This window comes from Schistocerca serialis, chromosome 1, assembly GCF_023864345.2.
Source record: "Schistocerca serialis cubense isolate TAMUIC-IGC-003099 chromosome 1, iqSchSeri2.2, whole genome shotgun sequence".
NCBI lineage: Eukaryota > Metazoa > Arthropoda > Insecta > Orthoptera > Acrididae > Schistocerca > Schistocerca serialis.
This window is the reverse complement of record NC_064638.1, coordinates 561800081-561864536: the sequence shown is the minus strand read 5'-3', so window position 1 is coordinate 561864536 and position 64456 is coordinate 561800081. Positions and strand designations below refer to the sequence as shown.

Below are 64456 nucleotides of genomic sequence, written 5' to 3'. Positions count from 1 at the left end.
CATATGGATCCTTCCCACCAACATCAGCTTTTCTGCTTTGCGGAGGTGGCAACAATCCCAGCGAAATATTCTATGTTCCCGTAACCCTCCTGGCCTCAACCTTTGTTAGTCACTGTCCTCGCCCATCCAGCCCCTTCCCTGTTCCCATTCCAGCACTACACTGCCATCATTCCACCAATGCACCCAGTCTTTTTACTTCTCTCCTTCTCCACTACCCCCCTCCCCTGCCCTCTGTCTGACCTCCCGACAGCACATAGCTGCCCTACCCTCTCTCCACCTCGTCTCTGCGTGCTCCCAGCTGCATTTCACTGCTCCCCAACCCTACCCTACTATCTCTGCTCCTTCCTGCCCTAGTCTCCTCATCAACCCCACCCAGTTGCCACTTCCATCATGCACTGCTGCTGCTCACAGTGTGGCTTCAGCTGCCAGATGCTGCAGTTTCGTGTGTATTTTTCCTGTTTTTGACAGAGGCCTTGTTGGTCGGAAGCTTATTTGTGACAGATTTTTTGTTACGCCTATCTGTGACTCGGCATCTGTGCCATATGGTGAGTTTCAACTTTCCTTTTCATAATATTGTTACATTCCATTGTTTGAGTATCATTCAGGCTGAAATATGATGGCAGACAACTGCTTTCCAGTATTGGCTTGACAGAAGAGTTCTGAGGGGAGGAAGAAAAATTATTTATTTTGTTGAGAGAAAAAAAAAAGTGAGGTTCCACTGGAATTTACTTCCAGTAATGGAAGGGCTATCCATAGTTTACCTTTTGGCTTCAAGAAATGCTTTAATCTAGTCCCCATGTTGCTAAAAACAGAGAAATCTGTGACCCTGGCATCAGGCTTGCATTGTAATATCTCCATAGAAGCTGACATAGGAGATAAACAAAGGGCATCTGGTGTAAACCTTTATAACGAGACCAAAGCCGGGAGAGACACCATCAATGAGAAAGCACTTCGTACAGTGCTGTAAGAAATGTGGGCAGGTGGCCCATAGTTATATTTTTTGTTATTACTTACATGAGCAGAATGGCTGCACAACTAATTTATTTTGACAACAATGAAAATTTTATCAGCAGAGAAGGATTCCTGAAATAATTCTTTCGCGTTTTAGTTTTGCTTCATTTGGATCTTCAGCAGTGGTTAAAACTTCATAGACCAAAGAGTGAAGCAGAAGATAAAAACAAAATGAAGAAAGTGGAACTGTAGCCAAAAAGAAAAGGTGTAATATCAGCACAGTAAGCAATAGACTGGTAAAATGTACGAAAAGCCTATCTGATGTCCCATTTTTCCTGCTGGGGTGCAGCGTTACAGCACCATGACGTTTCAAGTGTGACACTACTCATTGAGTTCTGGTGAAGTGCCGAGATATTCTGAATGTCCCAATATATTATCAGTGGTGCATCCTCTGCAGCTGGTGGGCAGGGGGAGGGGTAGGGTGGCAGATGATCCAGATGCTGTGCTTGAATCTCTGCATGGACTTTCCACATGCATCTCGTGTGAGAATAATGCCGAGCTCGCTGTTAAAGCGAACTAAGGCGATAACCTTCACCCCTTTGGACATGACTTTTGTGGCTCTTCATTCCTATGGATTCTTTAACAATGGTGTCTCAATAGCTGGTTGCTTGGCATAGAAACCTGGTGTTCTTAAAATCAGGGGAGTGGTATTTCTTTATGCTGTGCTATGCCACTGCTGATTTCTGTATGTGTCCCAGTCCCACCGGATGTGTTCCTCACAGTGTTTCAAGGTACAGTGCTGATTTTGCCCGTTGTAATTATGGCTGCACTCAGAAGTTATGTCACATTTTGGTGGGTCTTTCGCAAACACAAGGAGTGTCTTCATTTTGGGAGAAGTTCGTAACATGATTTTGATGTTTCTTTTTCCATTCAGTCAGACAATTTTGGGTGAGAGTGATACAAAGTAAGGAGGCAAAGCAAGTCTCATGTCTCAGTACTCCTGTTCCCAGTTAACTGCACCTTTGCTTTTCTTGAACCACCTTTTAATCTATTCTTCACTGCACCATTTTTATGGAACAATTTCTTCAGGTGTTGTTGCTCAGCTAAGAGGCTTCCTTTGTCACAGATGACATGCGACCTATGTAACAGGATGGTCAGCACGAGAGTTAGCTCAGGTACCACACACCCGACCCTGCCATCTGCTACCAAGGCTGGAATATCATCGACGCAGCATGCTATGAAGTCCAGGGCGCTGCAGTGGTAACCTGGATTACATCATGTCAAAGTCTGGTGCTGCGCCACTTATGTGGCCAAAGTCCTAAGAGAGCTGGACTGAGCGGCCATAAATACAAACCACCCCAGCCATGCAGCACCTGTTGCAGACTGCAGCCCACATCAAGAAGCACTCCACATTAGTCACTCCGAATTCGGCCATCCTGTCTTGTTTACAACTAGGTGCTGCCTCCACTGTCCCTCAGTCTATTGGCCACGTCCAGTCTTGATGCTCTCTATAGCTGATTGGAGTCTACTCCTGGCCAACATGAGTCAACTCCTGGAGATGTAAGAGAGGTTCCCGATTCGCAGTCTGCACTCTGATGATCCCTGCTGTGAGCTGCTGCCTGATCAATGCATTTGCAGTTAATGGCCTGACAGGCCTACACCAGTGTTTGTGCCACTGTGTGATTGGCATCAACAAGACTGCTGCACTACCCAGGCACTGTGTTTCTTTTGCAGCCGCTTGACAAGCCTGGGATTTTTTATCAGCGGCTGTCTCTTGCTGCTGTTTGCTGAGCCATGTAAGCACCACCACCTAGGGTCAACATGCACCACTGAGGGTTGACTACTACAGCCAGAATTCTGAGCACATAGAAAAATGCCATTTGCAGCTGCACTGCATCACCCTTATCCACATCTGCAGATATTAAAGTTTTGTAAAGCAATTTAAAGTGCCACTGCTCTGACGAAAGGCTTTTGCCTTGGAGCAGAGGTGCTGCGGAACAATTTTTTACCACCATAATATTTCACAAGTCTGATTTTGAAGCTGAATATCCTCATTGGGAAGAGTCAAAATAGAAAAATCTATCTTGTGGGAGATCTTTAATGCAAAAATTACAAGAAAGACTGACAAATTTTAGATTAAATATTACCTTTTTCCATCTAACACTACTTCGACTATAAAAGAAGTAATACAGGAAAAATTTATATTGAATTCTGATAACTCTGAGAAGCTGTACTGGTACCAACTTAGTTTGGAAGATAAGTATTCAGGAAAATAATATCATCAATCAACTGTGGCTTTAAAGACGTGCATCAGTCCTGCTTCATCTGTCCCACAGTAGAGTAGTTCCTCTCAGATGGTGAGCTGGATGCTGGAATGCAGTGTATAAAGTATGCTAGTTGGAGAGATACAAGTACAAGCTTTCACATCTGTGACTTCCACAAACTGGAGTTATTGACATAATTCAAAATTTCATCTGTGGCAATGTTGACGTCTTTTGCAGATTCATCTTCCAACAAGTCTTCCGACTCATTGAAACATCCGTCAGGTTTCTGTTTCTTTGCAGGAACCTCAGCTGTGATACTTTTCAACTACGAACACTTTATTGCTACATGATTTGTACCATACCTTATAGCTCCAACTTTCCTGACACTCCCAAGAAATTTTAAGTTTTTTTTTCCTCTTTTTTATTTAGAAATGTGGATTCGCGCGTTCTTATTTCCCACTTACTGTTTACATGTGATTTTCGTATAGTTCAGTTTTTAAATCTATAGAAATGTTTGTCTTGGCTACAAGTGATAGAACTGAGAACCACTAGAAGCTAATCCACACAAACATTGTAATTTGCTGTTCCAATGCGTGTCCACATCTCCTTTCAACAATTTCTGTGTGCACTTCTGAAGACAGGAATTTTTGAAGAAAGCTTTGACATCTCAAAATGAATTTATTAATCACCAGTATATCACTGTTCTCTTTATTGACACTTCATTGAGTCATACACTCAAGCACAACATTGAGAATTTGTGCCAAATATAAAAGTCTCTTCTACTGATTGAGTGTTGCAACAATCTTTGGATCTCTGCCGAGAACAAACAACATTTTGCACAGTCCTGAATAACATTTTTAAATCCATCTCACTCTCAAAATATCTGTTGCACAACACTGGAACTTCAACCTTTTCTTTTTCACTATTTAAGTAATGTGCAACCCTCCCATGCAGTTTATTTTAAGACATGAAACACTCCATAAATCTATTTCTAATGTCTCTCCTACCCCTCTGAAGATATTCCTCATTCAGCTTCACATAAACAATCTGCAGTTTCCTTTCAATTTCTCAAATAGGTTGTCACATGAGGTAGCAGTTCCTTGGCACTCACTGAGCCGAACTTTGCCCCCAAGCCAATAAGCAAATGTGCCATCTTGAAATTTATTTCCAAATGTAACAACAAAAGGTACAATTTTTTGCTGGTAAGATCAACAAGTATTTCCTGATGGGACTACCATCAAATTTGGTGGGACGTGAGGAATTTGTATGTCTCATTTTGTTGTTAAAAATTTAACAACACTAATTTGTGCAGTCTCTCACACATTTTTTAACAAATTTAAAGTCACTGTGTGTCTGATGTAAGAACACAATTTTATACACAGACAAGCTACTGTATATTTGATTTTCTCCTTGCCATCAAACATAGAACCAAATTTTATTCAAATCTACAGTCACAGTTTGATTTCTCACAAAAATGTGAACTCACAATAGAGAAATTAGGTCCATGATGTTCATTTTATTAAAGCACTCTCACAACTGTTTATTTTGACACATTCGTTATGTGGCAACTGAATCACTGCAAAGTGTCAACTGGAGGCACCAGAAACTTTGCAACTCTCACCTCTCGGGAAGTCAATGACAATGGCCGTCAACCCAAATGCAGTTCACAGATTGCATGAAAGATAAGGTCACAGCAATGTATAGTCACAAAGTGCAGGTTCCTTGGGTGCAGCTAAACGGGTCATAGCCAGAAGGTAAGGACAGAAACAGACTTCCACTTTACCTGTGCCTTGCAGATATTCCAAGAATGTCTATCGACCAAGTTTTCAACTAACATTACAACATACATGCTGTGCTGATTCATGAAATCTCTGGCATTGACTACAGGTAAAACAATTCGACAAAAGGCATATAATGAGATTGATACTGTTCTTTAATTTTCAACTACAACACAGTTATTATTACAGATATCTGCAGAGTATCTGTGGATACCTGCAACTGCTCACGATAATATTCACAAGGTAACAATCACTATGGATACCTGCATCTGTGCAAACTTCTGACTGTGGCTGTATGAATTCTGCTGAATAAATCTTGTTGTTTCCACTGGCTTTATGATTCCACAATGGCTGAGGACCTGGTTCTTTGTACCTGCTGCCCTCCTGCAATGTTATTGTGACCTGCTATGAGGTCAGTACCACTCAGACCACCCTGCCATTTTAAGACTGAAGAACACTGCACCCAAAAAAGGTTAAACACAAAGGTCACAATATTTTCAGGGCATACTTAGAAATGAGCAGCAGTTGGAATTAGGAAGTAAAAATAATAAGAACTATATGAACTGTATTTACGAAGAATATATAAATCACCCTCATTTAGTTCGTCTGAGCTCAACAGATAACGACATTCATGTCCTTTTAGACAAAATATTTACTGTTGAAAGCCAATTTCTTCTACATTATTAGAATATCTTCTCGGTATTATTGAACAAAGTGTTAACAAATGTTTAAAGACATATGAAATGGAAATAATGAAATTATAATTACACTGAAAGTTTGTGCACTTTTGGCAAAAAACTGCTTGTAATATGGTTTTAAATTTAGGGGGAAGGGGGAAAAAAAAACCACACACACACACACACACACACACACACACACACACACACACACACACACACACACACACACAGAGAGAGAGAGAGAGAGAGAGAGAGAGAGAGAGAGAGTGTTGTTTATTATAGTTTGTTGCATCAAAGTGTAAATTCCATAAAATAGATTTGACATCTTTTCTGCTACATAACTACGAACTTCAGTATTTGTTTTTAGGTCATGATGACAATCTTCACATTTTGCTTGATAAGAATTTTTATTTCATGACAGAGGTGAAACTGACTATCAGTTGAATGTTAACAGTTCTTTTTTAGAAAAAGTGTGGAAAATGTCTGATCTGTAGACTCATGAGAACATCACATTGTACTAGCCTGAGTTCAAAACACAGTTTTGCACAATTTTTCCCTCAGTTGATGAGTAATGGGAGTGCAGGTTGATATATCACAGTGCCACATTGCACCATAGCTGACATGGCAGTAATCTTATCTTGCAGAAAGCAGTGCATCTTTTTGTGGTGGCATGTAAGTAACGTGAGTACAGTGATAATGAAAGGCACAGACTTAGGTGTCTTAATATGGATCTTGCAGAAGTGTTGGTCAAAATACACAGTTACAGATGACAGTGTTTCGTGGGTGGGTTCTTGCTTTAAGCAGAAAATCCCACACATTGAGTAATCATTCAATTTCTTTAAGAATACAACAAGCTCATTTACAGAAACAATATACTACTAAATGTGTGGAGAGTGGTTTGGATTACTTACCAGTCACCACACAATAACATCTGCTTCATGAAAAATTCATCAACATTTCTTTCACATTCTACCAGGAAGATTTATTTGTGGATTACACGTCAATTGGCTGATTGTATGCTGTGAACTTTTTTATCCAACTGTTTTTTAATTAAAAAACATCTGCTTCACAAACAAATCTGAGAACATGCTATCAGCTGTTGTAAATGGTATTTTATCATGTCAGTGTATTCTTCTAAATTTAAGATTGTCACTTTAAGCACATAACTTACTTTTATTATTTTAGAAACAACTGCTTTCAAAGTTGCAGGAGATCAAAAATTAATACAGCTAACACTCTTTCTGTATGAGACAGATTTAACATTCATTCATAATAGTTATCATATGTTAGGGGAGGAAGAAAAAGCATGAGCACTTAGTAAAAAGAAGCACTGATACATTTTATTTTATCAGATACTTTTACACCATTTCCCACATAACAGGTACAAATAATGTCAGAAGAGCCCTTCGCTGAACAATGGTAAACATGGATCATTGCGTGACTCATGTCTTAGTCCCTTCATTACACATAAACACTTTTGACTATACATTTTTTTATTTAGTATTCACAGTGACTACCAACCAAATTGAAATATTGGAACTAAAATTTAATGATTAGTTCTACAACTGCTGTCATTTCTTAATTTTATTTTAAACTGAGCAAAGTTTCATAGAAAGATATCCCTATGCTTTCATTTACTACAGATTCACAGATTGAGTGCACATTAGTTTGTGGGAGCAATACAGTTAATACCAGCAAAACAAGTCATATCTGAGGCCTGGCAAGTACAATCCTGTGTAAATTAAAGAGAAACTTTCACAGACCAAAAAGTAAATTATCATACAGTTGAAAAATCCTTCATTCACTGTCTAACAACAAACTCACAATATGCTTCAGGTATCACGGGTTCTCGCGTAATATGTTTTTGATGTGACCAGTAATAAAATAATGTTACTATAAACATGGAAAAATATTTCTCACTTTTTGAATGTTAGGAGATAGTGACAGGCAATCAAAACTAAAATATATGTATATAAGAGACACTGCAAGTCTTAATTGTGCATGGCAGTGCGATAGCTTTGACAGAAATGGTCATGTTTGTAACTTAAAAAGTTACCTGCATGAATAATAAAATTTTGACTCCCATCAGCTTCTATATGGCTTAAATTCTCAATAACAGGATATATTTCCATCATTAAAATTACAGCATTGTCCTACGAATGTTCCTTATACAAACATAACTTTATCCTTGCTTCTGGAAGAACGAAGAAATATTTTATCAATGCTATCAAAGACCTCTGAAGCAGATTTGGAGGCATCAATCCTGTGATGTATACCTGAAAAAGAAAGAAAAAGGTTCTATATTTCTAATCACTTCTCTTTACTAATAGCACAACAATGTTGTGGCAACATTTGTTGCATTGGCCTCAAACTATAATAACAACTGCAATGCAATAGATGTACAACATTATTCATATTATTCATAGCATATGGCTAGAATTACCTAACTTTATGAAGACAACTGGTACTTATTTTTTCAGGATTTAACTTTTTCACTAATTTCATAGATCATCCTACAGTAAACACATATTCAGCCGGAAATACGATGTATGCATTACTGACACACAAAAATAAACAATGTTCTGCAATAAAATTATGTATATTTAATAAAATTTGACATAACAAATTTACTGAACACAGAATATCCTTAAGATCAATAGTGACATAATTACATCTTCAAATAAGGCAGTTTTTAGTGTTAGCAAATCCTGCAGCTATGCAACCAAATCCAAGAAAATATATTCTACTGTTCTCAAGTAAATAAATTTTTTTGGGGCAATAAGTGATCCATATGTATCTGAGCAAACTAGACAAATCCAGTGCAAGTGTGGTCGCTCATAGGATGGTAACAAAAATACCTTGATGTTAACATTCTCTTCTATTCGTTTACATCAGATTTCTAAAATTCTGAAGCACAAACTACAACGCATTGATAGTAGTGTGTAATTGTTCAATGTGGCGACAGAAGAAAAAAAAATGACAAACTAGATTACACACTAGGATGACACAACAGATCATCCACTACTTGTGCAGGTTGGTAGACTGTAAAATACGAATCAGGTTTGTACCTTATACATTTACCAAAAGTATATAGCAGAAATGGCTAGTTGGAGAAGACAAGAGATACATTCAGTTATAGTAAATAAAGCAACTGTCAACCTATATTGGTTGAAATGAAGACCAGAGTGGTTTCCCAGGCATGATTTTCCTGGAAATGATATACTATTGTTTTCCTCTGACCTGTTGAGCTACATCACCCGATCTAGGACCAATACATTTGAAGTCTAAGATATTAACCATAAGTTCAATTCAACAATTGAAAGCCCAAGTGTTATGGCTGCACTAAGAGACAAATGAAAACTGTCACATTTCCCTATAATTTTTTTTCATATTAACCATTTTAAGAATTGGACAACTTTGATACCTGCTAAACCACCAGCACCGAACTACTAAAGTAGTAAGCAAGGATATGCTCATCTGTTGTTATACATTACTGAACTAAAAAGAAAGCCAAAGGAACCTGTTTGATGATCACATCATCTCCAGACATTTATGCAGTGACCACAATTTGTTAGACAATCACCAAATATCACACTTCTAAATTTCAAATCTTTTGCTGCTTACTTACAACAACAAAGAATCCATAGCCGCATGACACCCCAGCACTACCTGTACAGACAACATAAATCCCAGGCATAATAGTTCTATCAGCCAGTTGCAAACAGACCATTGTATGATGTTAACGTCTTGTTTAAGGCTATGATTTTTTTCCTAAGATTAAGGAATTTCCTTCTACAACTTATTGACTCCAAATCAACCAACGACTACGGCATTTCTTGGGTTATCAGTCTTCTGACTTGTTTGATGTGTCCCACCACAAATTCCTCTCCAGTGCCAATCTCTTCATCTCAGAGTAGCACCTGCACTCCACATCCTCAATTATTTGGTTGGTCGGTTGGGGATGTGCATTATGGGCCTACACAGCGAGGCTGTCAGTTTCTTGTTCAAGATGAAAGATATCTGTAGTTAGTGATGTGTGCCAGAAATTTGATAAAATTATGGAAGTATATATGAATTTTCAGCTAGTATCAAGGGTAACGAATTTAAGTCTTGCATCCACTGGAGTGCTACTCCTGAAACAAAAAATAGGGTGAGGCAGGAAAAAAGACTCATTGCATCTAAAAGCAATTAAAATAGAGTAAAGTGGGATGACCACGGAAACAGGCACTGGAGGGGAAGGCTGAGGGCCCTCCAGACCCAGCATGTAGCAGTAGATGCACAGCTTTAATCACTTTGCCTCTACCCCGAAAAAATGTTATATCTGAGAACAACTTAATCATCACTAATAATTGGTTTAAGGATAATCATAAATGAAAGTTGTACAAATGAAAGATACCTGTAGACAACAGAAGGTTTCACATTAAGTATATAAGACAAGAGTCTTGCACCAGATTTTAAACTAAGACATTTCAAGGGAAGACGACAACTGCAAGGCAGTCTAAGCATGTAAAATGAGGCGAAAGATAGGAAAATTAAAGAGACTTTTGGAGAAAAGAGAAGTAACTGTATGACTCACAGAAGCTCAGATGGCAAACCAGTACTAAACAAAGAGAAAACAGAACATTGGAAAGAATATAGAGGGCTTCTCTATAAAGGAAATTAAGACAACTGAAAGGGAAGATGAATCAGATGAAGATCAGATGGAAGGTATGATACTGCGAGAAGAATCAGGCAGTGCAGAAAGACCTAAGTCAAAAAAAGTCCATGGAGTAGACAACATTCCCACAACCACAGATATAAATTATAGGAGGACCAGCCATGACAAAGTACTCCACCGGGGGTGCAAAATGTTTGAGACAGGCGAAATACTCTCAAGACTTCCGGACTAATGTAACTGGTCGGTTGGTTGATAGACAAACAGTGAGGTCATTGGCCCCAATACCCAAGGTGGCAGAATCCAAGGGAGGACTACATAAACAGGGCAGTACGGAGAAGGGGCAAACAAAGAGGTAAAAGGAACATCGAGGCAGCAGCAAGAGTAAATAACAGGACAAGAAGAAAGGGCCACAGAGACACCCCGAAGTGCAGCATGTGGAGGCAGTCTTGACTCTGGTGGATGGGATAAAGAGCTTGGAGGTTGGGAAGAGAGCTGACTGAATATGATTATATAATATACTGTATCCACTTATGGCACCGGATGTATTGGACAGCCTGGAGAACAGCATAAAGCTCCACAGTAAAAACCGAACACTGGTCAGGAAGCCGAAATTTAATAGGGGTGTTGCCAACAATATAGGCACTCCCAACACCAAACGCTGTTTTTGAGCCATCAGTGTAAATAAATGTGGCATCCGTCATTTGTGCACATAGAGCAGCAAATGCCTGACAATAAACAAGAGAAGGGGTACCATCCTTGGGAAACTGACAAAGTTAACGGAACAGGCAGGTCCAGGGCCGGAGCCGGAGCCAAGGCGGTGCTGTACCCCAAGTTGTCAAAAAGTCTTAGGAAAGTGGAAGGAAAGAGAACATAACAGTTGACGGAAGTGGACTCCCGGTGGTAGCAGGGAGGAAGGGCGGCCTGCATACCCTAAATCCAAGGAGACATCGAAAAAATATCATGGGCCAGATTAGCAGGCATGGAAGACAGATGGCTAGCATAACGACTCAGAAGGACAGCTCGCCGATTGGACAGCGGTGGTTCTGCAGTCTCAGCATAAAGGCTTTCCACATGGCTGGTGTAAAAAGCTCCAGACACCAAACGTAATCCATGGTGGTGGACAGAGTCGAGACGCCGAAGAATAGACGGCCCAGCAGAGGAGTAAACTATGCTTCCATAGTCCAATTATGAGCGCAATAAGGAGTGATAGAGGCAGAGAAGGACCACTCGGTCCGCTCCCCAGGAGGTACCATTCAGGACATGGAGGGTGTTGGATCGCAGACAGCGAGCCGAAAGATAGGAAACATGCGAGGACCAGCACAGTTTTCTGTCAAACATAAGACCCAAGAATTTGGCGACGTCTGCAAACGGAAGGTTGACAGGGCCTAGATGTGAGGAGGGCGGAAGAAACTCCATACGACGCCAAAAATTAACACAAACGGTCTTACCGGGAGAAAAGCGGAAGCTGGTTTCGATGCTCCAAGAGTGGAGGCGATCGAGACATCCTTGAAGGCGTCGTTCAAGAAGGCTGGTCCATTGAGAGCTGTAGTAGATTGCGAAATCGTCCACAAAGAGGGAGCCCGAGACATCAGGAAGGAGACAATCCATAATTGGATTTATGGCAATGGCAAACAGTACAACACTTAGCATGAAGCCCTGGGGTACCCCGTTTTCTTGGGAGAAAGTAATGTTCACCCGCACTTTAAATGTGCGCTCTGCCATAAATTCACGAAGAAAAAGTGACAGCCGACCTCTAAAGTGTGCGGAGGATGCCTGTCCTCCAACAGGTATCGTATGCTCTCTCCAGATCAAAAAATATTGCTACCGTTTGGCGTTTCCTGAGAAAATTTTTCATGATATAAGTGGAGAGAGCAACAAGATGGTCAACTGCAGAACGATGCTTTCGGAAACCGCATTGGTCAGGTATTAAAAGACTTCGGGACTCCAGCCACCAGGCTAAATGGCAGTTCACCATACGCTCCAAAACCTTACATATACTACTCTTGAGAGAAATGGGGCGATAGCTAGAGTGGAGATGTTTGTCCTTTCCAGGTTTCGGAACAGGAATGACAGTAGCTTCCCGCCATCTTCTGGGAAAAGTACTGTCGGTCCAAAATCGATTATAAAGGCGAAGGAGGTAACGCAGACTGTGGTACGATAAATGCAGCAACATTTGGTTGTGGATACAATCCGGTCCTGGGGCAGAAGAGTGAGAAGAAGACAGTGCATGTTGGAGTTCCCGCATGGAGAAAACAGTATTATAGCTTTCGCGATTTTGAGAGGAGAAAGAAAGAGGTTGCACTTCCGCTGCACGTTTCTTCGGAAGAAACGCTGGCGGGTAATTTGAAGAGCTCGAAATCTCAGCAAAGTGTTGACCCAATGAGTTAGAAATTGCAACAGGGTCCACTAATGTATCATGTGCGACAGTGAGCCCAGAGGCCGGGGAGAAAATAGGCACGCCAGATAACCGTTGAATCCGACTCCAAACTTCCGAGGAGGGAGTGAAGGTGTTAAATGAGCTAGTAAAGAAGTCCCAGCTTGCCTTCTTGCTATCGCAAATGACGCAACGGCATCGTGCATGGAACTGCTTATAGTGGATACAGTTGGCCAAAGTAGGATGGTGCCGGAAAACGCTAACAGCACGTCGCCGCTCACGTATTGCATCACTGTATGCCTCGTTCCACCGAGGAACTGGGGGGTGCCGGGGCAAATCGGAGGTGCGACGTATTGAACGTTCCGCAGCTGTAAGAATAACTTCTGTAATGTGAGTGACCTCATCGGCGACGCTAGGAAAGTGACGGTCATCGAATGTCGCTAGAGACGAAAAAAGTGTCCAATCAGCTTGGGCAAAATTCCAGTGCCTTGGGCGCATATATGGCAGTTGTGGCTGCAATTTAAGGACACATGGAAACTGGTCACTCGAGTGTGTATCAGCAAGAGCAAACCATTTGAAGCGCCGAGCTAGTGGAACAGCACTGACCGAAAGGTCCAAATATGAGAAATTTGTCAGAGGCAGACAAAAATGTAGGGTCCCCAGTGTTGAGGCAAACAAGATCTGCTTGGTGAAAGACGTCTATCAATAGTGAGCTGCGTGGACAAGTACGCTGAGATCCCCAAAGCAGGTGGTGGTGGTGGGCATTGAAGTCCCCAACCAGCAAATCAGGGGGTTGAAGCTGACCAAGAAGATGAAGGAGATCAGCTCTTGCCATTGGTGTGGACGATGGAATGTATACAGTACAAAGAGAGAAGGTGTATCCAGAAAGGGAAAGACGGACAGCGACAGCTTGCAAGGAAGTGTTTAAGGGGATTGGGTGATAATGGAGAGTATCATGGAGAAGACTCATGAGTCCTCCATGTGTTGGAGTGCCTTCAACAGAGGGGAGATCAAATCGGACTGACTGAAAATGAGGGAAAACAAAGCGATCGTGGGGACGCAGCTTTGTTTCCTGAAGACAGACGATGACCAGCGAGTAGGATCGTAAGAGGATCGACAATTCATCCCGATTGGCTCGAATGCCGCGGATATTCCAATGGATAATTGACATATGGTGGACAGAAAAGGAAAGAAGGTGACCAAGGTTGCCCTCAACTCAACAACTGCTCCGAGCTGGCGACCAACACCGTGGAACGGCATTCAGCAGAAGGCAGAAGATCATGATCCATAGGTTGTTCAGCAGCAGCTCCTGCCACCAGCGATCAGCTGCCAGTAGTGCGCCTCGGCGACACACAAGTCGGCCAAGGGTGGTTACCACCAGGTGGTGCTGTATAGGAGACGCGCCGTGGCGGAGAAGGAGAGGAATTGGGTTTCTTATTAGCCTTCTTGGAAACAGGACATTGAGATGAAGGACGAATCGAAGGTTGTGAAGTTGGGGTACATAAAAAATCTTCATGAGTAGGCTCGTTTTTGGAAGTCCGGGTGTCTGATTTTGGGGTTCAGGATTTAGCAGAACCCGATGAAGGGTGAGCCATAGAGTGAGCAGGTGAGAGTGGAGAGGTTGAACAGGCGATCTTTGCGCTGGCCGATCTGACGACTGTGGCAATAAAGGTGAGAGAACACGTCTGCGTGGCTGCCTCCTTTGTTGGCCGAGCAGAGGCAAGGACAGTGCTGTATTTACCTGCATGAGGCACAGTGGGCTTTCGATTGGCAAGTAACCTTCGAGTAGCAAAGGTCGACACCTTTTCCTTCACTAATAAGCCGTTCGTCTTTAAAAATTGGGCAATCTCTAGACGAACCAGTGTGGTCACCCATACAGTTGATGGAGGTGGACAAGCACCCTCATGGGCATCCTTGCCACGCATAACGCATTTGGCCAGATTGGAACATGACTGGCTGGTATGATTGAACCGCTCACACTGATAGCAACGCGTAGGGTTTGGAATGTAAGGGCGAACTGAAATTCTCATAGCCCGCTTTTATGTTCGATGGAAGTTGAACTCTGTCAAATGTCAAGAAGACAGTATGGGTTGGAACGATGTTCTTGTCAACCCCTTTCATGACTGAACAGCCGTTACGCCATGGTCAGACAGGTACCTTTGAATTTCCTCGTCAGACAATCCGTCGAGGGAGCATGTATAAACAACCCCATGTGATTAATTGAAAGTGCGGTGCACTTCCACCCGGACATGGAAGGTGTGTAGCAGTGAAGTACGCAGCAATTTTTGTGCCTGGAGGGCACCGACTGTTTCTAACAACGAGGTGCCATTTCGTAATCGGGAACAAGACTTTACAGGACCAGCAATTGCATCGACACCTTTCTGAATAATGAAAGGGTTGACTGTGGAGAAATCTTGACCTTCGTCCAACCAAGAAACAACAAAGAACTGTAGCAACAATGGAAGAATTGTCCGAAGCTGAGACTCATTTAACTTTTGCTTGTGAGCAGACATAGTAGATGATGAATCCATTGTGGAAGTATCCCCCATGATTACCGGCGTCTCCGATGGCGCGCTCCTTCCTTGTGGGGGCCCTCTCTGAGGGCACTCTTGCCTTAGGTGATTGTTCACACCTCAGGTCACACCTCCTGAGAAACGGACGGAGGGACCAATCGGTACTTTCGGAAGGTATCAGCTCAGGTAACCACCCCTCCCTGGGCCTGGCCGTTACCAGGGGGTATGTACGTGTCCTACCTGTCAACCTGGGGCAGAGAATTACGCGTTACCCCGTCACCGGCTACGCATGGGAATGCGTGGGTCGGCCTTCAGACAAGCACAGGGAGGAAAAAAAGAGAAAGGGAAGGATAAAGAAAAGGAAAGGAAAGAAGAGAGGTCTCAAATGCCGCAGCGGAGAAAATGGTAAAGAGAAGAAGAGAAGAGGTAAGAAAAAGAGAAGGACAAAGAGAGACTGTTTCACAGTTTTGAGTGTCCATCTCCGGGCGTAGGCACCAAGCATACTCCCAAAGTGGGAGAAAGGGATGGGAAGAGGTGGAGGTGAAGGGGGGGGGGGGATGGGGAAGGATGTGGAAAAGGAAGGTATGCAGCCTGGAAAGAAAGGAGGGCCACACTAGCTTGGGGTCCCGTGCTCGCTACGCACGTATCCACAAAAGAGTTGTGGAGCCCCTGGGGGAGGGGGGGTGGGGGGGGGGGCGCACCGTATAGAGGGTGGCTACTGCTGGGTGGCGTTGTAGAAGAGACATGCCATGGTGGAGAAGGAGAGGAACTTTGTTTCTTATGAGCCTTCTAGGCCATATTGGAACACAACTGGCTGGTATGATGAGGGAGGACTCTATGGTTGTGAGGTCTGGGTAAAAAAAATATATATATCTTCAACACTAGGCTCTTTTTTGGGAAGTTTGGGCATCCAATTTTGAAGCCTATGATTTAGCAGGAGCCAAGGAAGATTGAGCCTTAGAGGGCGGTGATAGTGGGGATGCTGAACAGATGATCTTTGGGCTGACCGATCTGACGACCGTGGTGCTATAGGTGAGGTAGCAAGTCTGAGTGGTTACCTCCTTAGTAGGTCGACGAGAGGTGAGGATAGCGCTATATTTACCCGATGGAGCACAGTGGGCTTTCTACTGGCAAATAACTTACGAGCAGCAAAGGTAGACACCTTTTCCTTCACTCGGACTTCCTGAATAATTCGTTCATCTTTAGAACTAGGGCAATCTCTAGAGGAAGCAGCGTGGTCGCCCATACCGTTGAAGCAATGAGGAAATGGAGGTGGTCAATCACCCTCATGGGCACCCCTGCCACTGGTAACGCATTTGGCCTATTGGAACACGACTGGCTGGTATGATTAAACCGCTGACACCGATAGCAACACATAGGGATGGGGATGCAAGGGAGAATTGAAATTCTCTCATATCCCACTTCAATATTTGATGGAAGTTGAACTCTGTCAAATGTCAAGAAGAGAGTGTGGGTCGATACCAATTCCTTTTCAACTCTTACACCCTGATCAGACAGGTAATTTTTAGTGTCCTCATTGGGTAATCCGTTGAGTGATGTCATATAAACCACCCCGCACAATGAATGTAAAGTACGGTGCACTTCCACTCGGACAGGGAAGGTGTGTAGCATGTCTGTTTCTAACAACAAGGTGCCATTTCGTAACCGGGAACAAGACTAAAGGACCTCCAATTCTGTCGACACCTTTCTGAATAATGAAAGGTTGACTGTGGAGAAGTCTTGACTTTCATCAGAGACTGAGAAACAACTTTGAACTTTGGCACTGATGGAAGAACTGCCCTTGGCTGAGAATCGTCTAGCTCTCTCTTGTGGGCAGAAGCTGAAGTAGGAAAAACCATTGCGAAAGTATCCCCCACGATTACCGGCGTCTCCGATGGCAAGCTCCTTCCTAGTGGGAGCCCTCTCTGAGGGCACTCCCGCCTTAGGTGATTGTCCACACCTCATGTTGTGACGCCGGAAATGCATATCCTCCTATTTCCATCTATTGCACTGCAAATTTTTTTCCTTATTTTGTTACCTGAAGATATAACATTTCTGTGTCTTTGTATATTGTAATTGTTTTACTATTTGTATATATATGCATTTATGTCGATGTATAATTGGTTTGTTTTGTGAATATTATTTGTTTTTATACGCTGGGTCTGGCCTAGGGAAAACTATACTATCGAACGAATACATCGATAGGTCGTGTGGAGAACGAAAGTGTTTAGGATCTTTGGTAGTGTTAACTCTTCCGCGTGGAGCGCGGGCTGAGCAGAAAAAGTCTGGCTGGGGTGGTGCAGTGGAGCAGGTGTGTTGTGTGACGCTCCCGCGAGTTGCCGCACTTTCAGGGTTGGGCAGCATATAATTGCGCTCGACTTGCTACGATAGTTTCTGACACGGTGTTGCGGACGGGAAGCATTAGCTGGCGCACATCAAGAGCCCGTTTCACCTGGTGACCGTGTCGAGAAGAAGGCGCGCCAACATCCAGCTTCTGCAACAGCGACGGCTGACAATGAGTGACTGTCGCCACCTCCTCAATCGACGGCTTCAAACCTTCAATCAACCAACAAGGAAGACTGGAAGCACGTAAAGTTTTAGAACTGTATGGCAGACCTCAGCTTTCCAAACTGTTCCATTTTCGTAACTATAATTACAGCAACTTAGCATGAACATTTGTTGCTCATTGTCCCAATTGCATTACCAAGCAGGGTCCCTTCCTTTTCCAGAATGAAGTAGAGTGTCGTTGAAATTGAAATGCCAGCATTAAAGTAAAAGCATTCGATTTCACTGCTTTAATTTCAAAGTTCAGTTAAGGTGTTCATAGCTGGCTACAATATTTAGATTACACAAGCACAAATTAAGAGTGCGAGTTTTGTTTGCATATTTTAGCTTACCTGTGACTCCAGCTCAGCTTGGTACATACTAAATTTTACTATTGTTAATTGTTCAGAATCATTTAATTCAAGTTCAAAGTTAAATCTCTTATTTCTAAATTGCGTAGATTCAAGTAGCTTTTGAAATGATTGTTGAGGTAGTCCAAGAACAACCGTATTTTACTGAATTTCGACGTGCTTCAGAAAGAAATCTCACTATTAACTTCAGTCACTAAATTAACTTTCGATTTTCCGGTTTTATTAAATCTTTTGCTAAATTAAGTCAGAGTGTAGCGAAATTTATTACTTCTGACAAACTTTCAGTTTTCACACTACACGTGTCAACCTTCAGTTGCCACGCTTCTAGTGCTAATTATATGTGTAATAACCTTTCTTTTTCAGTTACTACAGCAATTGTCCATAGGACTGGCGACCGTAATTTCCCCTAAATCTCAAATATCTAATTACCGCTAGTTAATTGTTAACGTAACGGCCGGACATTTACTTTCTTTAAATTTACCCCTTTTCAAAATTAATTTCCACCAGTTTCATTTGCATTTTTCCTTTCATTTAGATGTAACCCTTTCCTCCCTCTTTACAGACAGATTAACTTCGGTGACGATTGCTTTTCCCAAATTTCCATTAGGTACACGCAGTTTAATTTTTCACTGTCATTAAGGTCGATAAGTGAGGAGGACGTTACAATGTCACACCTCCCAAGAAACAGACAGAAGGACCAATCGGCATGTTCAGAAGGTATCAGCTCGGGTAATCACCCCTCCCTGGGCCTGACCTTTACCAGGGGGTACGTCCGTGTCCTACTTGTCTACCTGGGCCAAGGGATTACACGTTACCCATCACCGGCTATGCGTGGATCGACCTCCTGACATGCACAAGGAGGAAAGAAAGAGAAAGGTAGGAACAAAAAAAGGAAAGCAGAGAAGAATTCTCAAACGGCGCAGCGGAGAAGAAGGTAAAGAGAAGAATCAAGGAAACGGGAATGACAAAGTAAGGACAGAGACTTTCCAGTAGAGATATAAAAGAAGAGAAACAACGTCTTACAGTCACAAGCATCCGTCTCTGGACGTAGGCACAAAACACACTCACAAAGAGAGGGACCAAGGGAAAGGGGAAGGGGCTGGCAGTGAGTGAGTGTGTGTGTAGGTGTGTGTGTGTGTGTGTGTGTGTGTGTGTGTGTGGAAAGGGGAGGTATGCAGCCCCGAAAGGGAAGAGCTGCACTGGCTCGGGTCCCGTGCTCGCCACGCACATATCCACAAAAGAGTTGTGGACCCCCTGGGGGGGGGGGGCCCAACATTCAAATGGCGGGTAGGGACAACCAAGTACGCTCGTAAGCTTGTCATCGAAAAGATGAAAAGAAACTAAACTGGGTAACCACGATCAAGCGTTGGGCGTCATGGTACAGCTCAGGATCAGGATGGACTGTAATACAGAGACAAATGTACCACTTTTGACTTAAGGGGAGAGTACTGGAAACCATGAAAGAGTGTTGACATGGAAATGCGCTGGATGGCACCCTGGAGCTGTTTTGCAGGTCACTGAGTGGGAGCTAGCCCAAATACAGAAATTGTCCACATACAGAGCAGGGGTGACAAACTGTCTGGCAGAGACCACAAGCCCACTAATGGAGATTAGAAAAGAAGGAACACTTAATAGGAAGCCCTGTGGAACGCCATTCTCCTGTGTCAGCAGAGAGCTGAGGACAGAACCGAGTCAGACTCTCAATGACCAATGGGACAGGAACTGGTGAATAAAAAGTGGAAGGGGGCCCCTGTGGCCCTACTTGTGGAGCATAAGGAGAATGTGATGGTGCCAAGCTGTGTCATAGGCCTTACAAGGATCAGAGAAAACTTGAAGAAGATGGCGGCTCTGAGAAAAAGCCTGCTAAACTGCAGTTTTTAATCAAAGCTGATGATCAATTGGAGACAATAACCCCCAAAAGCTGCAATGGTAAGGAGATAAACAGTCCAAAGATTGAAGGACCCAACTGAGCTGATGGGTCACCATCCATCAGCAGACATTTGTCAGGCTAATCAGCAGTTAAATTTTGTGGGACAACAGATCTTTGCCAAGCTTAAGAACAGGAACCACAACACTGTCTCTCCATGGAAGGGGGAGGGGGGGGGGGGACAAATTTAGTAACTCCCATTTCAAGGAAAGCAGTTGCCCTCAGGTGTGAAGATTGCTGAATTCAGTTCAATAAGTTATGCTTGCAAAACACTGACATGAATTGTTTACAGAAGAATGGAAAACCTGGTGGAAGCCAATCTTGAGGAAGATGATAAATTTGGGAAACAGAGAAATGCAGGAACGTGAAAGGCAATACTGACTCAAAAACTTCTCTCAGAAGACGTTAAATTAAGCAAACCTGTGTTTAAAACATTTGTAGACAAAGAGGATGCTTTTGAGAATGTTGACTGGAATACGCTATGAAATTCTGAAGGTAGTAGGTGCAAAATACGGGGAGCAAAATGTTATTTACAATTTGTACAGAAAGCAGATGACGGTTATAAGAGTTGAAAGGCATGAAAGGAAAGTCATTTGAGAAGGTAGCAAACAAGGATACAGCTGACAAATCTTATGAAGGTGGTTAATTTTATTAAGTCTTGCTTCCATTGTCAAGTGTAAAGTCAGAAGTGCTCCTCTGACATTTCTAAAATAGTTTATTGACAACATCCTGAATGAATACAGAGCGGTACAGGGCACAGAGGGAACAAGGTCCATCCACTTCCCAGCACTACAGCAGCCAATGGGGATAGATGTGCAGCCAAAAGACCACGCCATGTTTTTGCCACAAATTGGTGGCACCAAGCATGGCTTACTACTTAGGCATGATACAGCACAACAAGCAATTTGTAGATGCGACGGTACGTGTGGGTACTGTACTGTTAGATTGGCAATGTTGGCAGCAACCAGGCACGTATTTTTAGTGGGTCGAAGATGACTGACTTAACTAATCTAGAACTTTAGAGCCCACATTCATGACAATGAACAAATAGTACTTTTACTTTCCAATCCTCTGTACATTATTCTTGTCAGTAACAAGGCTGCATGAGCTGCTAAGCTGATAAGCTGATTTTGAAAGAATTGTTGCGCTTAACTGATCTTACTATCTTTAGGTTGTGTGGATATTTTTCTGAAAGTCTGAGGTTACATCTCCAGACTGATAGATTCTACACACCTACTTGACTAGTTGTTTGGTTATTAGTTCCCCAATGATTTTAAAAGTTCTGAAGGTATGTGATCTACGCCTTTCACCTTATTTGATTAAAAGTCTTCCAAGGCTCTCTTGAACTGACTAATACTGGATCCTCTATGTCTTTCACATTGACTGCCATTTCTTTCTCTACATCATCTGACAAGTCATCCTCACTGTAGAGGCCTTCAATGTACCTTATCTATCTGCTCTCTCATCTGCATTAAACAGCGAAATTTCTCCTGCAGTATTAATGTTAATGCCTTGGCTTTTAATGTCACCAAAAGTTGTATTGAATTTTCTATATGCTGAATCAGTCCTTCGAACAACAATTTGTATTTCAATTTCTACATATTTCTTCCTCAGTCATTTTGCCTCGGATTCCATACACTTTCTATTTATTTCGTTCCTAAGTGACATCTATTGCTGTATGCTCATTCTTCCCTAAGTATTTCCATACTTCTTTCAGCCCCTAACTGAAGTAATCCTTTGGTAACTGATGATTTATTCGTGATTACCCTGCTTATACCTACATTTGTCTGTCCAACTTCTGTGATTCTCTTCAGTTTCCATCTACTTTTCATCATTAAATTGCAATCTGGGTCGATACGTGCTCGTGGTCACATCTTTCATTGAAAGATCTCAGTTTGGAATCTCCAACACACCATGGTGTTCTCCAGCTGGAATCTTCCTGTGTCTCCAGACCTTTCGAAGAATACCTCCACTTCCTGTGATTTCTGAATGGCATATTCACTATTACTAGCTGAAATTTAGTGCAGAATTCAAGTCTCTTTCCTCTCTGATTCTTGTTACTGAGCCCACACTCTCTCTAAGCACTGTCTTCTATTCCTTCCCTTCTACTACAGCATTTCAGTCACTCATGATCATTAGATTATGATCTCCATTTGTGGCATCGGCATGTGTACCTGCACTACTGTTGTTGACACTGGTTTGCTGTCTATTTTCATGAGAATAATCAAGCACTGAACTGAACTCAGTCTCTGCCCTACTTTCCCATTAATGATGAAACCTACTCCTGTTATACCATCTCCTGCTGCTGTTGTTTTTTTCCATACCAAGGACAAGAAGTTGCCCTGAACCTCTGCCCACTCCTCAACTCTCTTTAACAATGCCATTGGCAGAACGAGAATGACTCTTCATACACGAAGAGTTCATCTGCCATTGCTGGTTAACTTCCATTTAAAACATAACACTGTTAATATGAAACTCAAGAATCCTAGATGGAAAACAAACAATGGAAGGAGTAGAGGTGTAGACAGTGGTTTTGGACAATATCCTCCTCTATATGGGAAATATGCCACAGGAAGGGTGGGTCACTGTCACAGGAAGGAGTCGTGTGCGGAACATCGAGTCGAGGAGTGAAGGAGATAAAACAGGTTGATGTTTTTTTACCCCTTCCATTATTTGCGCGACTGATTTTCGAGTTGTATAAGAACACAGTCATCGAACTGGTAACACAATAGCCTATTTTAGCCCTTTTACGAATTTACCAGCGTAACAAAAATATGAAACAGCAACTAAGACATTGGCATCACTTGATTATTCACTTCAACTTCTATGCCTGGTAAATCCAGTAACCTGGTCATAAATTATTTGGCTACATGTTGTGCAGTTTAGTAGTTTTTGCTCCTTTTTTGCCAAGTTTCTGTATCTCTTGGTATAAGAAGCATGTCATCTTTCAAAGTGAGGGGGAGGGGGAAAAAAAGGACCAGTAGATGAAGTCAGAAAATGGTTAAAGTTACACCACCAGACAGATGTTCTCAAAGCACATGCTTCCGCCTACTTATGAAAGCCTGCTCTTCCCAAACTCTTCAGTTTTAATGTTATCAGATTTCTAAGGTGATCAACTAGCTCTGTGGGTAAATCGCAGATGACAAATCCAAATATCATGGGCTTGATTCCATTTGGTCCAAGGAGTTTTCTTGTGACTTATCAGCACTTTTACCTCTTGCAATGACAATGTGAAAGTCTTACTGAATTCAGTGTTCACATAAAACTGTTGGCTATTCTACAGTTGGCTGGGTCACACAAGCTCCAATAGGGCTCTGTTTAGCAAATAACTTTTGTGCCAAATCAAACGTTCAGGATGATGGCTTTAGAATTATAATTGTGACAGGGCCACAATATTTTAATAAATAGTTAAATTACAACCACAACCTTGCTTTCATCTAGCTGTGGATACAATTTTACATTGTTAAATAATGATGCAGATATGGGATTTAAAATTAAAACGGCTCGTAGATGTAATCAGCTTGGCAAGAAATTACTGCTACTACTCTGCTTCTGCAATGACAGTGGATGGACAAATATGTGGCTAGTAAAAAGCAGTAAGTGTTTTGTTTATAGCAGCTACTAATAAATTAAGCACTGTTTACATTAATCCATAACTGCGGTAAACAACATTAGCTAAATAAGTTGTTGGTGTTCTCTCTTTCTTCCTGATATTGTAACATGGAGAAGAAATAAAAACTTTGAGGTTCGCCGATGACATTGTAATTCTGTCAGAGACAGCAAAGAACTTGGAAGAGCAGTTGAACGGCATGGATAGGGTCTTGAAAGGAGGATATAAGATGAACATCAACAAAAGCAAAACGAGGATAATGGAATGTAGTCGAATTAAGTCGGGTGATGCTGAGGGAATTAGATTAGGAAATGAGACACTTAAAGTAGTAAAGGAGTTTTGCTATTTGGGGAGCAAAATAGCTGATGATGGTCAACGTAGAGAGGATATAAAATGTAGACTGGCAATGGCAAGGAAAGCGTTTCTGAAGAAGAGAAATTTTTTAACATCGAGTACAGATTTAAGTGTCAGGAAGTCGTTTCTGAAAGTATTTGTATGGAGTGTAGCCACGAATGGAAGTGAAACATGGACAATAACTAGTTTGGACAAGAAGCGAATAGAAGCTTTCGAAATGTGGTGCTGCAGAGGAATGCTGAAGATTAGATGGGTAGATCATATAACTAATGAGGAGGTATTGAATAGGATTGGGGAGAAGAGAAGTTTGTGGCACAACTTGACCAGAAGAAGGGATCGATTGGTAGGACATGTTCTGAGGCATCAAGGGATCACCAATTTAGTATTGGAGGGCAGCGTGGAGAGTAAAAATCGTAGAGGGAGACCAAGATATGAATACACTAAACAGTTTCAGAAGGATGTAGGTTGCAGTAGGTACTGGGAGATGAAGAAGATAGGATAGAGTAGCATGGAGAGCTGCATCAAACCAGTCTCAGGACTGAAGACCACAACAACAACAACATTGTAACACATTTGTCTCCTTGTGAAATGCCACATATAACTACTCTCACCATACAGAAATACATATGTAATGGTAGCATTTGATCATCAATACCTGAAGATATGTGCCAAAGATTGTGATCACATTACAGTCTCATGCGGAAAAATTATACACAAAAGCAACATCAGTTATGCGTAAAGATCTGCGTGGGACAAAGCAATCCTTACTGGGATTACGGAACTTTGCTTAAACACATTTGTATATTAGTGACAATATCCATGGCAAAATTTTAACCCAAGTTTGTTGTTCAACTAAAATTTCACATGCAGATATGAGGTAGGCATACAGATTATTATGTAGGTCATATGGATTACATGCTTAAGTTTCTATCAGTTAAGCGACCCAACTGGATTTAACAAGGTTACAACACACCCCATGTTGTAACCAACATATACTTTTTACACCAAGCAAAATGGTGCGGTGATTTGCAATACTTGTATTACAGAAAAGTAAGGTCAATACTACATCCAGTCTAGTTTCTCCATTCACTTCCTAGGGGCATTGTCAAATTCCTTACTTAAACACCGTACGACCGAACAGGTGCTGTAATGATTCCAGTGACAATAGTTCTTAATATCCTCTTGTATAGTTCTTGTTCACTCAGAACTGTGCAAGTGAACAGAGATTTAATCAATTTATGTAAAACTGTGGGTTATAATGGTTAGAGGTTCTACTTGACAACTGGAATAAATTATCGATTGGTTGCTTTTACCAACACCTCCCCCAACTCTGACAACCCTGATCATAAAGTCACTGGACATTTCAAAGAAAGCTAGTCTCATTTCAAATAGGTACGCCACTCAAACAATTATAGTTGGTGGCGACTTCACTTTACCCTTTATATGTAGGTGAAAATATATGTTTTAAGTCGGTGGTAGGCATAAAACTTCGTCCAAAATCATACTGAATGCTTTCTCAGAAAAGCATTTTTTATCAATTAGATCAGAAGCTCATTTGAAGTGTAAATGGTTGCAAAAACTTATTTGACCTCTAAGCACGGAAGTTGGAAGCCTACTAGAGCAAATGGACCTCCTTGGACAATAGAGAGCAGCATCGCCTCTGCACTGCACTCACCTAGTGAGTGCGCCACCATCTTGCCACGTGAGTAAACTGACCCATAGTGTCCCTGACGGCCAGCATAAATACCACTGCACATCGACCACTCAGTCAGTCATGTGCTTCGCCTGATAACATTTGTTTCTATCCCCACCATACTACCGATTATTAGTTGAAGACTTTGCTTGGATATTGTTTTTCCTCTTTGGTCTTCTACATAACATTGTGTCAAAAGCTCTTTGCACTTTGTTGCTGGATAGGCTGCTATTGACTTGCTCTTGTTGTGCTGGGTCTGCCGTTTGGTCAGCCCTGTTGCTCAATTTCAGCGTGGGTTTGAGTCCCATCTGCTGGCGGTCTTCCCACCTTTTGTCATAATTGTTTCTCTCCTGTTTTCCTGACGTGCGCCCGTATCCGCTACCCACAGATAAAGCAATTGGTGACAAGGAAAAGAAGTTGTTGCACAGCCTGGAAACTAAATTGGTTGCCCTCTCGAGCAACAGCAGCAGCTGATGCACCAGCAGCAGATACAGATGAACTTTTAAGTCTCTTCAGCTCTTGGCGGGGCAAACTGTGTGCAGAAGGCCGCTGTGCCATACGGAGCAGAGTCTTCTGGACTTTACACAACATTCTGTCTTCTGTTGTTTCCTCCTTTCAATGATGTTATGGAGGACTGGGACACACATTTGCATCAACTGAAGCAACATTTCATGGTGTTTCAAGTCATAGGCTATTCATTGCAGCGCTCCCTCTTTCTGTCTTGTTTATTGCCCGACAACTTTTTTCTCCTTCCAAAACTGGCACATCTGTCTGACCCCCTTGCTCTTTTCTTTCAGGAGACATGCGTTCCACTGACTAATTATTATTCCTTGCAGTATCATATGGTTGCCTACAGGCTAGAATTTCATCAATATTATAAACAGCTGGTACAGTCATACTACTCAAGGGTCACTGACTTGCAAGGACTTGGCCAAAAATGTGATTTTACTTATGCCAATAAGGGCTGCTAAGGCTTCCTATGCTGACTCCTTGATTCCTGATGCAGTGGTTCAACTGGCACCTGACAAGACATTCACATGGCAGCATTTAAACTGGATACTCTGTCATTAGAGGACAACTTGCACATTGCTCATTCATTCAAAATCGCACAGGTTGCTAAAGAATGACTCATGACAAGGCTGCAACTAGTCGCAGTTCACACACCACTGTGTGCACCACTCCAGCGTCGTACACAAAGGACGACGACCATGCTCCAGCAACATTGTGATTTGTCTTTATTTGATGTCTGATTCCTGAGCCTCCAGCCATCCCTTGACGACAGCTAAGGGAGCCGCTCGCTTCATGCCCAGTGTATTTTCCTCTCGCTCCCGAGCAGACTGTTCAGATAGGAGTCCTGTACACACTGCGGCAAGGAGGGGCACCTCTGCTGAGTATGTCGCATTCCCACGATTTGCCCCCCCCCCACAGGGCGCCGCGACCACACAAGGGCACGGTAAACGAGCTGCAGACAGTAGCCCCCCCAAAGTAATCCACTCACGCAGAAATTGTTTCTCATGCTTTGCACATCTCACCAGGACTTCCACTTTCATGTGGACATTGGAGCCACCATGTCTTTGATCAATCAGGTGATTCATGTGCAACTGGATCACACGACTTGTTCTTGCCCTCGTGCAATTTTGTGGCCTATAGAGACTGTGCAATTCCTCGTCATGAGCAGTTCTCTATCACGGGAATTTACAAATATGCTACTTAGCTTTTAACATTCTTTGTCATCAACTATCCATTGGATACCAACATTTTTGGCCTCAACACCTTCATGGCATTTGGATTTTCTATCTCAGATGATGTCAAGGTGCTTTCCTCTGCGGTCCCTTTCCAGGAACTAGCTGACCTCTGCACACTGTTTTCATCTCTCAACAGGATTTGGGGGTGTTCTTTACACTTTCAGGTGCACATCACCCTTCAGCCAGATACCATGCCTCTTTTACTGCACCAGACCGATTCCAGTTGGCTTACGGGCTGCCATGAAGCAGGAACTATTGTATGCAAGCAGCTGGGGCTGTCAAACCCATCAAGTCTAGCACATGGGACATGCCCCTAGCCACCATACGGAAGCCGAATGGGTATCTTAACTTCTAGTGGATTTCAAGGCGACCATCAATGCTCAATCGCGGGTAGAAACCTATCCTATACCCTGGTGAGAAGACTATCTCACTAAACTGGATGGAGGGGAATATTTTTCCAAGATCAACCTCACTGAGCTACCCTTAGACGAGGTGTCTCAGAACATTGTCACTCTTAACATACCATTTGGGTTGTGTCAGTACAAGTGACTCCCCTTTGGCATTTTCTCAGCCCCTGCAATATTCCAGTGATTTATGTAACAACTGATACAGTATATTCCGGCTTGCATCAATTACTTGGATGACCTTACCGTCACAGGAGCCTTCTGCCAGCAGCATTTAGAAAACCTCAGCATCCTGTTCACAATCCTGTGTTATCGTTTGGAGCAGTGCAGATTTTTTTCAGCCACGAGTGAAGTACTTGGGGCATTGGCTCTCTGAAGAGGGAACCAGGCCTACTAATCGGATCATTGACACCACCACTACTTTACCTCATTCGATGAACTTACTCGATTATAAGTGTTTTTATGCAAACTCAACTATTATGCTAAATTCTTACCCTAGGTGGCCCACGTTGCACATGTTCTCAATCTCAATCAGTTGCATGAAAATGTGGTCCCTTATACTTGGACCCCACTTGCAACCAGGCTTTTGTCAAATTGAAAACAATGCTGACATCCCCACCCTACCTCTCGCCTCTTCTCACAATCGTCCATTGATTATGGCAGCCAATGCATCCACCTACAGTATTGGAGCACTCTTGGTATTCAGGAATAGGGGTAGTTCTGAATGCACCAAACCATCTTCAGTCCAAAAAAAAGTGCCTCAACTTCTTATCGATTTTAATGTGTTACAAGAATGAAGAGATTAAGTTGCTTAAATAGTTTTCTTAAATTTGTTTGTTAAAACGTAAATGTGTGACACTTGATGGTCGAGAAAAGCTGTGTCCTGTCAAGTCAGCAAGTTTGCAACATACAGCCGATTGCTGAATTGGGGCATGTGGCTAATCTAACAACTATGATGCAGCTGGCCACTATGAATGTTTGCCTACGACTGCAAAGAAGAAGTGCTTACTGTTAAAGAAAGAATGAGCGTGATATATTTGTTTGCAGAGAATGGTTCTTGGCTTGTCCTTTTAGAATTTCAGGAGTAGTAGCCAAGTATCATTTGAGTAATGAGCCTCTAGAGGGATTATCTCAAGAGTGATGAGATCAGCTCACACTTATGTGTGAATTAGTCTGCAATGAGGATGGATCTCTCAAAGTAGTTCTAAGTCATTTAGAAAGGTATTTTGAGAAGATTTTTGGCTTGGGTAGAAAATGATTATTGCGCTGATTTTGGTAAGCATGTAGACTCACCAGGTATACGAAAAGCTCCGATTTACTGAAGGGCGAGATTAGTTTCTCCTAACTGTGATTAATGGTGCATTGTGTTGCTTAATATCCACACAATGGTAGGTGAACCGTATTTCAATATTTTTGTGAGATTTTCCTTGGATGGTGTATGTGAAGAGGCATGTTCACGCCAAGTCATTTAGTTATTTTGTTGTTGAGGATTAAAGCACACACTAAGGAATAGTAGCATTGCGTTATATTATTGTGGTTGTATAGGTGTACGCAAGCATAGGTGTACTTAGTGATATTTGGGTTAGGATTTTTTGTGCGACTTCGGCATAAGTGTCACATTATAGTAAATTCTGGAAATCTCGTTTGACGCTCTGAATGTGTAGTCTGTATTAAAGAGAATGGTCAGAATGGTCATCTTACGCAATAGTTATTTATTGAGAAACAATCAGAAGTTTATTGAGAATGTGATAGCTTTTTCCTTCGGCACTAAACCAAGAATCATTTAAAAGGGAACATGCTAATTCTCTCTGAAAGAGATCACTGAGTGCTGAGTTTTGAATTTTAAATGTTAGTGGGTCGCGGGAGTCAGTGCCTAAAGTGGTTGAGCTTTGTCTGATTATTTGAAATTCATATAGCTGAAATGTGGCAGTGACACTCCAGCTTTTGGTTTAATTTTTTTATTACATTGGAAACATCTTTCTCACTGACTCTGCTGTGAATAATGTCATTCTTTTGGCTACTGAGACAGATGCACATCGATTAGTTGTTCCGGCAGAATTACATCATCAGATATTGAGTTTGCTCCACTGGAGTAGTTGGGAATATTCCATATGAAGACCCAGCAAGTCGCAATGTGTAATGGTTGTTATCAACGGTGACACTGAAAAAATGGGCCTTAGTTGTGCAACATGCAGATAGCACCATGAGGTGCCCCCTCAGTCCTTTGCTCCTGGCCTACTCCTCGCCTCCCTTGCGACTGCATCCATTTCAATTTTGCAAGCTCATTCTTGGGATCTATGTGGTTGCTCATTGTGGATGATTATTGAAAGTACCCGTATGTCATAAGCACGGCATCCACCACGGCCGAGGACACCCTTACCACCTTAGCCCAAGTTTGCCCATCAAAGGGTTGCCTCGCACATTGGCTGTGACAATGATGCACAATTCATGGCCTCTGTCTTCAAGGAAATCTATGCTGTTAATGGCCTCTAACACATCTGTAGCCCTCCGACCATCTTTCCTCCAATTGTGAAGCTGAATGTCTTGTCCGGACTTTTAAGCAGCAGATGAAGAACACTAGCTAATCCTCTGACACTACAGTGAACCTTACTTTATGTTTTTGGGCACTACACCGATTTAACAATCACAGCCATGTGGAGCTCCTCCATGGTCAGCAGCCTCAGACATTGCTTCACCAGCTGAAACCATCACTATCTCATCTCACTCTCATCCCTCCTGGCGTTATGCTCGTGGCACGGGTTACTTAGCTGCAAATGCAGAAGGGGCTCAAGCGCCATCACCACAATCAGCTTCAGCCTCTGACAAACATCCCCACCCCAATCCCCTCTTCCAACGCCTCCTGGTGCCAATGTGACAATGGCCAGAACCCCTGGCTGCTCCCGTGGGTGTCCCATTATAATACTGCCCTGGATCCCTGTGGATCAATGGTTCCCCTTGGCATGCCAATCTCCAGTGATGTTCCAATTGACACTGCTGACCACACTTCCTCCCCATAGCCTACAGCTGACTACACTGCGCCTTTGCCAGTACCTATGTTTCACCTTCCATGGCACCATCTGGGGCATTTACACCCATATGCACCAGTTTCAGGGGGTGTGGATATGGTATTGAGGTGTGTGGAATTTGAATGCCCGCCAGAGAAAATGGATCTTGATGTACGATATGGGACAGTGTCACCACAGTGCTGCACTTGCCTAGTGAATGTGCCACCATCTCACCAGTGATTAAACCGATCTATAGTGTCCCTTGGGATGTCACACCTCGGTTGCTCAGTCAGTCATGAACTTTGACAGTGTTTGTTACTATCTACACCATCCTACTGACTACTGGTTTTTTTCTTTGGTCTCGATTTGGACTGTGGTCGTACATGCCCTGTTGATAGCACTGTGTCTAAAGTTCGTTGCACTTTGTTGTTGCATAGGTTGCTATTGGCTTGCATTTGTGTTGTGTCCGCAGTTTGGTCAGCCTTGTTGCTAGACTGACAGGGGTTCGAGTCCCATCTGCAAGTGGTCTTCCCACCTTGTTCTGTCATCATTTCTCTCCTTCTTTGTGACTTGTGTGCCGGTATCTGGTTACTTGTGCATATAGCATTAGTGACCATAAGGCTGTTATAGCAGGACTGAATACCGTTAACATCCAAATCCACCAAAAATATACGAAAAATACAGGGTGACAGGGTAAAACATATTACAACATAAAATGCAATAACTTGACATGTAATCGAGTTACTAATTGGTGGTTTGCTTCTACAAGTATGATAATTCAAAATAGCTGCGTGTTTGCCTGCAGCAGTTGGTACCGCTTGGACATGTGTATAACTGCTTTGTTCACACAAATGCACGTCAGTAGGCATGTGTACTCTACAGCAGAAGGTGTTCTGTGTGCTCTCTCTCACAGAGCTAATGCCTGTTAAACTGGTGCAATGTAATTTTCAGCACAAGTATGGCTTGTTAATAATGTTCCCACTTGGGTAACAATCAAGAAATGCATATTTGCTTTAATGTCAGGCCAACATGCCAAGTGCACAGTTCCAGAGGCTACTGTATAATTCATATGGTCTTCCAGTGGAGCCCTAGTAAATAGGCAGTTACAGATACCTTTTTACACAGTACACAATGTAATCCATAAAAGGATGCATCTACAGGCAAACAACCCGAGTTTCATCACAAAATCAAGACTGAGGACAGGTCACAACGGAAGGTATTTATAGAGTCAATTCTGTCAAAAATGAATGAAAACAAAGCATTCCTCAATTTCACTTGTTTTTGGGATGAGGCTATATCCCGCACTTCCAGCATGGTAAACATGCACAACTGCCGCATACAGTGAAGTGAACCCCCTCTCCCCACATGGTGATAGAGTGTGAATATGATACTCCAAAAGCAAAAGTGTGGTGTAGATTGTTGAAGGACAGTGTCATAGCCCATACTTCAGAGAATGCAGTTAATGCAAGACTGTAAATAGACTTGCCGGAGGCGTAAGCTGTGCCACAAATTCTTTGTGATGTGATGTGATCTTTCAATAAGATGGTTTACAATGCCATTTTACGAACATTGTGAGGGATTGCAAACTCTCAGATCGCTGAGTTGGGAGAGGTAGTCCCATCCGTAGGTGGTCTCTCCACTGGATTGTTTTTTCCAGTGGCAGTTTATCACAAATCATATGTTCAGATACTAGTTCATCATCTACATCTGCACTATCGTGTTCATGCAGCTATCACAGATGTTACATCTGCAATCCTGCCAAAGACTCAGAGAATCAGAAAACATACCAGCTGTCTGCCACACCACTATTTATGCTCGTATCAAGATTAGGCATGTAAAAAAAAACTTTTTGAGTTACCAAACTTTTAGAACTGTACTGTCAGTTAATATCTCATTTAATTAAAGTTATTATGTTTTATATTATTATTTGTTTGTGCCAGATATGCTGAACATTTGTTTTAAAAAGCAGATAAAAATTCTGTTTGTTGCCTTCCGAAGGAACAGTCGCCACTCTTTCCAGTCTGACTATACGCATAGACTTGATATGGTTTAAATTCAAAGAAATAATATCAATGGCAACCCAGAGATATACACCAAATAAATTAAAAGAGGCAGTACTGATTGCCCATGGTACACAAAACAGGTCAGAACATTGTTGCAAATGCAATGAAAAAAGCTTGCCAAAGTTAAAAGTATCTGAAACCCACGAGATTGGTGAAGTTTTCAGAAGCACAAAATTTAGTGTGATCTTCAATGTGAGATGCTTTTAATAGTTCCCAACACGAAACTGTCAATATGATAGAAAACCTTAAGAGATTCTGCAATCTACCACCTAAGCATGCACCATACGGGTCTTCATAAGGTTATTTGCCCTGGAAGGATTACCGGAAACACTGGTTTGCGACAATGGATTGATTAATTGAGAGGGTTTATGGGACCAAATGAAGAGATTCTGGTTGTACGGAAAGTATACCAGCGGCAAGATGTAATCAATACCATAACTGTGTGATAATGTTAATATTACTGATGACACTGCCAGTAAAGCAGAGTTAATAAACAGTTTTTCAAAACTCCTTCACAAAAGAGGACAAAGTAAATATTTCAGAATTCTAATAAAGAGCAACTGCCAACAGGAGTAACTTAGAAGTAGATCTACTTGGGGCAATTAAGCAGCTCAAATCATTTAATAAACATAAGGCTTACGGCCCAGATTGTATACCAGTTAGCTTCCTTTCATAGTATGCCAATATAATAGCTTCATACTTGGCAAAAGCTGTGTACGTAATGAGTCGAAGTTGCACAGATCACACCAATACTCACGAAGTGAAACAGAAGTAACCTGCTCAATTGCAGACCCATATCATTTGCAGAGGATTTTGGAACATATACAGAGCTTGAACAGGAATTACCCTGAAGAAAAAGATTTAATGACAAACAGCTAATATGGATCTGGGAAATATTGTTCTTGTGAAATACAACCAGCCCTTTATTCTCGTGAAGTAATGAGAGCTATCACAAAAAGGGGTGTCAAATGATTCTATATTTTTAAGGTTTCCAGAAGGCTTTTGACACCGTTCCTCACAAATGGCTTCTAACCAAATGGTATCATTTGCATTGGAGGAGAAAGATCATGTGGCAACAGGAAATGTCTGTTTCAATGGTATCATTTCAGTAGTGTGACTGGATTTGTAATTTCCCTGTCAGCAAGGACATAGTTTGTAGTAACTGATGGAAAGTAATCGATTTAGACAGAAGTATAGTTGGCATTCTCCAAGAAAGTGTTATAAGCCCTCTGCTGTTCCTGACCTACATAAACGATTTAAAAGAGAACCTGAGCAGGCCTCAGATTTATTTATTTATTTATTTTGCAGATGATGCAGTCATTTACTGTCTTACAAAGTCATAAGATCAAAATCAGTTGCATAATGACATGGTATGAAAAGTCACAACTGAGTCAACAATGAAAAGTATTTTAAGTCATCCACATGAGTACTAAAAGGAATCCACAAAATTTCAATTCTGCAATAAACGATACAAATCTGAAGGCTATAAATTCCACTAAATACTTAGGAATTACAATAACAAATAATTTATGGCAGAATGCTCAAACAGGTAATGTTGTTGGGAAAGCGAAACCGAAGACTGCAATTTATTGGCAGAACACTTACAAAAAACAGATCTATTAAACAGACAGCTTACACTGTGCTTGTCCTCCTCCTGGATTACTGCTACATGGTGTGGGTTCAGCACCAGATAGGATTGACAGATGATACAGAAAAAGTTCAAAGAAGGGAAGCTTGTTTTGTGTTATCATGAAATAGAAGAAAGAGTGGCATGGATATGATATGTGAATTGGGGTGGCAATCATTGAAACAGACGTTTTCTGTTGCCACATGATCTTTCTCCTCCAATGCAAAAATATATTGTTCGCACCCACCTACTTAGGGAGAAATGATCATCATAATAAAACAGACATCAGAGCTTGCTTGCTATTTGAGAGTGCAATGCTAGAGAAACAGCTTTAATGTAGTTTGAACCTTCTGTCAGGCACTTAAACGTGAATGGCTCAGTAATCACTTAGATGTAGATGAAAACTGATAAGATTCCTTACATACTGCACCAGACTACACATCACACCAGATTACCTCTAGATTTTTAACCATTACACATTAACACAGTGAAACTCCACAAAAGCAAACAAATGTTCTTATACCAACCTCTCAAGCTGTAATAGTCTACCAGTGGCTTCGTTTGCTTATGGTATGCTTCCAGACGTTTTTTCAGCGCTTCAACATTATCATCTGAGCGACGTATCAGTGGTTCACCTGTTAACTGATTACAAAACAATTTTTTCACTAAATGTCCACAGATCTGGCATAACATCTTATTCTGCTAGGAAGAATTTAGCTATCCTGTAATCTAAATTGGCACTATAGCATTATTCTCTTAATGGTGTGAAGCTATCGACTGTATCTGCATACAGATGTAACATACAAAATTCAATTCCTTGCATAAAACCAAGCTAGTGTGATTATTTAACATTTGTTTGTAAACAGAACACACATCCCACAATGCCAGAAATGATTTTCGGGTTTTAATTTATTAAATTCTGTAATATTGTGAAGTGCACATAAAGGGCGTGGTGAAAGTTGTTAAAACATGCAAAAACTAGAAGGAATAAAGTAATTTTGTTCACCTTCTGAGTGGAGATGGAGTTGTTCTACCAAGAAGTGACAGAAGAATCAGTTAACAAGGAGTGACTACTTTTATAAACCATAATGGGTTAGAAAAGAATGAAATTTTCACTCTGCAGCAGTGTGCACTGATAAACTTCCTGGCAGATTAAAACTGTGTGCTAGACAGACTCAAAATGACTAATTTTGGAACTGAGAAATGTTGTGTACATCATCAATAGCAGCACATGTACATGACAGTCTGCCACTGCAAACCATCAACCATTTCTATACGGTGATTGATTAAAATAACTTGTGATTGATGTTTCAGCAAGCTGAGTGGTGGGAGCTAGTCACTAGCTATTTTCAGTTATTTGGTGAACTCCATGTGCTTCATATGTAGCCAATTTCGTAGGTAGCTTCTGAGCCTGGTCATGTGTGGCTAGCTGCATGCGGCAACACTGACCTCCATCAATGCAATCTGTACATCACATAGCTATTTTATTCAAGCTATATTAGGTCTGTTCAGAAAATTCCAGAGCTTTGTCCACAATATTTTTCTATGCTTACCTTTTGCTCATTGTGCACTGTCTCCTTCAAAATACTATCTCCCCCCCCCCACAATTGACGCGCGGCTCCCAATGCTGTTTCCGAATTTTATCTCGTCTATTGTTGCAAATCTTTGTCCATTCAACAGGATTTTCAATTTTGGAAATAAAAAGTATTCTGAGGCCAGGTCTGGATAGTATGAAGGACGAAGCAGCACAGAAATTTCATTTTTTGTGCAACACTCACGCACCAACAGGGATGAATGTACAGGTGCATTATTGTGATGCAAAAGCCATGAATTGTCTCACCACATTTCAGGCCATTTCCCTCTCACATTTTCCTGCAGGTGTCACTACGCATCCTGATAGTACCATTAATCAACAGTTTGTCCCTGTGGCACAAATTCATGATTAATTAATTCTTCAATGGCTTTAACATTTGAGCTGACCTGATGAGCTTTTTATGGTCTTCAAGAACCTTTTCCAACACACTGTGAAGACAACCTATGTCTCAATGTCACAGCCCATGTCTCATCTTAAGGAACATCTTGTCCTCATTTACGCGATACAAAAGCTCTTCACAATTTGCAAGGTGAAGGTCTTTCTGGTCTTGACTCATGAGCCATGGGAAGAACTTGGTAGCATGGATATGCATATCAAGATATTGTGTCAGGATTTCACGACATGGGCCAACTGAAATGTTACATTCTTCTACAATCTCTTGGACAGTGAGTCTTCGACTGGCACACACAGTTTCATTGATGTTCCCAATACAAGCACTGACAGTAGGCATCGAAGGATGACCTGAACAAGGGTTATCTTTAATTTCTGTCCGACTATTTTTAAACCATATGAATCATTTGTAACATTAAGCATAGCTTAACCACTCATCACCATAGACTTCTCACATCATCTCAATCAAGGTTTCTGTGGATGCTAATGTGCCCTGAGATCCAGAGGAATGTCACAGAGACAGAAGTTCTCTGCATCGAATACGACTCACTGTAGCTATGTAGATATTCTTTCCCAGTACTTTCCCCCATGAGTCCTCAAGAGGCCGTCTAGTGTCTTCATTTGTGCCCGTGAGTATCAAAATACCAATGAAGGTGTACATTCCTTCTATGGTTGTAAGTTTTAAGTTCTTATTACAAGCTTCTTGGTTTGTACAGTTCACGATAATCTTCATTATTTTGGGAGTTATAAACTTTTTGAAAGATTCTGACACACTAGAGGTAAGGCCTCCACAAATCAAACCTTCATGAAAATTCACTATATTTTGTACTTGCCTTGGAAGCACAGTAATATATTCCCTACTGCTTTTTGCTGCAGCAATGATGCTGGAAGCAGCTGCATGCTGTTCATCAGGGGATGAACTCTGTGAACTTGACTCATTTTCAATTACTGTGTCACTGTTGTATCTCACAAATGTATCATCTTATGGATCACTTTCATCACCTTCACTTGCTTCATTTATTATAGCCGACACCTCTTCATCTGTGAGAAACCTCTGATACTGACGAGACATTTTATTAGAACTGCGAGTAATGTACGACTGCTCAAACAACAAAGGAGATTTATTTCAAAACAACAATGGCAAACAATACAGTGGTACCAACGGTCAGAAACTGCATTTCTTTCTGCCACATTGAGAAATATTTTAATGAGAAAAGTTCTCATCTATGTCTAAGGGGGGCAAAAACTGCCCGCACTTAAATATAATAGGCAGATTTAATTCACAAAAATTAAATAACCATGACGCACATACTCTAGATATTTTTATACAACTACCTAAATTCCTGCTTCTCTACTGTATGGTTTAATGGTGGAATTACCCTAAAATATTACAGCCGTAAAATAGTTTCCTGTTCGTTCCTCTGTATGGAGACTGCTTGGAAGGATGCTGCCTTTCAGAGAAGCAACAGTGAATGGAAAGACCGGCAAAACTTGATCTCTGGGTTCCGGAGGAATTTATGAACATGCAAAACTACAAGTATAGCATTTGTAAATTTAGAGAAAGCTTTTTGGCAATGCTGATTGGAATACACTCCTTTAAATTTTGAAGATGGCATGAATAAAATACAGTGAACAAAAGGATACCCACAAAAGCTGCACCATGGTTACAACAGTCAAAGTAGTAGTTTGGAAGGAAGTGAGACAGGACTGCAGCCTGTTATCCATAATATTCAATCACTACATGGAGCAAGCACTAAAGGAAACCTATGAGAAATTTAGAGATAGAATTAAAGGTCAAGTGGAAGAAATAAAACTGAGTTTTGCCAATAATTCCCTTCTCTGTGTCAGAGATGCAAAGGACTGAGGATTTATGAAATGGATAGTGTCTTGAAAATATAAATCATAAAATGTAAAACAAGGGTAATCAAATCAGGCAAAGGCGAGGGAATCACATTAGGTGATGACGAATTGGGAAAAGTAGTAGAGTTTTATTGTTTGCGCAGAAAAATAAATGACTATTATAAAAAGTGAGAGGATATAAAATGCAGACTGGCCATAATGAAAAATGGTGTTTTTGAAAAAGAGAAGTTTGTTAGCATAAAATAAAATTTTTGGTGTTGAGAATCTTCTCTGAAGGTATTTGTCTGAAGTACAGTCTTGTACTGAAGTGAAATGTGGATGCAAAGCAGTTCAGAAAGGAAGAAAATAGAAGCTTTTGAAAAGTGGTGCTGCAGAATAATGCTGAGACCAGATGGGTGAAAAGGATAACTAATGAGTAAGTTTTAAGTGCTACAGTATACATTTGAATTTTTAGTGCTGTCAGCCACCTTTAAACTGTATTGTCTGATGACACTCTTGTTCATTTGAAGAGCACAATCAATAACAAACAGCAAATGTGCCTTGTGGCTTTAGTCAAAAACTTCTCTAATTAATGTTTTTGTGCCGACATTTGTGTAGAAACAATTTGCCCAAATTAATTTGCGGTAGGTGCCAGGAACTGCACCACTAAGTGAAAGATAATTCTTAGTTGGTGTTCAACATGTTAATAAAGTTTTTCAGTGTCTTGGGAGTATAATACAGTTAGGCATGTAATCTGTGCTCCCTTCCAACAAAATTACCTCGAGTTAATTTGATAAAAGTAAAGAACTGCTTCACAATGTTTGCTGTTTGTAACGGAACACTTATCCAGTGGTTGCAATAAAATGTTAAACATGTGACAGCAATATCTATGTATGCTTCACAGTCACTGTTGCCTTCATAATTATCCTCACCACCACTGATGACGTAATTTACAAGTCTGTCTACTTCCAATCGCTCACGTCAGTCTCTACACAACTATTTAATATGCTAGGCAAGACACACAAGAACATTGTACATCACTCAGTATCCATCCTCTCCCCTCATCCAACAGTCAGTCACAAAGTTATTACTATCGAGTGGGGTGCATTTACAATAAAAGTGCACAGACAAATCTTCAACTTACATCATCCTTCATGGGAACTTTTGGAGGATGAAATTCTTCGTGATACGAACGACCACTTGCTGGATGTATTAGCCGGCCTGTAATTCTTCGAACCAGATAATTGTCATCAATACTGAATTCCACAACAGCATCTAGTGCAGTATTTCTTTTCTCCAGTAGTTTATCTAGCTAACAGAAAGAAGACAAAAAATTTGCAACATGTATTTGGACAGTCTCCATTGCCTAAGGAAATCAGTTTTACAGTTTTTACCTTCTCTGCCTGTGGGACAGTTCTTGGAAAACCGTCTAAAAGAAACCCATTTTTACATTCTGGACGATCAAGATTAGTGTCAATCAGATTAACAACAAGCTCATCACTTACAAGTTTTCCTGAAAAAAATAAATGAATAAATAAATTAAACTCAATTTACTGAGTTAAGACAGTATGTATAACATTGCTGCTTAATGTCATTGTAAAATAGGTTCACTAGAAAATAAGAGCAAAGATTAATAACTAGAAAACTTAGTGCCATCAGCAAATATGTAGGCTTGATTCCTGCTATCTCAATAACAGAGCAAACTTTACCTGCAATGCAGTATAGACTTTTCTAACTTCCTGATAGATTAAGCTGTGTGCTACACGAGCACTTCAGCCTGGGCCTATTTTCTTTTTATAATTTTTTGTGGGCAAGACCCTTGTGCAAAAGGTCAGTGCACTCTGAGTTACAATGGTGGGAAAAACATTGCTTTCATTTCCTTACAACAGCCATACAAAACTTGTGCTGCAATTGAAAATCATATCAATTGTGATATCTAATACAGCTTTAATGGTGAAAATCTTATGACTGTTGGACAATAATGAAACCTATGAAGTGTGTGGACTTGATGCAAGAGAAAGTTGACGAGAACAAAATTCGTAAAACTAGTGTTTTATGGTATCTTAATTGTCTGACAATGTTACATAGATTCTTCCATCCCTTTGCATTAGATTGAAACTAACCAATAAGGGTATCACAAGTTCCATGCAGAAAATCTGGTTGTAGTAACAAACTGACCAGTAGCAAAGACCAATGTTTACGTCTGTGCCATATTGAAAAATCCATGGGAGAGGGGGGATCCAATACTTATATTTTACTTCACTAACATCTGCCCTACAGCCCATACCTGGCTCCTTCAATATGCAAATGTGAAAGTGGTTTGTCTTCTGATAAAGAATTTCATGGAGATATCACAATCTGGGTGCAATGCCAGGCATTAGAATTTTAAACAGAGGAATTTGACAATTGAATAATAAATACTGAAATGTGAATAGCCATAACACATAAGTAGTAAAAGTAGTGTGGTTCTCAGATTCTTTTAATAAATTTGCTTTAAGTATACCAGTGCTTTATTAGCAGCCTAATGGAGTTTACTTTCCAAATAGCTCACATAATAAAGAGCAAAGATGAAAGACTAATACAGCAGGTGCAAACAGCAGGGGTGGTGTCTGAATACCTATTGTTTAAATTCAAGCGAGCACTTTATCTGTAACAGACTGTATAATTTTATGGGCTCTAACTGGCAAAAAGTACGCACGCGTGTCTCAGTCTGCATCACAGTTACCATCAGTCAGTAAGTCTGCTAGTTTTTCACTCAGTTCTGATCCTTCTGTATAAACCATCTTAGGATTAATTTCAAGCGAGTTAAGAAACTGCAGAAAATAATAGGAGTCTGTGAAAATGATTTGAGCCCCATCTGTCTTAAATGGGATTCCAGTATCTGGGCAGTGGATACTATTTGATGAGGTACTGCATCTTCACAAGTTTCACAGCTACCATTTTGGAATCCATTAAATCCTTATCTCCATGGAAGAACAATGTTCACTATTTTTAGACTATTTCCTATAGTATGCTACAAACATGCAATTTTACCACTAAGGGAACCTTAAAACACTATCCATAATTCAGGACATATTTCTACCCTTAGTGCCAACTTAATTCAGATCTTGTGACCAACACTAGCTATTAAAATATTCCTTGAAGTGTTAATGTAATATGTTACGTACGTAACAGGATGCCTGGGATTTCCCCCCCCCCCCCCCCCCCCATATGTTTCAGTTGTATATAATATGTCAGTTACTTCTTGTGGCTGGTGATTAACACACAGTAGTTTTGTTTACTAGACCTTTACAGGAGACCAGTAAGCAATGTCAAAGTGTGGTGATGGGACAATGACATTATAATGTAGGGGAGATTTGAGCGTCAAGAAATGATAAACTGATGACGGAACTATGTATATTATTATGACATATTCAATGGCTTTCACCACTCTTACGCAAATTATCACGTTGTGACTGGGTCCACTACAGTTCCATTTGTCACGACAGCCTTCACTTTAAAAATGCAAGGCAACGATAACAAGACTGGCCAAATCAGAACAATAGTATTGCAATACAGACTTGCCATCCGTACTAGACGTACACATCAAATAAACAACTATCTAATCTACCACCTTTAATAACTAAATGGTATGTTTTAAACAAAACACATGAACGACTTTTATAACCCAAGTTGAATCTAAACCAGAGGCTACGTTGACTGTGACTAAAATGGTTGCAGATTCCTCAACCTATACTATGGGGCGGAAGGTTGTAGGATGCCCCTCGATAGACCAGGGGTGTACTACACACAGGAAGCAGCTGCATGGGTAGCACAGTACTTGGGGTGTGCACATGGGTGTTCTTTAGATCAGGTTTCTCCCCACGGGAAACAAACTGTTGCCCTGAAAACATTACCAGTTCATGACACTGATGGTGTCCCAACTGTAAAAATTGTTAGTTCACCTGAACAGGTCATTCCAAAGGACTTAAATATGCTAAATCTCATGTTAGTAAGTTGTCAAAGTGTCTGTAGCAAGATCCCCGAGTTACCCTCCGAAATAAACAGTAGTAATGCCAATATTGTATTAGGTATCAAAAGCTGGTTGAAACCAGACATAAATAGCAGTGAAATTTTGAACTCTGATTTGACATTATTTAGGAAGGATAAGACTGATGATATGGGAGGTGGTGTGTTCATTGCAGTTGAAAGCTGTTTAAACGCAGTTGAGATTGATACTGGGTCGGACTGTGAAATACTCTGGATAAAGCTGTCAATCAGACAAGGAGTGACCATTGTATTAGGATGTTTTTCCAGACCGACAGCAACCATAACAAACGTCACAGAATGTTTCAGGGAAAGTCTTGAGTACAAAGGAAATAAATATCCAAATCATCCATTAGTTATAGGCGGAGACTAATCTGGCATCAAGTGACTGGGAAAATTGCATGTTTATCACAGGGGGCAGAAGCAAAGACCCGTGAGAAGTTATCCTAGGAGCGCTCTCAACAAACAACCTTGAGCAATTGGTTAGAAAACTAACTCAAGATGAGAACATATTAGGTATCTTGGGGACAAATGGACCTGATCTTTTTGAGGAAGCTAATTTAGAAGAAGGTATTAGCGACCATAATGTCGCCGTGGCTTCTATGCCAGTGGAAGTTACAAAAAAACAGTGTAGAATTTTCTTGTTTGGGAAAGCAAATAAAAGTGTCTTTAATGAATATCTTCATAGTTATCTCGAAGCATTCACCACAGGACACAAAGATATTGAGCATCTTTGGTCGGAATTTACAGGTATTGTCCACCACGTTTTAGAGAAATGTGTGTCTAGCAAAAATATAGAGGAGGGAAAGGATCCACCTTGGTTCAACAAACATATTAGGAAGTTGCTGAGAAAGCGGATACTTTTGCACAGTTGTTTTAAACGTAGTCACTACCCTGCTGACGAACAGAAATTATACAAAATGAAAGCAGCTGTCAAAAGGTCAATGAAAGATTATTTTAACGAATTTGAAAGCAATATTTTATCTGCAGACTCTAAAAATAACCCCAAAAAATTTTGGTCAAATGTAAAATCTATGAGCACTACAAATAATTCAATACCTTCTGTTGCTGACAGTATGGGTAATGTACGAGGGCAGTTCAGTAAGTAACGCAACACATTTTTCTGAAACAGGGGTTGTTTTATTCAGCATTGAAATACACCAGGTTATTGCCCAATCTTTTAGCTACACAACACTATTTTTCAACATAATCTCCATTCAATGCTACGGCCTTACGCCACCTTGAAATGAGGGCCTGTATGCCTGCACGGTACCATTCCACTGGTCGATGTCGGAGCCAACGTCGTACTGCATCAATAACTTCTTCATCATCCGCGTAGTGCCTCCCACGGATTGCGACCTTCATTGGGCCAAACATATGGAAATCCGACGGTGCGAGATCGGGACTGTAGGGTGCATGAGGAAGAACAGTCCACTGAAGTTTTGTGAGCTCCTCTCGGGTGCGAAGACTTGTGTGAGGTCTTGCGTTGTCATGAAGAAGGAGAAGTTCGTTCAGATTTTTGTGCCTACGAACACGCTGAAGTCGTTTCTTCAATTTCTGAAGAGTAGCACAATACACTTCAGAGTTGATCGTTTGACCATGGGGAAGGACATCGAACAGAATAACCTCTTCAGCGTCCCAGAAGACTGTAACCATGACTTTACCGGCTGAGGGTATGGCTTTAAACTTTTTCTTGGTAGGGGAGTGGGTGTGGCGCCACTCCATTGATTGCCGTTTTGTTTCAGGTTCGAAGTGATGAACCCATGTTTCATCGCCTGTAACAATCTTTGACAAGAAATTGTCACCCTCAGCCACATGACGAGCAAGCAATTCCGCACAGATGGTTCTCCTTTGCTCTTTATGGTGTTCGGTTAGACAACGAGGGACCCAGCGGGAACAAACCTTTGAATATCCCCTCTGGTGAACAATTGTGACAGCACTACCAACAGAGATGTCAAGTTGAGCACTGAGTTGTTTGATGGTGATCCGTCGATCATCTCGAACGATTGTGTTCGCACGCTCCGCCATTGCAGGAGTCACAGCTGTGCACGGCCGGCCCGCACGCGGGAGATCAGACAGTCTTGCTTGACCTTGCGGCGATGATGACACACGCTTTGCCCAACGACTCACCGTGTTTTTGTCCACTGCCAGATCACCGTAGACATTCTGCAAGCGCCTATGAATATCTGAGATGCCCTGGTTTTCCGCCAAAAGAAACTCGATCACTGCCCGTTGTTTGCAACGCACATCCGTTACAGACGCCATTTTCACAGCTCCGCACAGCGCTGCCACCTGTCGGAAGTCAATGAAACTATACGAGACGAAGCGGGAATGTTTGAAAATATTCCACAAGAAATTTCCGGTTTTTTCAACCAAAATTGGCCGAGAAAAAAAAAGTGTTGCATTACTTATTGAACTGCCCTCGTAATGGATGATAAACAGAAGACAGAAATTCTAAACCTACTTTCAAAAACTCGTTTTTGGTAGAGGACTGCAGCACCATTCCCCCTTTCAATTATTGAATAAACGCAAGGATGGCTGAAATAATGTTTAGTGTTGACTATGCTACAAATATAGCACCTTTCTTATCCATCATCTATCAGAGATCATTGGAGCAGCGGAAGTTCCATGGGACTGGTAGAAGGCCCAGGTCACAGCAACCTATAAAAAGGGTAGAAAATCAGATGCACATAATTACTGGCCGATTTCACCAAGATCTATTTGTTGTAGAATCATGGAACATAGTTTGTGTTCCAACACAATGACCTTTCTAGACTCTGAGAAGCTCATCTGCAGAAACCAGCACAGTTTTAGGAAACACCAGTCATGCGAGACACAGTTGGCCCTCTTTGTGCATGATATACAACAGGCTCCAGATACCGGCTCCCAGGTTGATGCCATATTTCTCGACTTCCAAAAGGTGTTCGACTCAATTCCACACTGTCGCCTGCACCAAAAAGTGTGTGCTTACGGCCTATCTGATGACACACGCAGCTGGATAGAAAGTTTACTAGCAGACAGAGAGCAGTATGTTGTCCTGAATGAGAAGACTTCAACAGAAACAAGCATAACATTAGGTGTGTCCCAGGGAGCGTAATAGGTCCGCCACTTTTTACAACTTACATAAATGATCTGATTGCTGGCACTGACAGCGACATTAGACTGTTTGCCGAAGATGCTGTACTCTACAGGAAAGTAGTATCACACGAAAATTGTGAACAAATCAATGAGGATTTGCAGAAAATAAATGCGTCGTGTAATGACTGACAACTATCTCTCAATATTAGTAAGTGCAACTACTGTGTATGAAGGGAAAATCCCCATTAATGTACGAGTACAAAATAAATGCCCAGTATTTGGAAGCGGTAACATCTGTCACGTATCTAGGTGTGACTATTCAAAATGATCTCAAATGGAATGATCAGATTAAACAAGTAAAGTACTTCAGTTTGCACAGTCAGAGTACTGTTCGTCTGTGTGAGACCCTTACCAGTAGGGTCTGATTCAAGAGATTGAGAAGGTCCAAAGAAGAGCGGCAAGATTCGCAACTGGTAAATTTAGCCATCACGAGAATGTTACAAATCTCATAGAAAGTTTGAAATGGGACATACTTGCAGAAAGACAACGCGCTAAATGGAAGGGGCTGCTCATTAATTTACGCAATCCGATCATCGCCTATGATGTACAGCATATTTTATTACCACCAACTTTCAAATCACGCAGTGATCACCATTCAAAGATAAGGGAAATTAGAGCTCGTACTGAGGCATTCAGACAGTTGTTTTTTCCTCGCACAATCCGCAAGTGGAAAAGGGGGGGAGAAATTTGACTTTGGCGCAAATAGTGCTCTCTGTCACACCGCTTTGTGCCTAGCGGAGTACATATGTAGATGTAGGTAAGTGAAAGACACAAATAGACCACAGACACCATCTAACAACATGTGACATCACATTTCAAAGAAAATACCTTCATTCACACATTTTTTGGACCTAAATATAAATAATATTTCCCTGAAATTTAATAAGTGGTTATCTGAAAATTAACTGCCAATGAATTTAGACAGCACACAAAACAGAGCACAAGGCCTTACCACACCATTAGAAATAATACTTAAAGATGGATGAAAACTTAAAACAGAATGTTTTATATTGTTAGATTTTTATAAGGAAAAAAAACCTGAACTGGAAATCACATATTACCAGTCTGCAGTCTCTGTGTTACAGACAGTATCAGAATTTGTGGTTAGAACATTGGACTCACATTGGAAAGACCGTTCAAACCCACACCTGACCATCAAGATTTAGGGGTTCCATGATTTTCCTAAATCACTTCCTTCCCCATCCTTGAAACCATCCAAGCTTGTGCTCCATCTCTAATGACCTCTATGCCAACAGTATGATAAGTCCTAATCTTCCTTCTCTCTTCAGAATTTGGAGACAAAAGTGTTGGAAACCTGACTGACTTTTCCCACTGTCTTATCGTACAATATTCTGGGGTAACTCATTATTGAGGAAAAAAATAATTTTTTGTACACAAGTACGTAATAATGATAACCTGTGGTGTAGCCTACAGTTACTCCTTTATGAAGTTTGTTGCAAAGAATCAATCACAGGTTCAAAACAGTAACATTCGTAACCATAACATTAGAAGGAGAAGTGAGACTGTATCCATCTTCGGCCTTAGTGTACTGCTTAGCTGGGTGGCAATGGGCCTCCCATGCAAGCGGGCCGAGTTAGATTCCCGGCCGGGTTGGATATTTTCTCCGCTCGGGGACTCCGTATTGTGTTGTCTCATCATCATTTCATTCTCATCACCAGTGCGCAAGTCACCCAATGTGGTGTCGACTGAAATAAGACTTGCACTTGGCGGCTGAACTTCCCCGGGTGGGGCCTCCCCGCCAACAATGCCATATGCTCATTTCCATTTTTTCCAGTGTGGTACAAAAAGAAGTGAGATATTTAGTTGTGCAAATCTTACCACCTATCCAGTGATGTAAACAACTTACTGCCTAAGACTACTGTATCTGCTGGACTACTCGTAAGATATGCCAACATGTCTCCTTTCTTGTGCACAATAGCAGATGCACAGGAATAAAAGGACATGCACAAACATTTGTGGAAAAAACACATGTATGCATGGGCATTCTCATGGCCAAACATTACCTCACTCCGCGAGAACCCTGCTATGTATCCCTTTACTTGCTTGGGAGCTTGTGCAGTGTTTATTATGATGAAAAGGCAACAGTAAATGAAAATGCAAAAGTGGCTGTAGGTAAAAACATATGCAAAGAAATAGCTAAATGAAAGTAGGAGAAATGAAAAGTGACAATGTTTTATTTGCAAATTTCCTAAGGAAGTCACAGCGAGACTTTAGATTTCCTGCTTGGGAAACTGTAAAGATAAGGCCGACAATAAGTTTTTTAGCTGGCAACCAGTAATTTATACACGAGTTTGAACTACTTGTTTCACATTTCAGAGTAAAGCAATTATTCTTGAAATTGGGAAATAGTTGAGAGAGGTTGTCTGTAATGCAAATTAAATTTCAACATTGTCATTTGGGTTTACTTTTATAGTTTTTTTACACAACTTTAATCACGAAAGATTATGCGAAGGTTAGTGTCCTCAGACTCAATACACATGGGAATTTCATAGATGGCCATAACCACTGGAATGTAGGTTTTGTTTTCGAATTTCATATTTCTTGCTTTATGTCTTATTTTTAGTAGGTTGTCGAGGAGCTACACATACCCCGTCATTTCTTATCTTCAGATGTCAGGTTCCTTAGTTGTGCTATTAAGCTACCATAGCATAAATACTCTTCCACCATTTCCATATATGAATTTCAGAGGTTTCTAGCTTATTCTACTATGTTTTCCTACTTCAAAACTTATGGTATCTTATTCTGTTTAGTAATGGGTACGTGGGCGCCTGCCCAAGAGGTCACAATTATGATCCATAGAACAAGCTAAACAACAAGAGCAAGATATGTGTGTCTCTGTAACCTATTCTGAACTGTAGTTCCAAAGGTTTTTGAGCTAATGCCACCTCCTTTTCGATTTACCAAATCAGTTGCAAAGAAAATTTAGCTTGCCACTTGAGTAAAGGCCGAAACTAACATTGACCCTGAGTGCTCTCTCTCAACACTGAACATCACATTTCAGATTATGGATGAAGGTCGATACAGATGCTAGCAGAAAGACTGATCTCTGAACATCGCCAGTTGGAATACTTGGCTTTTCATGCCCTTGCATTCAACTATTGGGTTTAGTTAGGCAGTGAAAGGCAAGAGAGTAGGATAAGTGCATTCAACATTCAAATTTAAACCTTGATTTCATCAATCACAAAATTTCATCACTAACTCCATAATGTAAAATTCTGAACAATAGTCTGTTAACTCTAATACTGAGCCCAGCATTAAAGAAATTGGCGATCATATTTACCAGTGGACATATCGTAGAATAACACACGAAAAGTTTGCATACTGTACACAACAGTTGCAACAACATACATACTCGGATTCGAATGAATTTTCAATGTGTTTCAAAAAAATGCTCACCTTCATCCATTGTTTTCTTCAGCTGTTTTCCCAGAAGGGAGCCAGAGGATATTTCTGCACGCAGCATATCGCCAGTTGACAGGTGACACACACAATATTTGTTCCTAAGTAGTGGAGCCTGCAAAAAATAAAAATCTGAAAGCATAGCGTAAGTGCATATTAAATTTATAATTCTACAGTAAAATTGGATCATCGCTGACACACAACAAGAAATTAGTTTCGTGTTCCGTCATCCCATTGAGCATCCAAAATTTTCTTTTTTATCTACATAAAATATCTAGTCGAAAGTTGGCCGTATCTATCACAATGGCTTCCAAATGAGAAATCTTGTAATCGCCCAAGCAGCTCGTTTAGATCATCGTTTTATGCCGAAATTATGAAACCACTTTAAAAAATATTCGAAAAAAGTATTAATAAATGTGATACGCAGTCGAAACCGCATAAATAAACGAGTCACTTTTAGTATATTCACTGGTCATGTATCCCAAATAACATATTTTACAAATGTATAAATTAATATATGTAAATTGATAATATCGACCTGACGCTAATCGTTCCTTGATTAAATAAATATTTCATTGTTTGAGCAGTTCCAAGAACAATGGATCCCAAACTTTGGACTTTCGACTAATATGTAAAAATGACTTTGAAGCTCACCTGTGTGCCCTTGCCGGAGCCCGGTGGTCCTAAAAGAACAGCTTTTATTCCTGCAGGTGTTGTGTCAGCTGGTTCCTCTTTAGGAACTTCAGCAGTTTGAGGTGGCATTGTATTTGCCTGCGCTTGCTCTCAACAGATTTCAATAGGAGGATACAAAATGTACCACTGTGTCACATGCACAAACAAGCAATTAACTTGCTACCAGCACTACATCGCCGCCAGCCCTCGCGAAGATAAAAACAACCACGTCTCACATGGCCATCACAAAGTACTTACGAGAAAGAACATAACTAATCGAGTATGATTGTACATGGGGAAGAAGATGGTCGCAAAAATTAACAGCAAGGATCCTTGAATAACAATGTTAGGCAGAGAGCAGATGACAAGCGAAATATTTACAAATGCTGTGTTCTGTAAATCAAGATTTCTTTTACTAAGTAAGAGCAAAGTTTAGTCAAGTGTTTTTTACAAACAAAGATCGCGCCTAGAGAAAAGTGTCGTGACAACTCGGTCTTGTTCAAAAGGAAAAAATAATCAGCTCTTCGTGTAGAGAATGTGAAAATCGAGTGATGAAAGGTTTTTCGTGCATAAAGTGCAACTTATGGTGACGCGAAAAGTCAGCGAAAGTAAATCTGAAATTCATCAGTTATGTTTTTCCATTGACATGCCACGGCTTTTTGCGTGACGAAACTGCCGATGTTTTAAGTGCAGTGGACTCGAAAAGCGAAATTGCAAAGCAACTACAAAGTGACATTGAAATACAAAAAACAAAACAAAAAATGATAAATTAATACACGAAAAGCAATCCAGTGTGTGTGTGTGTGTGTGTGTGTGTGTGTGTGTGTGTGTGATCAAAATCAAGCGAAAAAGCAAGTCCGCGAAAATACTAGTGCGCCTATGAACGTTAAAACCAACACTGCCAGCGTTTCCGATGTTACTACAAACTCAGCAAACCAAAAACCTGTAGATAAATATAAATGGAAAATGATGACATACAGAAAAAGAAAAGACAAGACCACAGCTATGCAAGGGAAAGAAAATGAGTTTCTAATAATTGATGTTTCGCTGCTGAAAAATATTGCTGCCCCCCCAACTGCAAAATCGACGAATTAGAACACAACAACTCGGCAAATATCTTAAAAATATGGTAATCTCAAAACAGACGAATTCAAAACGGGATTCTGAAACCAAGACTAGTTTCAGCGTTGTCTTTATACATGTTGGAACAAATTCGTTAAGAAGCAGCAGTGAAGAAGAAATTATTAACGAAAGAAAACGATTCGTTTGTGAAGGTGTGTGTCTGCTGGTTCCCAACTGATACTTAAAAGAATCATAAAAAGGAAGTCAGTGAAAGGCAAATATATCTTCCAAATAAAATATGCTGTCAAAGAACAGTTTGATCATCTTGGGACCGTTTTCATGGATCCAAACAAATTCCTGTGTGAAAACTGCCTAAGAGATGATGGCATGTATTTAAACAGATTATGGTCTGTAGCACTCAGCAGAATGTTTGCAGATGTCTGCAAAATAACCGGAAGCAAGGGAAGCTAATATGGCCTGATGGAGGTGTAAAATCAATTGCTGCAGCTAAAAAAGCAAAATACAAACACCACACAAAAAAGGCGGGACTATGGAATATGCTCTCAGAAGGCAGCCCACAACATGTAAGCCAGCAAAAGAAAAGTTACATAAAAGTACTACCTCAGAATATTCAATACATTGGTTACAAGAAACTAGAAGCAGAAGTAGTTCTAAGTTAAGTACAACCAGACATAGTATGTATCAGTGAACAAGGTCTAACTGAAAGTCAGATAGCTAACTTGACAATAAAGGACTATATCTTTTACAGTTATTTCTGTGTATCTAAACATAAAAGTAGTGGAGTTATATATTAAAACAGGAATATCCCTAAAAACTGTAAATAGAAAAGATATGAGATTACCTGTAGCTAGAGAAAACGATTTTGAAATTACTGGTGTAGTGACTGGTGACTAGATTGTTCTGTGTGCACAGATCACCAACTGGTAAGATAAGCTTCTTTCTAAAAAAAATTCTAATTAACTGAAAATCAACATGGAGAAAAACATCGTTATATGTGGAGACTTCAATGCTGACATGGAAACAGAATCAAAACCAAGACAAGATTTTGAAGAATCATTAATACATTACAATATGGCAGCAACAATATCTGCACCAAGAAGAGTGACTTCTTGAAGTCACGCAGTTATTGACAACATCATTAATAATATTAGTAGGTGTAACCATGAGCTGCATGTAGTCCAAATAGAAATATCTGACCATCGTGGACAGCTGGTATGCTTCTACAGAATTAAGGATACAAAGGCAGAACCAAATCAAACAACCAAAGAAAACAGGAATATCAGTGTAAAAAATATCAACATCTTTAGAAGAATGTTAAGCAGAGAAACCTGGAATGAAAGCGTACAGCTTCAGAATGTAAATGGCTCTGAGCACTATGGGACTTAACATCTATGGTCATCAGTCTCCAGAATGTAAATGAAAAATATTAATCATTTATTACAACAATATTCTCCAAAATAAAGAGACAAGAAAAGCCTCAGGATCAGACAAAGCGGATTACTAGTGAAATAGTAGAACTGCAGAGGACTCTGCAGGATCTGTGACAGAGGAGTGAAGCTTAGAATTATAAAATGGTATGAAATAAGTATACAAACTAATAAAGGAGCAAAAGTGAGAGCAAATTATACCACCATAGTGAACTCAAAAAATAAAATAAAGGCAGCTTGGAATGCAATTAATGGTGAAAGAAAGGAAAAGGCATGATCAAACAAAGACACAAATATCAAGTCAATGATAATAGATAGTAGAGAAATAGCTAACATTCTTAATGATAACTATATAAATGTGGCACAGAAGTTAAAACTGGAAATAAATAGTCCACAAAAGAAGGTTACCAAGTTATCAAAAACATCAAGCACAACCATGTACTTGAAACCAGTCACAGAAGATGAACTGAGGAAAATTATACTAAAACTGAAGTCCAAGAAATCAACTGGTGATGAAAAATATCTAATCATATAATAAAGGAAGTAAGTGAGCAATTACTCTCAGCAAATAATCTCATCATTGCTAGACATAGCAAACAGCTCATCCAGAGATGGAATTTTTCCAGAAAAGTTGAATATCAGCAGGGTGGTACCAGTGTCCAGGACAGGGGATAAGGATGACCCCCAACAACGAAAGGCCAGTTTCACTGATATCAGATTTCTCAAAAACGCTGGAAATGCTTCTATATAATAGATTAGTTGATTACGAGGACAAATACAACATTCTTATACCAACACATGGTTTCAGAAAGAATAAATCTATGGAATCATTGATTGGCAGTCTGTCAGAATATATTATATAGTCCATAGACGAAAAACTATGTAATATATAGTCCATAGACGAAAAACCCTACCCCCATGAACCATGGACCTCGCCGTTGGTGGGGAGGCTTGAATGCCTCAGCGATACAGATAGCCATACCGTAGGTACAGCCACAACAGAGGGGTATCTATTGAGAGGCCAGACAAATGTGTGGTTCCTGAAGATGGGCAGCAGCCTTTTCAGTAGTTGCAGGGGCAACAGTCTGGATTATTGACTGATCTGGCCTTGTAACACTAACCAAAACGACCTTGCTGTGCTGGTACTGCGAACAGCTGAAAGCAAGGGGAAACTACGGCCGTAATTTTTCCCGAGGGCATGCAGCTTTACTGTATGGTTAAATGATGATGGCGTCCTCTTGGATGAAACATTCTGGAGGTAAAATAGTCCCCCATTCAGATCTCTGGGTGGGGACTACTCGAGAGGATGTCGTTATCAAGAGAAAGAAAACTGGCGTTCTACGAATCGGAGCGTGGAATGTCAGATCCCTTAAGCGGCCAGGTAGGTTAGGAAATTTAAAAAGGGAACTGGATAGGTTAAAGTTAGATATAGTGGGAATTAGTGAAGTTCAGTGGCGGGAGGAGCAAGACTTTTGGTCAGGTGACTACAGGGTTATAAACACAAAATCAAATAGTGGTAATGCAGGAGTAGGTTTAATAATGAATAGGAATGCGGGTAAGCTACTACAGACAGCATAGTGAATGCATTATTGTGGCCAAGATAGATATGAAGCCCACACCTACCACAGTAGTACAAGTTTATCTGCCAACTAGCTCTGCAGATGATGAAGAAATTGAAGAAAAGTATGATGAAATAAAAGAAATTATTCAGATAGTGAAGGGAGATGAAAATTTAATAGTCATGGGTGACTGGAATTCGTCAGGAGGAAAAGGGAGAGAAGGAAACGTAGTAGGTGAATGTGGATTGGGGGGAAGAAATGAAAGAGGAACCCGCCTGGTAGAATTTTGCACAGAGCACAACCTAATCATAGCTAACACTTGGTTCAAGAATCACAAAAGAAGATTGTATACATGGAAGAGGCCCGGTGATACTGACAGGTTTCAGATAGATTATGTAATGGTAAGACAGAGATTTAGGAACCAGGTTTTAAATCGTAAGACATTTCCAGGGGCAGATGTGGACTCTGACCACAATCTATTGGTTATGAACTGTAGATTAAAACTGAAGAAACTGCAAAAAGGTGGGAATTTAAGGAGATGGGACCTGGATAAACTGAAAGAACCAGAGATTGTACAGAGTTTCAGGGAGAGCATAACGGAACAATTGACAGGAATGGGGGAAAGAAATACAGTAGAAGATGAATGGGTAGCTTAGAGGGATGAAATAGTGAAGGCAGCAGAGGATCAGGTAGGTAAAAAGACAAGGGCTAGTAGAAACCCTTGGGTAACAGAAGAAATATTGAATTTAATTGATGAAAGGAGAAAATATAAAAATGCAGTAAATGAAGCAGGCAAAAAGGAATACAAACGTCTCAAAAATGAGATCGACAGGAAGTGCAAAATGGCTAATCAGAGATGGCTAGATGACAAATGTAAGGATGCAGATGCTTATCTCACTAGGGGTAAGATAGATACTGCCTACAGGAAAATTAAAGAGATCTTTGGAGAAAAGAGAACCACTTGTATGAATATCAAGAGCTCAGATGGAAACAAAGTTCTAATCAAAGAAGGGAAACCGGAAAGGTGGAAGGAGTATAAAGAGGGTCTATACAAGGGCGATGTTCTTGAGGACAGTATTATGGAAATGGAAGAGGATATAGATGAAGATGAAATGGGAGATATGATACTGCGTGAAGAGTTTGACAGAGCACTGAAAGACCTGAGTCGCAACAAAGCTCCGGGAGTAGATAACATTCCATTAGAATTACTGACGGCCTTGGGAGAGCCAGTCCTGACAAAACTCTACCATGTGGTGAGCAACAGACGAAAAACAGGCTGTATCTACAAAGTTTCCCGATCTCTCGAAAGCTTTCAACATTATTGACCGTGAAATGCTGATAACAAAATGGAAAAGCTATGGTAATCGAGGGCAAGCAGGCGAATGGATAGAATCATATTGATGTAACAGGACACAGTATGCACAAATAGAGATTGCATATCAGTCAGAAACCAAAGCCATCAAATTTGGAGGAATCCATAAGTGGGCCACCACTATTTAATCTGTTTGTTAATGATTTAGGTGTTGAAGAGAAGGAGAAAAAAATATTGTATGCAGATGACATGACAATACCGAAGAATGACCAAAATGTGGGACAGCTTGAGAGAAGAGCATACATATCTGCAAATACTATAGCTCAGTGGCTCCTGGAAAATGGTCTTCTATAAAACTAAAAAAGACTATGTATGCAATGTTCAATAACAAGGAGAAGGTTGTGCTCATGGATTTAGAGGTGGCTGAAACAAGACTAGAAAAAGTAGAATCCATTAGATTCGTAGGTATTACTGCGGATAACGATCTGAAATGAAAAAAAAAATTATTTCTGTCTGTAAGTAACTCAGGTCCATCACAGTCATAATGAGGCAGCTAACACAGTATGCACACAAACAGTTTCCATCCACAGTATACCATGGACTCTTCGAACCATAACTGCAGTACAGAGAGATAGTGGGGCGAAAATCAAACATTCAAGAAATAAAAAGGGTGTGATTCTTCAACTTCTCCCGGCGTATTTCTTGCTTGAGCAGTCCACGGGTGTACTGCAGTCCAAGGGGATTTAGGACGGCCGCCCGCCCTCAGAAGCTCAGTTCGTCAGCGCAACTGACGATGATGACTTGTCTGATCGCCGAAATATTGTGCCCATTGGACACTATGGACTGGCAGTACACCCGTGGACTGTTCGAACAAATAAAAAGGGTGTTCACGTTACAAAAAATAGGAATCAGGATCATATTAAGTAGAAAGACTTCTGAAATGTGCAGAAACTGCTTCAAAAAACTAGGCATCTTAATTTTTACTTGCCTGCACACATGAAACTGTAATATATGTCACAAAAGATAGTGTTAAGTGGACTACAAATGCTAGTGTACACTCCAACAACACACAGAGGAAGAATGCATATGAAGCACACCCCACCGACTGACAATGTTTGGAAATGGACCCCAGTACACAGGTATCAAATTACTAAAATACCTACCTAAAAACCTGTGGGACAATGTACTTGATACCAAGCTGTCAAAGAACCTCAAAGACTATCTGGTGGAAAAGGAATATTACGGTGTTTAAGAGTACTTCACATATTAAATTTGTATATATTATTACTTATAATCACTTCAGAATGTAAGAAAATTGGTTAGGAAGAGTAGCATAACGAATGTTTTCTATTTTCGATGTGTCCTACAATACATGGGAATTCACTGTACACCATGTAATCCTACAGGATCATATAAAATTCAATTTAATGTCACTGCCGTTTCATATGCCTATAACATTAAACTGTTTTGTGCAAAACATCTTTTTTTATACAATACTGTTTTAGACAGACATGTGGATATTATAGGCAGGCTTGCTTCTTTTGTTGTAGCTTGCTGCAACTGTTGTGATGAATAACAAATATCAATCTTCGGCCCTTAAAGCTGCAACATTTCAGGTGAATTCAGGAATACAACAGGAAATTGGATCAGCTATTATCACATAACTACTGAGCTCAGCAGTAGTTTCCAGACTACTTTCCCTGTTTTTTTGCCTCTCAATGATTTATAAAACTTTCTGATGTATATATTAAGAATGTTGGTAAAAGTTCGTGGAACAGACTAAAACTAAAAGTGGATAATGTGTTTCAGTTGTAAATGAGTAAGAAATGGGACCCTAGAAGATATTGACAGATAGAATTAGTAAACAATGCAAAAGTTTCTGATAACACACATTCGACAAGTAACCATGTCACTTAAATTAACACATTCTGTGATTATATCAGTGACATACTGACAGCATAATGCCTATTCCACTTCTTTACCTGAGGTTCAAGTCGTATAATGGATGACACTGTGCTATTTTCCTATCTTGTCCTTCGTATATGGCACATTCCCCACCAGTTTTTGCAAAATGTGACACTGAAAACCACAACAAAGATCACTTGAATATAATTTGCACTCACATCTCATTAAAAAGAGTTACTTGAATTTCTCAATAGTTGGAAAAAGTAATGAGAATTTGTCATTTATCAAAATGCATATTTCTTTGTGTAGTATCGCTTGGAGGTGGGACCAAATAAAACTCTACGAGTATATTCCATGGATACTACGAAGAAGGGTCCTTTCTATGTGGAAAGGTTGTACATTTTATTTAAGAGGGGTACAATGAGAAGACTTAACAAGGTTATAGCCATCGTCATCAAACCGTGGCCTGCAGTCCATGGATCAAGTATTTTATAACATTCATCTAGCAATGAACAGTGAATTCAAAAGTGTCAACTAATGTAAAGGCCTTCTTATGACTGTAGTAATCGTGCTCAGAAACACATAAAAAACCACAATCATAATATTGTTTTAACTAGATTCGCATATTTTACTGTTTATGTCGCTTATGCGTAATCTTTCATTGATTGTATCAATACCTGTTTGACCATTTCATGTATTGTGAAATATCGAACACTTGCGGGTGTGGTGGTAAAGTAGGACTATTATTGTCAATTGTAGGGTTAAACTAAATTGCGCTGTTTTAAAATATTTGAGAACAGTAGGCCTATCCTCGTTAAAAACAATTTTTCTTAAATATGGCTGTACAATTCGTGAGAAATAGGCTAATTTGAGAATTTTCGGACGCTTACAAAACCATCTTTTTGTGAGTTACCTGTAGGAGTATTTTGGATACGCAATTTATTTCGTAGCAAATAAGCGCTTGTGGTTCACAGTTTAGTCAAATATTACATCACCCCTGAATTTCATTGCATATTAACGGAAATAAACGTGCGTTTTTGAGAATTTTCGGAAGCTACCTTTATCCTTTACGTAATCTATGAGCAATCTGCAGCAAATCGACGTTTGTGATTTACTTACAGCAGCAGATTTTATAACTAACATATTTGTTAAATCTAGTTTTCCATTAGAGAGGAGTAGCCCTATATATTATCTGCATTAATCGTAATTAACTCTATTTTCGAGTTTGCTAACTACTGTAATTAACATCAAAACGTTTTAGAAAACTATAAATTTTTGACACAAGTTTTTTTGTTGCCTTAATAGAAATATCGTTTTGTCTCTCTGCTTCAGTTCGTATAGGAATCTGGTAACTTTTTAGCTCGACAGATTAAAAGATAATCAGTGGGCTTAATTTAAAGTTTTTTGTTCACTGCCTTGTAATACATTTCACCAGCCAAAATGCAGCCCCACTGCAAATGCAGTCCTAAAACACAGGATGAGGTGGTTGACATGGAAATCGCCCTGACTATTGCCAAACGATTGGGAGCTGCTGCAAATTGATGTCTTGGGAAAGCACCCGAGACTTGTGTAACTGTGATACCTGTACCAGAGATACCTCAGGTACTATTCTCTCCTGTGGATCCTGTCACCTCTGCAGAAAGCACAGGATCTGTCATTATCCGTCCACATGGCTACGAGAGGCGTGTCAATGGTAGGTCCAGGCGTCCTGTGCAGGGTGGTCAGGGATGAGGGAGGATTCAGGCTGTTGTAGCGATCCCTCTAACCAACAAGTTTGAGATGCTGTCTTTCATTGATGTTGAAACTGAGCCAGGTGGGATTCATTCCACACGTTTCGGAGAAACCTGTTTTTTCAGTGTCAGGAGGAGGCAAACACAAAAGAAAAGGGGTCTATTAAACAATATCAGTTGGAATGTATGGCGAATGATGGTACTTCTTATGGAAATGACAGAAAAGGACAGAAAAGGACACCAAATACACCCAATGTGTATGCCTGGGGGCCTCATTCAACATGTTGAAGAGGCTATTACAGTATCCACTGAAGAAACATTTTGCAACTAACTCCAGATTGTGACGCACGTTGGAACAAATGATGCCTGTCACCTGGGCCCTGAAGTCATTGTGAGTCATTCCAGTGACTGGCAGAGAAGGTAGAGAAGACCAGCCTTGTGCTTGGTGTTTATTTGATTCTCCCAATTTGCAGCATAGTCCCCAGAACTGATCGTGGACTTTTGGTTCCTAGTCGAGTGGAAGGACTGAACCAGAGACATCGAATGTTCTGTGACAAGCTAGGCTGCGACTTCCTGGACATGCGCCACAGGATTGAGAACTGGAGGGCCCCACTACATAAGTCAGGTCTGCACTATATATCAGAAGCTGCTGCCCAGGTAGCTGACTATAAAGGGTGCACACAAGGGCTTTTTAGATTAGGCGACTCTCCATCAATTCCAAATAACGAAGCTGTAGGAAACCCAGAAGTATCAGTGTAAGATCAAGAGAAATGCCTCCCTCTGATGTGAGTATTAAAATCTTAATGATAAACTGCTGAAGCATTTGCAACAAAGTGCCAGAGTTTGAGGCATTCATGAAAAGCAATGAAGCTCACATGATACTAGGCACAGAAAGCTGGTTGAAACCTGAAAGTGATAGAAGTGAGATTTTTGGGGAAAATTTAAGTGTATATCGAAAGGATGAGCAAATGGGAAATAGAGGTGGTGTATTTGTAGCACTAGATGAGAATCTCAGATCTACCGAGGCAGAAATTTAAGCTGCAGGTGAAATTGTTTGGGGAAGACAGTATCAGGGGTGGGCATAAAATGATAGTTGGATCCTTGTATCGCCCACCAGGCTTATCTCCTGAGTCAACCAAACCTCGGGTCACTTGCATGTAAATTCCCCAGTGGAGCTTGACTTTAATTATCCACAATTAATTGGGAAAATTAAAGTTTTGCTAGCAGTGAGCATCATAAGATATCCTGTGAACCTTCTGTGAAAACTGTGTAGAACACAGGAACCTCACTCATGATGGAAATACACTCCTGGAAATGGAAAAAAGAACACATTGACACCGGTGTGTCAGACCCACCATACTTGCTCCGGACACTGCGAGAGGGCTGTACAAGCAATGATCACACGCACGGCACAGCGGACACACCAGGAACCGCGGTGTTGGCCGTCGAATGGCGCTAGCTGCGCAGCATTTGTGCACCGCCGCCGTCAGTGTCAGCCAGTTTGCCGTGGCATACGGAGCTCCATCGCAGTCTTTAACACTGGTAGCATGCCGCGACAGCGTGGACGTGAACCGTATGTGCAGTTGACGGACTTTGAGCGAGGGCGTATAGTGGGCATGCGGGAGGCCGGGTGGACGTACCGCCGAATTGCTCAACACGTGGGGCGTGAGGTCTCCACAGTACATCGATGTTGTCGCCAGTGGTCGGTGGAAGGTGCACGTGCCCGTCGACCTGGGACCGGACCGCAGCGACGCACGGATGCACGCCAAGACCGTAGGATCCTACGCAGTGCAGTAGGGGACTGCACCGCCACTTCCCAGCAAATTAGGGACACTGTTGCTGCTGGGGTATCGGCGAGGACCATTCGCAACCGTCTCCATGAAGCTGGGCTACGGTCCCGCACACCGTTAGGCCGTCTTCCGCTCGCGCCCCAACATCGTGCAGCCCGCCTCCAGTGGTGTCGCGACAGGCGTGAATGGAGGGACGAATGGAGACGTGTCGTCTTCAGCGATGAGAGTCGCTTCTGCCTTGGTGCCAATGATGGTCGTATGCGTGTTTGGCGCCGTGCAGGTGAGCGCCACAATCAGGACTGCATACGACCGAGGCACACAGGGCCAACACCCGGCATCATGGTGTGGGGAGCGATCTCCTACACTGGCCGTACACCGCTGGTGATCGTCGAGGGGACACTGAATAGTGCACGGTACATCCAAACCGTCATCGAACCCATCGTTCTACCATTCCTAGACCGGCAAGGGAACTTGCTGTTCCAACAGGACAATGCACGTCCACATGTATCCCGTGCCACCCAACGTGCTCTAGAAGGTGTAAGTCAACTACCCTGGCCAGCAAGATCTCCGGATCTGTCCCCCATTGAGCATGTTTGGGACTGGATGAAGCGTCGTCTCACGCGGTCTGCACGTCCAGCACGAACGCTGGTCCAACTGAGGCGCCAGGTGGAAATGGCATGGCAAGCCGTTCCACAGGACTACATCCAGCATCTCTACGATCGTCTCCATGGGAGAATAGCAGCCTGCATTGCTGCGAAAGGTGGATATACACTGTACTAGTGCCGACATTGTGCATGCTCTGTTGCCTGTGTCTATGTGCCTGTGGTTCTGTCAGTGTGATCATGTGATGTATCTGACCCCAGGAATGTGTCAATAAAGTTTCCCCTTCCTGGGACAATGAATTCACGGTGTTCTTATTTCAATTTCCAGGAGTGTATATTGGATCTAATAGCAAGAAATAGCCCTGACCTCTTTGAGGATGTTCACATTGAAACTTATGTCAGTGAACATGACACTGTTGGGGCAACAATGATTGCCATATGACAAAAGGACAGCTTAAACAAGCAGAAACATATATATGTTCAGTAAACTAGATAAAAAATCAGTAATGTCATATTTCAGTGAGGAACTTGAAACTTTCAGCACAGAGCAGGACTATGTAGAGGAACTCTGGCTCAAGTTTAAAGGAATAGTTGACCATGTACCGGATATACATGGCGAGTCACCTAACGTTACCGCTGGTTATATTTCGTAAACCACATCAAATACTGACGAACCGATTCCACAGACCGAACGTGAGGAGAGGGGCTAGTGTAATTGTTTAATACAAACCATACAAAAATGCACGGAAGTAGGTTTTTTAACACAAACCTACGTTTTTTTTAATGGAACCACGTTAGTTTTGTTAGCACTTCTGAACATATAAACAAATACGTAATCAGTGCGGTTTGTTGCATTGTAAAAATGTTAATTACATCCGGAGATATTGTAACCTAAAGTTGACGCTTGAAACCTCCGACGTTCAGTTGCGTGTTGTAACAAACACGCCCACGGTCGGCGAGCTGCATCTGCAGGGACATGTTTACGATGACGACCGTGTTTACGAGTGTGGCTGTAGTGCACTGTTGTGGTTTGGTCTAGCTGTCGCAGTGTCCGCATCTAGCGCTTGCTGCTATTGTTATTCTGCATTCGTCTCCGCACGCAGACCAACCGTGTTACCGTGTTACCGTGTTACCAGACGTCTGTGATAGTGTAGTGTTGTAGTAACTGTGACCATGATGTATTCGAGCTCTGAAAAGGCGGAGATGATATTCATCTATGGCGAGTGTCGACGAAATGCAGCTGAAGCCTGCAGGGTGTATGCAGAACGGTACGCGGACAGAGAGCATCCAACGTGCCACACATTGCAAAACATCTACCGCCAACTGTATGCAACAGGTATGGTCGTAGCACGCAAACGGGTCCGTAACATGCCAGTCACAGGAGAAGCAGGTGCAGTTGGTGTGTTAGTTGCTGTTGCCATGAACCCACACATGAGTACACGGGACATTGCGAGAGCCGGTGGACTGAGTCAAAGTAGTTTCATGCGCATACTGTATCGTCACCGCTTTCACCCGTTTCATGTGTCGCTACATCAGCAATTACATGGTGATGACTTTAATCATCGAGTGCAATTCTGTCAATGGGCATTAACAGAGAATGCGTTGCAGTTCTACCTGTTTACCGATGAAGCGGGTTTCACAAACCACGGGGCAGTGAATCTACAGAACATGCATTACTGGTCCGTGGACAATCCTCGCTGGCTCAGACAGGTAGAGCAACAGCGACTGTGAACTGTAAATGTGTGGTGCGGAATCGTTGGCGACCACCTCATTGCTCCTCACTACATTGCAGGGGCCCAAACAGCTGCAACATACATCGCGTTTCTACAAAATGATCTGCCAACGTTGCTCGAAAATGTCCCACTGGAAACGCGTCGACGTATGGTATCAGCATGATGGTGCACCTGCACATGCCGCAATTAACACTAGGCTGACCCTTGACAGGATGTTCGACGGGCGTTTCATAGGATGTGGAGGACGCATAAATACTGATCTTACATCTCTGGACTTCTTTCTGTGGGGTACGTTAAAGGAGAATGTGTACCGTGATGTGCCTACAACCCCAGAGGATATGAAACAACGTATTGTGGCAGCCTGCGGCGACATTACACCAGATGTACTGCGGCGTGTACGACATTCATTACGCCAGAGATTGCAATTGTGTGCAGCAAATGATGGCCACCACATTGAACATCTATTGGCCTGACATGTCGGGACATACTCTATTCCACTCCATAATTGAAAACGGAAACCACGTGTGTACGTGTACCTCACCCACCATGGTAATGTACATGTGCGTCAGTGAAAAAGACCAATAAAAAGGTGTTAGCATGGGGACGTAATGTGCTGTTCCAGTCTCTTCTGTACCTAAGGTCCATCACCGTTCCCTTTGGATCCCTACGTAATTCGGTTCTCTCCGATACACACGATCGAACAGCGGAGGAGTGGTACTCAAGTGTCAACTTTAGGTTACAATATCTCCGGATGTAATTAACATTTTACAACGCAACAAACGGCACTGATTACGTATTTGTTTATATGTTCAGATGTGCTAACAAAACTAACGGGGTTCCATTTAAAAAAAACGTAGGTTTGTGTTAAAAAACATACTTCCGTGCATTTTTTTATGGTTTGTATTAACCAGTTACACTAGCCCCTCTCCTCACGTACGGTCTGTGGAATCGATTCGTCAGTATTTGACGTGGTTTACGAAATATATCCAGCGGTAATGTTAGATGACTCACCCTGTATATGTACCCAGTCGAACATTTCATAATGGGAGGGAACCTCCACAGTACACAGTCAGTGTACAGAAACAGATATTACTACATGATAGATGTAAAATAATGAGTAGGGTTATAGGTAGAGGAATGCTGAATAAAACACTTGTGACTATCAAGACAGAAATGCATGATTCCCTCAGTGAATACTGTAACAGAATATTGTCAAGCGATCTTTCACAGAACACAAAGAAAATCTGGTCGTATGTAAGGGTTGTTGGTGGCACCCAAGTTAGTGTCCAGTCCATAGCGAATGAGACAGGAATTGAAATTGAGGATAGGGAAGCAAAAGCTGAAATGCTTAACTCCGTTTTCAAATTTTCTTTACAAGTAAAACCCAGGAGAACTGTCCCAATTTAATTCTTGTACCACTCAAAATATGAATGAAATAAGGATTAGTGTCAGCGGTGTTGAGAAATAGCTGAAATGGTTAAAACTGAATGAAGCTCCAGGGCCAGCCGAATCTCTGTCAGATCTATGTTGAATTTGCGACTGAGCTAGCCCCTCTTCTAATTATAATAACATCCCTCGAAGAAAAACTGTGCACAAGTCTTGGAAAGAGGCACAGGTCACACCCATCTACAAGAAGGGTAGTATAAGTGATACACAAAACCAGCATTCAATATCTG

At 41.2% G+C, this 64456-nt stretch overlaps 1 protein-coding gene across 1 annotated transcript; it reads right to left on the bottom strand.

Moving 5' to 3' along the window:
• Nucleotides 1-6991: 6991 nt before the first annotated feature.
• LOC126475632 (adenylate kinase) lies at nt 6992-49895 on the bottom strand. The gene is made up of 6 exons (XM_050103482.1): nt 49622-49895; nt 48965-49082; nt 39778-39896; nt 39528-39695; nt 35088-35202; nt 6992-7949 (listed from the first exon to the last, which is right to left on the bottom strand). Exons 1-6 carry the CDS (start codon nt 49727-49729, stop codon nt 7840-7842), a joined length of 738 nt encoding a protein of 245 aa, XP_049959439.1. The 5' UTR covers nt 49730-49895; the 3' UTR covers nt 6992-7839.
• Between the last annotated feature and the right edge of the window lie 14561 nt (nt 49896-64456).

What these genes read in the sequence shown, in the direction of transcription:
- LOC126475632 (XM_050103482.1), bottom strand. Translation starts at nt 49,729, where the DNA reads ATGCCACCTCAAACTGCTGAAGTTCCTAAAGAGGAACCAGCTGACACA. An exon ending in GCTCCGGCAAGGGCACACAG is followed by an intron (nt 49,083 to 49,621) that starts GTGAGCTTCAAA and finishes TATTTTTTGCAG; the next exon opens with GCTCCACTACTTAGGAACAA. An exon ending in AAGTTCCCATGAAGGATGAT is followed by an intron (nt 35,203 to 39,527) that starts GTAAGTTGAAGA and finishes TTTTGTAATCAG; the next exon opens with TTAACAGGTGAACCACTGAT.